The sequence below is a fragment of the Chelonoidis abingdonii genome, chromosome 1, assembly GCF_003597395.2.
Source record: "Chelonoidis abingdonii isolate Lonesome George chromosome 1, CheloAbing_2.0, whole genome shotgun sequence".
Taxonomy (NCBI): domain Eukaryota; kingdom Metazoa; phylum Chordata; order Testudines; family Testudinidae; genus Chelonoidis; species Chelonoidis abingdonii.
The window spans coordinates 127,474,461-127,546,549 of NC_133769.1; the positions used below are offsets into that span (position 1 = coordinate 127,474,461).

The following is a 72,089-nucleotide window of genomic DNA, read 5'->3' on the forward strand; positions in this document are numbered from 1 at the left end:
TGGGCTTCCCACAGTCTTTTCTGTTTCTCCAATATCTGTCCTCACATAGCATGGATCCACCCCTGTAGCTTCTCGGCTCCCTTCTGTGGGAGCGGCAATTCCGGCATCCATCCCAGTAAGGGACAACTTCCCTCAGCAAAGGAAGTCTGTACAGTGGGTATTTCCATTTTCACCTTCCCTCAGGGGTTCTCTCTCTCTTATGGCCTCTTGTGGCGAGGTTCAACCTCCTTACAGTCTCTCTTTGCCCCTGATCTAGGGTTTCTTGTCAGGCATAGTCCATTACTGGCCCCCTTTTGTTGGGTGACCATCATGCCCACATTCTCCATCAGTTGTCATGGGGTTGCTCTACTCACCACTGGATGGTGCTGCCTCCTAGCAGTTCTGGGAATTAGCGCCATCTGGCTAACACCCCTTCCAGAGGTTACACCCCAGCAGTTTCTCTTGCACAGCTCTCCTCTCGCTCTCAGGAGCCACAGCATCCTTTTCTTGACTCAGCCTTCCAGCCACATCACAACTGTGATTTCTCTTTCTGGGGGAGTGGGGGAGTGTATCAGGGTTCCTGCTCTCCAGCAATCTTAGGCAGTCTTCTGCTTCACTGCCTGACAGTGCCACTTTGGCAGTGGCTGGTAGGGGAACCAGGGCCCACCCTCTACTCTGGGTACTGACTCAGGACCCTCTACACAACAGCCGAAGTCCGTTCCCTACATTCTGCTGTCTTTCCCGGAGCTGCTTCCACCATATCTTCTGGCCCTCCCCACTCCTCTGAGTTTGCCAGTCTCTTCATTCCCTCCTCCCAGAGGGACATTAGCCAACTCATCTCTGCAGTTCCCTTTGCTTCTAATTTCCTGTCTTTTGTAGAAGCCTGCCTGTCCCTTACAAGTGAGCTTCTCTCTTTAGCTGCTTCCAGCCTAAAGCTCCCATTTGAAGCCTAATTAGCTGATTGGGCCCACTTAGCCAAATTCAGCTCTTTCAGGGCTACTGTGGGAGCATATCTCATCACAGTCAGTGAAATCCCTTCCTACACCAGTTTTGCATTGGGGGTATGATACTGGTAAACCAAGTGCCAGCTCTGGCCAAGGCCCTAGATGTTAGCTAAGAACAGACAAACTCATAGCTGAAAACCAAACCAGCTCACCTGTATGTTAGTTTTGTTCAAAATAAGTGTAAGTCTTATAAGAATGTATTTCATTTTTTGACTCTATGAGATGCTTGTAAATTGTTGCATGCATTAATCTCACTTGTAATGTCATTATTCCATGTTATAAGGAAATATGTAGACTTTGGTTTATAACTTTGAAAATGTTTGCTGCAAACTCAGCCGCTGGAATCATCTCTTCCCTGCCCATTAAGAGGCCTATCAAGATTAAATGCACCATTAAGAAACGTCATACCACAAATAATTGGTGAATGGCCTATCACACCGTGGAAATGTTATGTGCAAGGGAGCTAGTGTCAGGGACTAGAAGGCCAAATGTAAAAGATAAAACAGGGGCACAAGGTTGTTTTTTTTCCTTTTCTTAGCTGTTGAACCATCACAGGACCAGAAACTCTAAACTGAAGCAAGAGATCCCCCCACTCCATTTGGGTTTGCTCTCCAAGATGTTGACAGATCAGTACAACTCTGTCACTCTTAGGATTTAGATTGCAACTCATTTGTGTGTATGTGTTTGCTTGCTTTAACCTGTAAATAACTCTTATTTCTTTTTCCTAGTTAATAAAACTTTCAGATAGTTTATTATAGGATTGGCTACAGGCATTGTTTTTGGTATAAGATCTAGGGTACCAAACAATCTGGGGCAAGAAACTGGTTTCTTGGGACTGGAAGCAACCTCAATATTTCATGATTTTGGGCATAAGTGATCATTTATCACTAAGTCCAGCTTGTCTGGATGGCAAGGTACACTGGAGAGCCTAAGGGGACTGTCTGTGACTCTATGGTAAGACTGATATGGTGACCCACGATTTCACACTTGTTATTGGGTTGGTGAAATCTGATTATAGTACATAACACCAGTGTGTGGTGTCTGCCCTGGTTTTGACATTCTGCCGTCAGGTGGGCATGCGCGATCTTGAGTCACTCCAGACAGCATGATCAGCTGGTTAGGAATTTTTCAACAAAATCTTTTTCCTCAGAAAATGCTTACTTATGAAAACTGAAACTGTTTGTGGTAAAGGGGCAGTTTCAACTAACTGACTTGAAAAAAATTGTACCAAAAAAAAAAAAAGGACAAAATTGTCAAAGTGAAACATTGATATTTTCCGGTTTTCCGGTCAGAAATGATGTTGTATTTAGAAATGTAAGCTAATTATCATTAGAAAAAATTAAAAATGGATGTGTTGAAATCAAAATGTTTCAAAATTATTGAAATAAACATTTTTGGTTTGCGAACATCTGAGATGTCAACTTTTGTCAATTCAGAATGGCAAATTTTTTTGCAATATTTTAAATTTTTCCAGAATGGAAAAACCATTTCCCATTCAGCTCTATTTTTTTATATTCAGTTTTAACGTAAAATTTTGAAACCCAAGGGATAAATATCTGCCCAGGCAGAGTATCTCACAGACTCTTATGTTAACATATTTGTCCCCTAACTTTTCTTCAGCGCAATTTTATATCTACATACTACTCTTGTCCTTTACAAAGCACTATACACCTCAAGATACATTACAGGAAATGAAAGCTGTATAAATTGATGTCATCATATTCATAACCAGAAATATTACCTAGATTGTAAGCTCTTTTGAGCAGGCACCGTGTTCTGTGCTTGTATAGCTCCTCACAAAATGGGGTCCTGATCCATGACTCTGAGGCACTACCACAACACATATAATGTCATAATAATAAACAAATAGAAAATATTTTCTGCCCGTAAAAAAAAAAAAAAGTCTGCTTCTTCATCTCAGAAAGCATAGCCCCTTTCATTCCCTCCTTTGTGCATTTGCTATATTGTAAAACAAAAGTCATAGAATCACGCCATACAGTATGTTCTAAAACTCAGTTCAGCAGGATTTCCTCTTGAGGTGATCTTTCTTGAAAATTATATGGTCTGAAACTTTTGAATTCAGTTATACAGCAAGTGGAATGATAGAACAATTTGAACTTAAGTAAGACACAGATAGTAATAGCACCACATTTGCATGGCTATAATTAAGGCTGAGGTGTCACTCTCCCATAGTAAAGCTATGTTAAAGTGAAATTATTGGCATCTGTCAACCTTTATTTTTATTTTTGATTAAGTGACTTTAGTGTTTCTGAAGGATGCCAGAAAGACAGGCCCCAGAAATGGAAGCTGTTTTCTTATCCACACAACAGATACAGCACCAGCAGAGCCTGGGCAGCTACCACTACCACTGCTCACAGTCTCCCCATTCATACTCCTGGCTGACAGCTCATTTTCATAGCTGCCATTTGGGAGTGTGCCATGCAGCCATGGGGGTTTAAGGTTCCTCTGTGGCAGGCTGACCATTCAAATTAGAAATAAAGCATACCTTTTTAACAGTGAGGGTGCTTATGCCTTGGAATTAACTATCAACGGAAATGGTGAATTTGCCATCTCTTGGAGTCTTCAGATCAAGACTGGATGTCTTGCTGGAAGACATGCTTTAGTCAGACAAGTTTTGAGGCTCAGTAGAGGTATAACTGTGTAAGCAGAGTCAGGATGAACTCTACCCTGACATCTGGTGGAAAGAATTTCAGAGAGTGTATTTGCATAGGCACACCTACCCCATCTGGATTGGCCCACAGCAGCCTGGGATGGTTGTTTTGACAGCTCTGGGATCCCCAGTTTCTTTGCTGTTGGGGCAGGAGGGTGGAGTTCGTCATCCTGATTGTGTGAATGGGGAGCTGTGGGACTGCTTTATGACAGAAACGAGTCAACCTCAGTTGGGTGGTACTTGCTAGACAAGGGATATGAGTTCCAAAACCCAGTGAATTGAGAGAGGCTGGGGGTGGGTATCTGTACCTGGTGGTGCAGGTGCCTTGTGTGGAGCCAGAAGCACCAGTTCCACCCACTCCTCTCTCCACTGTGGAATGTCAGAGTTGATTTTTTTTATTCCCTTAAGAATCTAGATACAGGTTACCGAGCTGAACTCACTTTGGGCTGATGGTGCACTAGCACTGGGGCTCCCTTACTATGACCTGAGATCACTAAGAGTTGAAATCTCTAAAGAGCTGGAATTACTGAGCTGAGAGCACTGAGTACTGTGTTAACTAGTGGGGGAGCCTGAAGCTATACTGTGGAACAGAGCGGCTGGCAGAGTGGAGTGGAGCAGTTTGTGGGGACGGCTGGAGCGGATCATGGGACAGCTGGTGAAGCAGAGCACCTGGCACAGCGGAGTAGCTGTGGGACGGGTGGAGCGGCCCATGGGGTGAGCGGAGCCGAGCAGTTTGCGGGGACAGCTGGAGCAGCTCACGGACAGCTGGTGGAGCAGAGCGGCTGGCTGAGCAGAGCAGAGTAGTTTGTGAGGACGGCTGGAGGAGCAGAGTGGAGTGGCTGGTAAAGCGGAGTAGTTTGTGGAGAAGGCGGAAGCAGAACCCCACGGAGAGGCAGGGCAGTTGGCCCCGGACCATGTAAAGTGCCCCTTTCTACCCAGGCTGGGGGGAGGGACCACTGTTGATAAGACTCTCGAATTTTGGGGCTGCACTGACCCAGGACAGAGACTTTTGGATTGTGGGACTTTTGGGACTGTAGGTGATTTGGGGGTTGCTGGACTCAAGAGCCCAGGGAAAAGGACATGGCCCAATTTCCTGGGGTGGATCTTTGCTCACGGTTTGGTCTAGGAACTCTAGTTGAGTTGTTTTCCCAATTTAATGCTTGTTGTTTATCTCATGTAATTAAACCTTTTCTGCTACAGCGAGACTCTGTGCTTGCGAGAGGGGAAGTATTGCCTCTTCGAGGCACCTAGGGGTGTGTGTAAGATTTTCCCAAGTCACTGGGTGGGGGCTCGAGCTGGTTTGGCATCGTGTTATTGAAACGGAACCCCTGGATACTGAACCCGGCCCTTGTTGCTGCCAACTCAGAGGGGCAGAAGAGTTAAACTGGATTATGTTTTATACCCTGTGATATACAGATGGCCAGACTAAGGATATGTCTACATGTCAATAAAACACCCACTGCTGGTACATCAGCTGACTCAGGATCGTGGGGCTCAGGCTGTGGAGGCTACAGAACTCAGGGCCAGTGCAACCATTTAGGTGACCTAGGCGGTTGCCTAGGGAGCTAGGATTTGAGGAGTGGCATTTTCTTTGGTAGCGACCGCGGCGGCCGGATCTTCGGCTGCCCTGATCGCTGCCAGCATTTAGGTGGAGGGAGCTAGGGCAGGGGAGCATGGGGAGGGCCACTGGCATGCTTAGGGAGGAGGTGGAGCAAGGGTGAGCAATTGGTGCCGCAAGCCTGGAAGGCGGGAGAAGTGAAGCAGTGACGGTGTGGTCGGGGTGGAGGTAGAGCAGGGGTGATCTGGGGCAGGGGGGTGCCTCAGGGTGGAGGGTGGGGAGCTGCTGTGGGGGGGGTGCCTCAGGGCAGAGGGGAAGAGCTGCCATGGGGGGGCGCCTCAGGGTGGGGGCTCAGGGACAAGGGAGGGTGCAATGTGGAAGTTTTGCCTAGGGCATGAAACATCCTTGCACCGGCCCTGACAAAACTGCAGTGTATACATTCGGGTTCAGGCTAGGAAACAAGCTCTGGGAGCCATGAATGGGGAGGGCTCCAGAGCCCCTGCATCTGTTCTGTTCTCCTGCCTCAAGATACTACTAGGACTGTCATGAGGCAGAGCCTAACTGAACAGTTCTTCCTAGATTCTGGACTACCAGTGCCTTTCACCAGAATTTGACCTTATGTTACTACAGAAATAGTAATTTGCAATATAAGAATTCCTTTAGAAAATTTAAAAAATGATTTTCTGCATAAGTCATGGGGTGAAATTCTTCCATTTGATGTACAGGTAGAGCTCCCATCAATTTCCTTCAGGACTTTCATCCACACGTCAAATGGCAGAATTAGTCTAATGTTAATCAGACCTTAGGGGGAAGGTAGGAAAGGAAAAGAGAACTGAAAAGGAGGAGAGAGCCTAAGAGGCACTAGAAATTGACAAGAAACATTAATAAGGAGAGAAAAGCAACATGCACTATTGCAGTCACGCTGTAGTACACTGGACAATTCAATATATGCGATGTAAGAGGAGAACCACTGCTAAATGAGTATGAGACATTCAGGTGAAATGATCTGATTCTGGATCAGCATTCATATTTTCTACTCCTGCCTCAGGAGTGTATGCTAAGTTCTGTAAGAGAGCCAAGATACTAAAAGTGCTGGGTGTCTTTCAAAAGTACCCTTAAACTTTGCCATTACCTTTGGCCAAGATTTTAAAAAATGACAAATGATTTGGGTGCCCAACTTGGGACATCTAAAAGGGGCCTGGTTTCCAAGGATGGTTGCTCAGCACTCTCTGTGAAAAATCAGTTCTCTATAAGGTATCACACTGGGCACCCAAAAATTGAGATATGCAAAAATCAAATCACTTTAAAAAAATCTGGCCTTTGTAACAAAAATATCACTGCAGTATTTCGCAGAAATTCCCTATACTAGATAGGGTGAGTAAGGGGGAAAGGTTACCTATTTATTTAAAATAAAGTAGTTCTCTGACCTTTGTGAATTCAGATACTACCTTAGGTGTGGCACAGAGATTGCACTAGTTGACCTACTTCCTGGACATGAATGAGGGTCAGTCTTAATGATATCAGCATGGACAATTATCAGCTGTCTTGGATACCTCAGACACAGTTGACAACCTCAGCACAAGTGGAAGGGTTTACCCTCAAGTGGGTTTGCTCTTTCTTTTAGGAGAGACCTCAGAAGGCAGTATAGAATCGTTGTTCTTCTTCCCCAGGAGGTGGGGTTCCCAGCAGAGTTCTCTTGGGTCCTCACTCCCAACCTTTCTTCATATTGATGAAGCTGGCAGAAAACATGGGAGGATGTGCTGTAGCCTCTGATATGTAGATGACACTAAACTATGTTTATTTCTTCTGACTCACTGCTGACTGCTTTACATTCAGTCTTCTGCCTTCCAAACCACAGTACAACTCAAGCTCTTATACTCCCTAGTTTTGCAATTATGAGACAGGGTTAGGGTGGCCAGACAGCAAGTGTGAAAAATCGGAATGGGGGTGGGGGGTAATAGGAGCCTATATAAGAAAGAGACCCAAAAATTGGGACTGTCCCTATAAAATCAAGACATCTGGTCACCCTAGACAGGGTTTCAAAACAGCCCAAGATCCTTTGTGGGTTAGAGCATACCCAGATGAGGTGGGTAGTAAATAGGACACACTGGCACAGCTGAAGTCTAAGTCAGCAATCTGGTAGAGTTGCCCCAAAAGGCTGGAAACCATTAATTTTGCTATTTATACACTATTTAAATAATGTAAATAGATTACAGCTTTACTCTAACAGGCTAAGCTTTTGTGTTTGGAAATAAACCATTTACAACAACAATCACTTTCTGTGTAGTCAGTTAAATTGCCTACCACATTTTGATAAGATATAACTGGAATATTGTTTTACCTAATTCCTCACAATTTACCTTTTATACATGGTTGGTTGTAGAAAATTAGGGGCTTGAGAGGGGTGCTTTAGTGCCCCCCCACGCCCCCAACAAAAAGTTAGGGATTGCACTGATAAAAAGGAAACACCGAGTTTGGAATAGAAGCTCATTTATTTTCCTCACATTATGAAAATTATACTAAATTTATATTTGAATAATATATGGGTTCTGCAATCCAGCACACAAAGGTATAACATGATACTGTGGATGGAAATTGAAGCTAGACAAACTCAGATGAGAAAAAAAAAGGTACAATTTTTTACCAATGAGGGTAATTAACCATTGGAACAATTTACCATGAGTCATGATGGATTCTTTGTTAACTGGCAATTTTAAAATCAAGACTGGAAGTTTTTCCAAAATGATCTGTTCTAGGAATTCTTTCAGGGAAGTTCTATGGCCTGACTTATACAGGAGATCAGACTAGATGATCACAGTGGTCCCTTGTAGCCTTGAATCTATGAGTCTTCTGTTGCTGAAATGTCCAAGCCTTGCAGAGTTTTGAAGAGATTGTCTGCCACGTTTAGAATTTTTTGAGCTAGTTCAATACCAAACAGGACCTTAATTTTCCCCATGTATGCTGTTACACCACCAATTCAAGTTCTTATTACAGGGTCTTTCATTATGTGATTTGCAGCTTCCCAAGCTGCACTCAGTCCAAGGTAGTTCTCAGAAACTAAAGCCAATGTTTCTGCACAGAGTCAGTCTCGCTGGACAGAGGACATGGTGATGTACTTAACACTTGATGTTTTATGTCCGAAATAGAGCATCTCATCTAGGTGAATTTTAAAATTAATGTTGTGATTTCCTAAACAATTTCAAGAGTGTCATTTAGGAGAGTGCTATTTGTAACTGTCCTGGCATCCCAAATTCAAAGCAGGCTCATAGCAATGAGTATAGTAGTTCATGGTTCCTCGTGCTGCAGTCTGGTTGCTACACCTGATATAAGCCTCCTGTACTAACAGCACCATCGTAGCATTGTCTGGGACAGCTGTGGATCTTCACATTTACATGCAACAACAACTTTAATTACATATGCTTACCTCTGGAGATATATAGGCTATATTGTACTTAACTCATCATCCACATACTGCAAACATAAAACCACTTGCTCTTTCTTGGAGAAGTCTGATGCTTCACCTTCCATAACTGTATACCACTTATCCAAAATCTCAGAAATATCCCTCACCATTTTAAGACCCATTATTTCCGTTATGTCATTTCTGAAAACCTGGACTTGTGAATTTGTCATGACTCTTTTTCAGCCACTTTGAAATATCAGGATTGCAGTCCACCTTTCCCCTTCAGGGCATATTTTCAGCTTGCTCAGCATAATGGCCTTGCAGCATAAGTCCTTGTCTGGCAACATATGCTACTTAAACAACGAGGAGTCCTTGTGGCACTTTAGAGATTAACACATATATTTGGGCATAAGCTTTCGTGGGTTATAACCCACTTCATCAGATGCATGGAATGAAAAATACAGTACATAGGTATAAATATACAACATATGAAAAGATGATACTTAGTTTTTTCTTTAGGATCTTCCTGCTTTTGACTTTTTTCTGAGAGTACTGTGAATCTAGCATGCCACCGATGCTCCTTGTGGTCTTTTGAGGAATATCAGCTGCTTCCTGGTAGCACAAAGAAAAGCTTAGTGCCTTTCAAATTTGTCTCAAGCCTCTTTCCAGTTACAGAATCCAGACTGTGTGAAAGTTTCCGTAAAAGTAGCTTCTGCCTAAAAGCTGCACAGTTATAGAAACAAAAAATACAGTCTCGCTAGCATCAGAATAATGGAGCCATTGAAAACCACCAAACCAATGAGCAGACAGAACAGCCTTGCTTTCCAAAATTACACACAGGGCAAACTTAAATCATGAGGTATGCTAACAGTATCAGGCAACTGGTCATGGATTCCTGTTGCAGGCAATGGCGAATACAGCTCAGTACTATAACTAGCAGTAGTTGATCCACTTCTGTTAGAAGTTTAATTTCTTGCTGTTTAATCAGCCATGTTTTAAGTGATTTCATTTTAGCACCTTGAAAACAAATACTTTGTTTTTCCATTTTGCTCAGTTGCTACTCACTTAGTAAGAATGGCATAGAATTGCAGAATTAAAAGGAGAAAAAAATCACACACAATACTGTGGCAAACTGAAACATTTGCATGGCCTCTGGTAGTATATAATCACTGCATTCTTTGTTGGACAGTCTAGAATACAGCAGAATTGAGAAAGGCACAGCCTATATACGACCTGATAATTGCACTGGAAAATGATTGTTTTTGTTTTGCATAAATGACTGCATGGGCTCCTCTCAGGCAGAGACTCTGACAAGGAAAAAATGGCAGCCCTTTGACACACACACACATTCACCCTCCCTCCCCACACTCCAGCATGATGGAACTGCTGTCAGAGCCTGCAGAAGAACAGTCAAAGAATCATGTTGGTTGGCCTGCCCATTCCCTTTGTGAAAAGAGCATGTGGGACTTGAGCAAGTGTAGGGGAAGAACAGAAGAGAAGAACTGACAGCTGACTAAACTTTTCCCAGGTCTCCCTAGAGAAAAGAAATCAGAAGTCTTCATGCAGAGAAGGACAAAGAATTTCTTCTTCCTGGTAAATTCCCATTTCCTTAAGCCTCACAATGAACTCAAAGAATTATAGACTGTCAAATTTAACTCAAACAATTTTTCCTAAACTGCTTTATTTATGTCAATTCACTTTTTAAAAATATATAATTTGACAGATGAAATCCACCAGGAAGCAAATCTACTCATTTAAACACTATGGAATTCATTCTGTAAACACTATCTAAGTATCTATCAATTATTTAAGTACTGAAAACTTGTATCAGGCAGTTTTGAATAGATATCTTTGACAGGTTACACAGGAAAGAAATAAAACTCACTAAAAATAAGACCAAGGAAAATTATATGGGAAAGTCACATGAGGGGACTGGTGCAACATTCACTGAGCACCAAAAACTGCCATTCAAATTACAGTAGAACCTCAGAGTTACGAACACCTTGGAAATGGAAGTTGTTCGTAATTCTGAAATGTTCGTAATGTTGAACAAAATGTTATGGTTGTTCTTTCAAAAAGATTACAACTGAACATTGACTTAATAGAGCTTTGAAACTTTACTGTACAGAATAAAAATACTGCTTTCACTTTATTCTTTTAGTAGTTTACATTTAGTGCAGTACTGTACTGTATTTGCTGCCTTCCCCCGCCCCATCTCTGCTGTTGCCTGATTGTGTACTTCCAGTTCCAAATGAAGTGTGTGGTTGACTGGTCAGTTCGTAACTCTGGTGTTCATAACTCTGAGGTCCTACTGTAAAAGGAGCTTTGGGTACACAAAGACCACAGAACCAAAACGTAATTAAATGTCATAGATGAAATCAGATTCACTGAAGTCAATGGCAAAGCTTCCATTGACTTCAATGGGGGTTAAATTTGACCCAATAGAATTCTGAAACATGATGTGTTATGAAATGTGATATTCAAGGGAATATTTAACATGAGTCTGATGTTCCCCAGTTTTGGTGACGTGCACCTTGGAAATGCCTATGAGTAGAGATAGTTTCATAAGTCATTTTGAAAATTGTTCTACAAGTCCCTATGATCTTAAGGTGCCTAAGCTGGGACACCACCTGAGAGGGGAGATTTTCTTTGAGTGGGTGCTCAGCACTTTCTGAAAATGGGGACCCTTTAGTCACTTTTGAAAATTCAGTCCCTTGTATACCTGTGTGAACACAAATAATGATTTTGTTTAACAAGTTAAAGGAATATCGAATTTTTAAAAGATATGTAAAAGCATATTTTAAAGATACACACTCCTTATCTGGAAACATTCTTAGATATTGAAGCAATTTACCCTCTGTTTCACTATGTTGCAAAGGTTGTAAAGGTTTCCAGATAAACAAATGAGAGACAAAGTATTTTAACAGTGGAAAATAACTAGAATGACAAGTGAATATGCTTACAAAATATCCCTCATATGCTCATTATCAAATTAGGCCTTGGGGTATCTATATGATTAACCAAGATAACTTCTGTAGAATTTACAGTTGCCGTAATTAATTTTCTGATGACGTAAAGGTCTGAAGTGACTCTGCAGAATTTTACAAAGTATATAAATGTGCAGTTTTCAATTCTAAATTTTCATTAGTCAGTGCAAATCATCTGACTTACAAGTGACTTCTAAATCCCCTGGTCACTGAGCTGTTATCTGACGTACAGAAATCCAAGACATTAGCAAATATGTCAAACCAGAGTCAGACAGCTCTCATTCACAGATTCAATGGGATTCCCTTTACAACTAGGTCATCACTAGATCTTCTAAAATCCTTGGATGCCTTTGATGCTAGAGAAGATGACATCCTTTTGGTTTCCTATCCAAAGTCTGGTAAAGTTCTGCTTTAAAAATTTATTGCGGGGAATTTTAATTGTTTGCTGAATGTTCTGAGTGTAAGCTCACTGAAAAACCTCGTGTGTATGGGAGAGAGCCAGGCAGAAAGTGGATGATGTTTAAGTTCAGATTCAAAATATGAAGCTGTATTGAGATGTAAAATGTGAAATTGTAAAAAATCAACTATATTTGTGTAGTGTATTTTGATTTTGTAATTTTAAATAGTTGGCATCTGCCTATGGGTTCCCTTTATTACTAGAAATAGGTAATTTGCTTGTAATAAAATCCATACTGTAAAGATTTGGCTAAAGACTTACTATGCTATTTTCATTAACTAGTGAGAACTATATTAAGTAATTTTATGGTGTTTTTCTGTATATTCATTTCTCCCCGCAAAAAAAATTAAGTCATTGTTACTTTTGAAAATATGCAAACCAATGTGTTAGTTTGCCAGCTAGGTGGTGGGTATATAAGTTTTATGCTCAAGCTTTATTAGGAAAATTTAGCCATAGTGCTACATTTTAGTTTCTATAAAGCTATCTGAATAATATGCACATCTTCTGAAAAGGTTTGTTTTAGTATCAGTGTTACTCGGCACTTTTCCTAGTGGAATTATTTCATACATCAGCTACAGCTCTAATTCTATAAGCATTTACACATGTGAACTCAACAGAACTGCTCATAGGTGTAAAATTTCTTACATGCCTAAGTGTTGCAGGATTAGAGCTTTAGTTTGCAAACAAGTGAATTACTTCCAAACTCAAACTTTTCCTGTATCAGTATATTTTTCTAGTAATAAATCCTTTTCTCCTCTCTCCCCTTTTTTTCCTTAAAAATAATTGTCTGAAGGCACTCACTGGCTTGCACAAATTATAATGCAGATTTACACTCCCAAAGTCACCCTAACATCACCTATTGAGTTTGGAGACATCTCCAAAGTGGAAGAACTTAACAATCTTTCATCCAAGAGAATCATCCCAACGCACTTGGACTACAACATGTTACCATCAAATTTTAAGGTCAAACAATGCAAGGTAAAATAAGTTGTAATACAACTCTCTCAAATTAAGTATGTATTTTATCTTGTCTGGATCTAGCCATTTTTAAACAGACAGTGCTTACAGTATCACTTTAAAGTGGCAAATTCTTCTCTTAGCCGCTCCCATGTAAGTCTGGAGTAACTCTCTGGCTTCAGTGGGTTACTCTGAATTTAACCAGAGTAGCTTTCCGGTATTGGCCCTATGTTATTTAAAATTTCATAGTGTAAAATATTTATTGAATCTGATTTGTTTACAATATTCATTATAATCTTGTCTGACTGCCTGCATGACACAGGCGTTAAAATTTCATGCAGTAATTCTTAAATCACAATTTGTTTGTTGAGCTAGAACATATTAACATATATATAAGTTTCACTGATACAGATAACCTATGATAGAATCATACAGATTCATAATGGCAAAGGCACTGGATGTGCATGATGGAAGTGACTTCCCAGCAATTAATCAAAAGCCAATAACTCATCTCTACTTGCTCCACCAGAATTAGATTTATTCCAAAATAGCATGTCAGTAAACAGGTACTATTTTAGCATTGTCATCTTTTAAAATATAACGAGATAACATAGGGCCAACACCTTGCCATCAGACTTCCAACACAGATCTAGTTCAAGATGTAAATTAAACAATGAAAGGTCTGAAGCATGCCTCCCCCACTTGCATGACAACCTGCCTGACATCAGTTGTCCTGCAAAATAGTCTTCAGACTACAATGTTTCAGACATTTGTGAGACTGGATTTGAAATGGCCATAGTTATCAAAGTGCCAAATTTCCTTATATACTACCATGGAAATGCACTTAGATATCTTTGAGCATCAGCTACAAATAACTTGATTTAAAAGACAAAACATACAGGAGCCTAAGCATCCTCAAATAACATTAGTAGCAAACAGTTTAACTACATGCAATTAAAAGTTTCCTAATCTTTTAAGTATACTTAGACCTACATTCTGCTTTTAAACCATGTGCTCAACTCCCAGTGACATCAGTGGATGCTGCATATCCAGATGGGGCGATATATGCCCCTTAACTTGAACTTAAATTTCTGGGTTTGCAGATGAGACTTTATCATAGAAGGACATCTACTTTGTGGGACAAGGTGGGTGAGGTAATATATTTTATTGCACGAACTTCTGTGGGTGAGAGAGACAAGTTTTTGAGCCTGAAGAAGAGCTCTGTGTGGCTCGAAAGCTTGTCTCTCACCAACAGAAGTTAGTCCAATAGAAGATATTACCTCACCCACCTTGTGTCTAATATCCTGGGACCCACATGGCCATGACTACACTGCATACAGCTAATTGGTGGCTCAGTTTTAGTCATGGAAAGGCACAAATATATACCAAGAGTGAAAGGCCTTACAATGTATACCATTTGTGTTCAGTGCAATGATCAATGGAGTTAGAATTACATAACTGAGTGTAAGGGATACATGCACAAATACCCTCCTCTACCTTAATGCTGTTTTAACTATAAAGGACATTTGACTGTTAGCTGGAAGATGATCAGTAAAAGAACCCTGATCCATAACCACATGGGGGCTGACATTAGCTAAAAGGGCACGTAAAAAAACCTCACACCTACGCAAGTGGATCCTCTAAAATAAGAAAGTTATCCTTAGTAATCATAGCGGCTTCTTTTACAGGCCTTCTACATCATCAGAAATCCAAAAGATACTGCAGTTTCCATGTATCACTACTACAGAGATAACCCAAATCTCCCCACCATAGATTCATGGACTGTTTTCCTCCAGCTGTTCTTAAAGGGAGACGGTAAGGATGAGTGTTATCTTTTCTCTCTCTCTCTAGCCTACAAACTTATAACACATGGCAAGAAGTGAGAAATATAAATAAGTGTGAAAATTCCTTATTTACAGGGCATTTCCCCCCTCCCTTTTTACAAATCATCCATGTACCTTTACATCAGCAGTACATTTTGTACAAACGAGAGCAAAGAAAACAATTTGTTTACTTAACCACTGTAGGTACTATCTCTTCAGTGTGGTATTTACAGTATTTCCTATAGTTGGAATAAGAAACACCACATGTGCCCTCTTAAATTTACTTACTGCCAGAGATATGTGTTCCTCTTTAAACAGCACTATTCTTTAATGGCCTTATTGCAACATCAGAAACATCATGTACTTCTGGACAACAGTAAATGATTTAGTCAGCGAAGCTTTGTTTAGGCACCAGTCTTGGATAGTGGGTTGATTGCTGCGTTTTTATGATTCCCACTGACTTCAGTGGGTCTGCTCACGGGCTCAGCAAGCTGCCACTACGCAGAAGCAGAGCCTTAGATTGGTTTCAGGATGAATTCTGCCATCAAAGTTCAACAAGCACAAATAGCACAACCCTGTACATCAGCCCTCCATACAGACAAGTTAACAGTCCATAGGCCATAAATTCTACCAGAACTGGCATAAGCATTTTTCCCCTCATGCCAGAAAAAACATTTTGCCACCAACCTTTTCCAAAACAAGTTACTGACCCTTGCTCCATTCACAAAAACAAGCAAGCAAAATAAAACTGACTTGCTGATTCTTATCCTCCCTCTACATTAAAGCAATTTAACAGTATCCAAGCTTTTGCAAAAACATAGGTAGCTACATGGCTCTCCTAAACAGGGATGTCCCTGCTGGTATGACAGAAAAATATTTTATCCCAGTTTTTGCAACCCCCAAAAGACCAGCCACTTTAACTAGTGACAGCTGAGCTTGGATATCCAGCTTCCCCTTCAGGTTTAGGATTAAAAAAAAAAAAAATCTGGAGAGACAGTTAATCTAGCATTTTCTCACCAAATGGCAAAGAAAGGGTCTATCACACAACAACTTACCTGAAGATATTGATATCCCCCTGACTAGAAATCAGCTTATAAGGCAATTTGCCACAAGATCCTCCATTTTAAACCTGAGAAAGGAGAAAAAGTGCTTATAAGCTCCCTTTTTAAAGTGGTGGGTATTCTTCTGAGCATGCTCAGCAGAGCTTTCCCTGGTTTCTGAGAGCACACCAGAAAAGAATCAAGTGTTTAAACTGACATATCAGAGAATATATAAAGCACATTTCCCTTTATTGAGCTGGATGAAGCAAGGTGAATATTATTCTGAGCTCTATAACTATCAAGACTGTTTATTCATTACAAATTATTTTATCTTTGTTTTTCATTTATCAGTGTATTTTTTTATTATTTTGCCTGCATGACCTATATTTTTCACCTGGGGTCCTTTATAAATGTGGATGCTTCTTTTTGGAATGTTTGTGCCAGAGATGGGTTCAAACAGCAAAATTCAAATCCTGATTTCAACCCTCACTGCCAGCCCATACCAGTAGATAGTTTTGTATGGCTGGATCCAAACAAAGGTTTTATTTGTAAGCCTTGACCTATTGAAGTCTCCATCACTCCCCAGACTCTACCCTGCCCTGTGACAGGGCAGGTTATCTTGAACTGCCAGTTCCAAACCCCAAGGATGCGGATGAGTCCTTTCTGAGAAGCCATTTTGATTCTGATGTGGAAGTTAAGATTGTGACGTGGTAGTGTTCCCATTATCCATCCTCATTTTCAGTGTATTATTACTCATTTATACCAGCTTGTTACTGCTGGACACATGCTACACAAGAATCAATACAGCAACAAAGAACTGTAGGAAGCTCAAAAGAAACAGAAAATGCTACTCATTTGGGGCCTGATCCAAAGCTCACTGAAGTCAGTAGTTTTCCATTGACATCATCAGGCTTTCCTGTGTTCCCTACCCAGCAAAAGCAGGGTAGGGAACATGCTTAAGTAATTTGCAGGGTTTGGGGCCTTATCACTATCTGTTTTGAGCACCTAACGCTGACGGAATAAAAAAAAAAATCAATGTAGCCCATCACTTATAGATAGCGTGGACTATCGTCTTGTAGTACTTTGTGTGTGTTTCTGGAGCGGGGATAAAAACATTAGTTCAACCACAAATCAGTTTTTCTACAGATACATGCAAAGGGATCTTCTGGCACCTGTGAAGAATCCCATTGACCAGGGCCGGCTCTAGCCATTTCGCCGCCCCAAGCATGGCGGCACACCGCGAGGGGCGCTCTGCTGCTCACTGGTCCTGCGGCTCTGGTGGATCTCCCGCAGACGTGGCTGCGGAGGGTCCGCTGGTCCTGCAGCTCCAGTGGACCTCCCACAGGCGTCCCTGCGGAGCGTCCGCTGGTCCCACGGCTCCGGTGGACCTCCCGCAGGTGCCTGCGGATGCTCCACTGGAGCTGGGGGACCAGCGGACCCTCCACAGGGACGCCAGCAGGAGGTCCACCGGAGCCGCCTGCCGCCCGCCCGGTAACCGGCAGAGTGCCCCCGGCAGCATACCGCCCCAAGCACGTGTTTGGCGTGCTTGGGCCTGGAGCTGGCCCTGCCATTGACTTCAGGACAAGGGTGAAGGCAAAAGGAGTCCTTTCCCTGTCCTGCTGCACATACACAGGGGTCAGCCATAGTTTTGTTGCTTGTGCCCCTAGGCTGGGTCCTGCACTACTGAAGCTAATTTGGCCACTTGTTATTGGAAGCAAATTTGTACCTGCTGATCAGAAGCCCCAAGGGAGTAACAGTTCATAGACCTTTAAGGTCAGAAGGGAACAATATGTTTATTAGTCTAACTTCCTACTTTACACAGGCCATAGAACTTCATTCAGCACCACCACCAGCATTAGACACACCAAAGGGAGTGACCACCCCAAGTGCTTAAACATCATGAGTCTGGCCCCTCAAAAATCAAGAGGTTGGTTTAAAAATCATAAGATTTTAAAAAAAATAATAAATGTTGGATTCTTCTTTTTTGCCATCTGGTTTCTGACGGGGAGGGGAAGTGGGGCAATTTGCCCCAGGCTCCGTGCCCCACAGGGGCCCCCACGAGATTTTTCAGGGGCCCCCACGAAAGTGATGGACCCACTGCCAAAGACCGGGAGCTTCTTCCGCTCTGAGTCTTCGGCAGCAATTCACCGGTGGGGGCTACTTCCACTCCAGGACCCACTGCTGAAATGCCCCAAAGACCCGGAGTGGAAGGACCCCCACTGCCAAAGACCCCAGGCCCCCTGAATCCTCTGGGTGGCCCTTGTTTCTGAATCCTTTAGGATGACCTCACTCAATATTTTCAATCTTCTCTTTACAAACAGAAAGGCCAGAAACTTCTTTTTTTAAGTGAAAGCTGAGGAGCTCTTACAATCTCTTGATTTCAAAAAATGATGGTGCAATTTTTGAGACTCGTTATAAAGTCATAGGAGCTGGCAATACGGCAGTGGCTGAGTACCAGTTTGAGGGCTAATATCCACTCTACCTCAGTTTCCCCTGATAGTTTAAATTGATACAATATTCTTCACTTCCTATCCTAAAATTTTTGAAACGTTGTGCACTTATTAACAGTTACTGTGTTTCACTCCAGAGGTGGCTGCATTTTGTGGTGAAGTGATTACTGTCTTCCCAAATAATGGCATTAATACTGCAAACGCTTATTCACATGCTTTTGTAAGTGTATAATGCCATAGATTTCAGTGGGACAACTCACATTTCCTTGCCTTTGGATTCAATGTTCAGCTTCAAATGCGTTTTCTCAAAAGAACACCAGAATTCCATAACCAGAAGCACATGCAAAAAAAGAAATTGAACTTTATACATTTGGTTTGATCCAGTAAACAAAAGAAATTGAACCAGTGAGGGGGATATAGTGCACGCTCACTGCATGGCAGGAAAAGAATATTTCTTTTAGTGTATGTTATATAGTTAGAATTATTTGTCAATGAAGTTTATATAAATCCCATTTTGTTTTCCTCACAGTTGTCTGTGGATCCTGGTTTGATCATTTCTTAAGCTGGGAAGAGCATAAAAATGACAGAAACATCTTATTTTTATTCTATGAAGACATGAAGAAGGTAAACATATTTCCCATCTCATGCAGCGGAACAAAACAAAACAAAGCTGTTGTAAAATTGCATCACTGGAGTTTAAAGAGCAAATTAAAATGAAGGAGGTACAAGGCAGAACAAGTTCATAACACAGACGTACTTAGTATTTGTATTGCACTTTTCATCTTGAAAGGATTACACGAATATTAGCCTCTTAATTTTCTAACAAATAAGGTAGGTAGTAAATCCTAATTTCACATATGGACAAACTGAGGTACAGAGTAATTAACTTGCACAAAGCCACAGCACAAATCAGTGTTAGAACCAGGACTAACATTCAGAAGTCCCTACCTGCTATTCCTGTGCACAGACAGCCAGATCACAGTGCCAGGCTGTGAAAAACTTCTCTTGTACCAGAATCTTTTGTCTGTTTCTAGTAATACAGAATAGAATTTTCAAAAGAGCTGAAGGGATTTAGGCGCGTATGTCCCATTTAGAGCCTATGGAACTTGAACTCCTAACAAGGCTGGTCAAAATTTTTCCATTGTAACTATTTTTTACACCAGAAAATTGGGGTTTTGACCAAAAGAAAAAAATGTTGTGGGAAATGTCTGCTCTCCTCAAGTATTTCCAGTTTTGAATTAAAAAACAACCCCCCACCAAAGACAACAAGCTTTGATTGTCAGGTTTGGGATATTTTGATGAAAAGTCCCAATTTTCCACTGAAAATTTCTATAAAAATGTATTTTTTCATCTTTAGCAATATTTTTCTTGGGGGGAGGAGAAGAAATAGATACTGAACCCATTCTAGCTCCTAAGCCTCTTACGGTCTTCTGAAAATTTCACCCACATACACCAGTTCTGCAAGATACTCAGCTATATGCCTAACCTTCAGCTCATTAATATTTCTCTTGAAGGCAATGAGAATTACTCCTGCTGAAAGTTAGAGAAATGCTTGACTGCCTTGCTGAACTGATACCAAAATTGGCTATGCAATTTTTTTCAATACAGTTAAATAAGAATGTACATACATTGAGTCTGATTATCTTCTCACTTGTATTATTTGCACTTGTGTAACTCCAGTGACTTCAAGTGACTGCTGATTTACATGGATGCAAGCAAGAGATGAATCAGGCCTACCATATAGATACCACGTGTACACACCAGTCTGACAGTTTTGCTTGAACAGAGTCTTTTGGAAGGAAAAATCTTTGTCGTTTATTTGATTTAGAAATAAAATCTGTTATTCTACTTAGAAAACAAATACTTTACTCTTCAAATATCTCAGGATCTTCCTACGGTTGTGAAGAAAATGAGTGTATTTCTGGGACTAAACATCAGTGACAGTAAAATCAAAGAGATTTGTGAGAAGTCGTCATTCACTGAGATGAAAAGCAACGTAGAAAAAGAGAACAGTGACCCAAATCACACCGTTTGTGCACTTACATCCAATAGGAAGCTGATATTCCGAAAAGGTATGTTGGATGGAACTGGCCCAACAAAATCTCATATAAGGCCTGATCCAAATCTCATTGAGGACACTAGTATTTTCAATGACTTTTTGTGCTTTGGATCATGCCTACAGAGTGACAAAGGAATTCTTCTTGAATCCATTTCTAGTATGCTTTCTTTCCAGTTTCTTTGATTGGGAATGACTGGCCACACTAGACACAGGGAAGCATGTAAATTACAAGTCTAATATTGGTTCACATGATCGTTTAGAACTGAAAGGAAAGATTCATGCGGCTTAATTGTCTCTTTCTTTATCTATATTTCTCTACCTCTGTCCTTCACAAACACTAACGTGTACCCTCATTACTGCACGGCAAGGTCACTCAGTTTATCAGGAACCACACAAACACATTCCTTTTGAGAGTGGTTGCATTAGTGTTTATCTTATGTATTACCTGTTGTCTTATTGAAGCGGATATGTTAAAGGATATGCTGACACAATAAAAATGGATGAGTGGGAATCCGTTGATAATGTAAAGAGATGAATTACCTTAAAATGCTTATACAATTCTAAATCTAGGGTCAAATTTTCAAAAGCACTTAAGTGACTTAGATTCCCAGGTCATTTAAGCACTCCTGAAAATGTTATCCCTAGTCGTTTTAAACAAAAGTACAGCTAGGGCAGAAACTTTTCCTGTCCTGTAAAATTTGTTCAGATTTTGGAATTTTATTCCCCATCCTGAATCCAGACAGAAATTCAAAATCTCAAAGTCTTTTGCAAACTGGAAATCGAGGGGGGGGGGAATTTTGACTACTTTGTTTTTATTTTTTGTACTATAATTTACTTACCTTACAAAACAAAGTCATTTTGAACTAGAAATGAATGAAATAAAAAAAAATTCATTAAAAATTTCCTGACTAGCTTAACTTAAAAGTTCCAGATGCTATACCTCCCCTGAATCTATTGGCCAATTTTTGTGAGTTGTCTTTTCTTGCTTTTAGAAATATTTTTTCTCCTCCCTATTTGTGTGTAAAAGATGCGTGCAAACACAATGGGCAAAGAGCTCCGTGTTCATTACCTCATTTTAGTCAGAGGTCTGTCTACATGGAGCTCATTGCAGGATTGAGGCCTAATAGAACTGGTCAAAAAATGGGTGAATGAGTGGGGAGATAGAGAAAATTGTGAACACTCTGCAGATGGATAGGGTGACCAGATAGCAACTGTGAAAAAACAGGACAGAGGGAGGGTGGTAATAGGTGCCTATATAAGAAAATGTCCCAAAAAACAGGACTGTCCCTTTAAAAATGGGATATCTGGTCACCCTACAGATGGATGCATGTGTGGGGAGTTGGTCAAAATCTCAATTTTTTGTAAACTTCCAGCCAGCTGAGAAGTCTTTCCATTGAGCAGGAGTGAGTGGTGGTTCAACTGAGACTAGTTTATTACCCAGGTGGGTGGGGGTGGTTTCACTCAGCATAAGGTCCTGGAGGAGCAGGGGCTCTGATTCCCACCAAGAGCACAGGCCTGTCTTGCTACTGTTTAGTCAGAGGTCAGTGATGTATGTATGCGTGGCTTTTATGGGGCAAAAAGTAGTTAAGTGTGTTACATTGCCAGTAATATGTTCTTCCAGTTCCTCCACTCAGCACTGCCAGCCCTGAGCATTCAAAAATCATGAGTCAGGCCCCTGAAGGATCAAAAGAGTGGCTTAAAATTAATGAGATAAAAAAAACTCCAGTACATTTTGGGTTCTTTATAATGGTCTTCTGTGTGTTCTGAGGCTTTAAGAGATGCGTGAATCACATTTTCAAGCTTTGCTTTGCAGTCTTGAAGGCTAGAAATATAGGGTTGTTGGTTTTAAATGAAAGCTGAGATCCTCCCATATTGCATGCCTCCAGAAGCTGTGGCATTTAGGAAAACACAGATATTATGAGAGCTGGCAATGCTGACTACTGATCCAGCTTCTCTTCTACTCCTATTCAGACAGTCCTTTGAGATTTTCATTTACTATTTCCACTGTATTATAGGTATGCATGGAAATGTGGAAGACAGCCCAGAGAAAAAAGAGTTTTGTAGGCATGTGACTTTAAACTGGAAATTAGGTAGAGCAAGATAAAGTAGTCTGAGGATATAATGGTTATTATGATATGGCAGCTGATAAGCCAGCCTCTTTCCACCAGGAACCTCACCTGAACCTAAGTGTTACTCATTTGCATGACCTTTATGCTAAGACAAGGTAGCAAACTAATAATAATAAAACAATATGGGCAAATTTTTGCACTAACAAAGCCAGACGGTTTAAGAGCACACAGTAAATCGTTCTCCGTCCAATGGCAAAGCAGCCTCAGCTGTTCATTTCCCATTTCTCACTCTCCCAGGCGCTGTTGGTGACTGGAAAAACCACTTCACTCCAAAACAAAACAAAATGTTTGAGGAAATGTTTAATAAGAAGATGAAATTGAGCGAACTGGCAAAACGTATCATATATGAATGCTGACATCAAATGAAGAGTGCTAGCCAGCTGACAACTGAGCGGAAAAACCCGGAGATGTGTTAATATAGTGTTAAAACAATGTTTGTACTTTTGAAGTTACTTTACTGAAAAACAGATCCTGTGTAGTGATTCCTAATAAAATATTAGGAGAAAATCTGATAATAACATTATGGGCTAAGTTTGGGAACAGTACTGATTGAACACCAAAAGGTACTCAGGAATGTTTCTGTAAAAGTTTACTTTAGACATCAATTGATGCGTTTCTAATTTTTTTTTACTGTGTGAGAAAAAAGAAAGGGGAATACTAAATTGTAGTTTTAGGAGTCAAAAATAAAGTCTTTCTTAATTGTTAGAAATGGTCCCAAACCCCTTGGAACTTTGAAGATAGAAACATCCTGTCTCCAGACCCTAATACAATGTAAACAAAACAAAAACCTGCAGATGAATTAGCAGCGTAAAGAAGTGTCTAGCTTAAAAGTGCTAGGTTTCAGATTCAAATTTCCATGTCCAAAACCTTTAGATCATATTCAGAATTGGAAGTGGCTGATTTTCTAGTTCTGGTTTAAATGCAGTTAAGATTTCAACGCCAGATGGCAGAAACTCACAAGACGTGATCTTGTGAGATTTCCGTCATTTATGAATGAGATCACCGAAGAACAGCTTGCAGAATTTTGATGTATTGAAACTGAACCCTAGCACTGAGTTGGTGTCAAAGCAAAAACTTAGCAAAACCTTACTGGATTCTTGATCTGAATGGTGCCTATTTAGCCCCTCCTGTTTGTAAATTGCACCATTTTAGATTTGTATATTGTAGAAAGTTTCAAAAACATAGTTCTTAAAAATAATTTATTCTGAATTAAATACTGAACAACGGTCAAAGACTGTGTCATAAATGCAAGTCAAATGTATGCCAATTTGTACATTTACATGACCTATTCTGGAAACTTTAAAATGTTTTCTGTTACCTTACTTATGAAAAATGTTTCGTTCCATTGTGTTAATTTATAAATTTTGTGCACTAGAACTCAGCAGTCTATCTGTATAAATAAACCATTGCACAGTGATAAAGTAAATGTGGAACATTTTATTCCCCGCATGAGACTCTTTTTCTATGAGTCACCTGTCTACCTCCTAGTACATTGCATCACCTTGGGAAAAAGGAGCAGCTCTTTCTTTTGGGTCAGTCTATTATCGCTTTTCTGACATCAGCTTTATGACTGTTTGCTTTACTAGCTATTTTGCTAAGTCTTAGTCCAAAGTCTTCAAAAGCATCTGAATAATACAGCCACTTATTGCTGTGACAATATTTTAACCTTCTAAATTGCTTCAGTTACGTACTTTAACAGACAGAGTTAATAGTTAAGTATTGGCATATTTCACACAGCCTCATTTCTCCCTTCCACTTACAGTCCTTGCAGTTCCATTATCATGTTTCCCTTAGCACAGAAGGGGAAGAATAGATTAGAGTTTTCTTCAATCTTCATTGTTTTCCCATCCTTTCTTCTTCATTAAAATAGCAGTTTTATATCAATTATTGTGTTTGTGTGGTGCTCACAGAGGATGGTCAGTGTGATGGACATGATTAAAATACTTACTGTATGCATATGGGTGTTAGTTTAATAGCAGGAAGGTAACACAATGGGCCTAGATAAAACCCCTCCAAGTAAACAGGGCTGAGTTTTAGAAATAAAGCCTATGCCAACATGCTACTTACAAGCAGCAGCCAAAAAGTTACAAGCTGTTCTGCCTAGGCTGGGAACAGACAGATCAAAAGGACAGAAACAGTTGTAAAGAGAGAGAGAGAGAAAGAGAGAGAGAGAGTTGTCAGGGGCTCTTTGCAGGGAAACACATTGACCCAAACAGCACGGGATGGGTTTAAAGGAGATGAGCCTTCCTAACTGCCAGGAAGAGGGTAAACTTTAGGTAAGACAGAACAGCATCTAGGCTAATGGGCCGGGGAGGCTGTGGGAAAGCTATGGGATAGCTACCCACAGTGCAACACTCCAGAAGTCAATGCTAGTCTTGGTACATGGACGCACACCGCCGAATTAATGTGCTTAGTGTGGCCGCATGCACTCGACTTTATACAATCTGTTTCCAAAAATTGATTTCTGTAAAATCAGAGTAATCCCGTAGTGTAGACATACCCTTAAGATGAGCTCAGGCTACCACTCCCTTTATACCAACCATGAATACTCAGAAAGCCTGTATGCACTCAGTCTCCGAAAATCTTCCCTTCAGTAGCAGTGACCAGTGGTTAATTTAGTGACCAGACAGATTTCTTAAAACAGAGTATTGTTTAATCTTAACAGTAAGATCCCGGTGCCTGATGGGGCAAAAAACATTGTTGCTAGTAGTTCTGGGTATATCCTCCCCCTTCCTCTGTGAAAGCAACAGCAGACAACAATTTCACGCCTTTTTTCCTGGGTGAACTGTGCAGACGCCATACCACAGCAAGCACAGAGCTGGCTCAGCTCAAGACAGCAGTCATGAACATTGTAAACACCTCGTGCGTTATCGTGCAGTTTATGCTGAACCAGGACCTGAAAAACCAGACGAGGAGGCAGCAGCTACGGAAACACGGCGACAAGAGTGATGAGGACATGGACACAGAATTCTCTCAAATGGTAGGCCCTGGTGCTTTGGAGATTATGCTGGTAATGGGCCAGGTTATAGCCGTGGAACGCCGATTCTGGGCCCAGGAAACAAGCACAGACTGGTGAGATCACATAGCGTTGCAGGTCTGTGATGATTCCCAGTGGCTGCAAAACTTTTGCATGCGTAAGGGCACTTTCATTGAACTTTGTGACTTGCTTTCCCCTGCCCTGAACCACCAAAATACCAAGATGAGAGCAGCCCTCACAGTTGAGAATCGAGTGGCAATAGCCCTCTGGAAGCTTGCAACACCAGACAGCTACTGGTCAGTCAGGAATCAATTTGGAATGGGCAAATCTACTGTGGGGCTACTGTGATGCAAGTAGCCAAAGCAATCATTAAGCTGCTGCTACGAAAGGTTGTGACTCTGGGAAACGTGCAGGTCATAGTGGATGGCTTTGCTGCAATGGGATTCCCTAACTGTGGTAGGGCAATAGATGGAACCCATATTCCTATCTTGGCACCGGAGCACCAAGGCAGTCAGTACATAAATGGCAAGGGGTACTTTTCAATGGTGCTGCACGCACTGGTGGATCACAAGGGACATTTCACCAACATCAATTGGGAAAACCGGGAAGGGTTCATGATGCTCGCATCTTCAGGAACACTACTCTGTTTAAACGGCTCTGTATCTATTGGGTTTTCCGGGAAGTGGGCGGGCAAAGCCCGCCCACCGCTAAAGGATCCTCCCCCAGCCTAAGGGGAGGACCCACAGGACCACAGAAGCCCACTGATTACGGGGGACAACTAATAAAAGAACAGGGATGGGAGTGCGGTCAGAGGGTCATAAGAAGGGAGCCGGACGGGGACACCGAGCAGAGAACCCCGGACAGTAAACGGCTCTGTAGCAGGGCGGATCCCTGCTCCGGCCCTGAAGGGGTTAAAAACTGCCCAGGGAAGGGGCTGGGGCAAGTAGCCTTTAGGCTGGGCTGGTTGGGGGAAGTGGCAGCAGCTGGGGCCACGCCCCAAACTGAGCCACAGGCCCTTATATAAGGGCAGAGAAGCCAGGAGCCCAGGAAGTCTCTCTCTGTGTTCAGAGGGAGAAGGGCCTGGCTGCTGCAAAGGACCAGACAAGGTACCTACGGTGAAGCAGGGCTAGGGAAGGCAGCGGAGCCGGGGAGCTCCTGCCTGGAAAGCCCCAGGCTGCGGCCTAGGAGTAGGCTAAGAGGTACTGGGGTTGCAGGGCGCAACCCAGGGGTAGGCCAAGGCAGCAGGTCCAAACCCCTTTGCTGATGAGAGGCTAATTCTGCAGTCTGCCCCAGGGCGTGGGGCTAGCTAATGACTGGGCAGTTGCCAAGACCCTGAGGCAAAGTGGGGATAGAGTAGGGGGTTCCCAGGGAGGGGAAACCCTAAGGAGAAAGGGGTTACTGCCAGGGGGCAGAACCCCACATGAAAGGGGCACCAGGGTCCAGGGAGGGACACAGGGGCAGTAGCAGAAGCTGGATCACCAGCCTGCAGAGGGCGGTCCAGCTGAAAATTAGAGCTAATTCCCAGGAGTGACCAGCAGGAGGTGCCACGGGGGTGAGTCATGCCCGGTTACAGGCTCCAGCAAGGGATTTACTTCCCAGACCAGGAAATAACTGTTGGGGATGTTCAAATGCCTATAGTTATCCTTGGGAACCCAGCCTACCTCTTAATACCATGGCTCATGAAGCCATACACAGGCAGCCTGGACAGTAGTCAGGAGCTGTTCAACTACAGTCTGAACAAGTGCAGAATGATGGTAGAAAGTGCATTTGGACTTTTAAAGGGTCGCTGGCGCATGTTACTGACTCGCTCGGGCCTCAGCCAAACCAATATCCCCATTGTTATTGCTGCTTGCTGTGCGCTCCACAGTTTCTGTGAGAGTAAGCGGGAGGCGTTTATGGCGGGGTGGGAGGCTGAGGCAAATTGCCTAGCCACTGATTATGCACAGCCAGACACCAGGGTGATTAGAAGAGCACACCAGGAAGTGCTATGCATCAGAGAAGCTTTGAGAACCAGTTTCATGACTGGCCAGGCTATGGTGTGAAAGTTCTGTTTGTTTCTCCTTGATGAAAACCTACCACTCCTTGATTGACTCATTCTCTGTAAGCAACCCACCCTATCCCTTCAATCACAGCTTGCTTTCAAAGGAAATAAAGTCACTATTGTTTAAAAGTCATGTATTCTTTATTAATTGATTATAAAAAGAGGGAGAGAACTGACAAGGTAGCCCAGGTGGGATTTGGGAGGAGGGAAGGAAAAGGCCACTAATAAATTTCAAAATAACCACTTTTTGCTTGGGCTGTCCACTAGGGTGGAGTGGGAGAGTGCATGGAGTCTCCCCTTCCTGTGTTCTTACATGTCTGGGTGAGGAGGCTATGGAACATGGTGAGGGAGGAGTGTGGTTATACAGAGGCTGCAGTGGCACTCTGATCCTGGTGCCATTCCTGAAGCTCCACCAGACACCAGAGCATGTCTTCTTGCTCACGCAGCAGCCCCAGCATTGCATCCTGCCTCCTCTGATCTTCCTGCCACCACCTTTCATCTCGAGTGTCTCTCCTCTCCTCATATCCACTGGCATCTTTCTTGTACTGTGATACCGTGTCCTTCCACTCATTGAGATGAGCTCTTTCATTGCAGGTCGATTCCGTGATTTCAGAGAACATTTAATCTCACATCTGTTTTTTTTCGCTGCCTTATCTGCGATAGCCTTTGGGACACAGGAGAGAGGCTTGAAAAATTTGCAGCTGCGGGAGGAAGGGAAAAAGGGGAGAGAACTGTTTTAAAGGATACATTTTACAGAACAATGGTTATACTCTTTCATGGTGAACACCACTTCACATTACATAGCACGTGATTTTGGTACAACGTTGCATTTTGCCTCTTAATATTGAGTGCCTGCAGCTTTGGTGTTAGAGATCACAAACGCAGGTCTGGGCAACAGAATTCAGCTTGCATGCGGCCATGGTAAGCCATTGTCTTTCGGCTTCTGCAGCCTTCATAAAAGCAGCGCCCTCCTTTCCCACATACCAAGCAAAGCCCGCTGAGTGCTGCAGTTTTCCTGTTAACATGCAGCAGCAGAAACCAAACTAACCCCTGCCCCCACCCCATCCAATTCTCTAGTATGATCGCTTTATCCCTCCCCACACCACGTGGCTGATATCAGGGAAGATCCCAGCTAGCCAAACATGAAAAGCTCAGAGCCAATGCGCCCCCCCCACCCCAGCTTGGCTAACTGCAGGGAAGGATTTCTTTTCAGCCACTGGCAAACAGCTCAGTAGGAACAGCCACCTCTGTCCCCTTTAATTAAATTCCCATATTTCAACCAGGTTACCATGAATGATATCACTCTCCTGAGGATAACACAGCGAGATAAAGAACGGATGTTGCTTGAATGCCAGCAAACACCAGGACCATACTCTGCCAGGCTTTGTCATGTAATGATACCAGATTACTTGCTACATGCATGGCGTGGTAAAGTGTCTTACCATGGAGGACGGAATAAGGCTGCACTGCCCAGATGATGAGCTCTGCATGGTCACCTGTGCTGATCTGCTCTCCATGCTGGGCAAACAGGAAATGAAATTCAGAAGTTCATGGGGTTTTTCCTGTTTACCTGGCCAGTGCATCCGAGTTCAGATTGCTGTCCAGAGTGGTCACAATAGTGCACTGTGGGATAGCTCCCGCAGCCACACTAACCCTAATTTGAAATGGCAATGCCAATTTCGGCGCTACTCCCCTCGTTGGGGAGGAGTACAGAAATAGATTTTAAGAGCCCTTTATATTGAAGTAAAGGGCTTCGTTGTGTGGACGAGTGCAGGGTTAATTTGATTTAACGCTGCTAAATTCAACAAACGCATAGTGTAGACCAGGCCTAAGAGAGGGAGAATCGCAGAATTCCACTTCTGGCCAGGTGAAGGCAAGAGACCTAATAACGGAGGAGGCATGCACTCTAGAGAGGGGCCAAAGCTGTAACCAGGACAATCAACTGCACAAATCTATGTACAGCACTGGTAGTGACAATGCAAGCAATGTGCCTCCAGCCTGCACCCTAGTCTATAGGGAAAAGTTGCAGAGAGGTGTTAATAATTCAGTCTCTGACCTCATTCAAGCAGATGCCTTTCATGAAAAATTCAACCAGTCCTGACTCCTATTTGGAAAACAGAGCCATATTGTAAGTTTTCTAAACAGAAACTGGTGCAGACAAGCACCTTAATTCTGCCTTGATTCTTGTGCTCCAGGGGGTGAACATATCTGTAGCCTAAGCATATGTTTTGTATAAAGTAATTCTGAAAGAACTCTTCTGTCCTTTTTCACAGTGAAAAGGAACGTCCCCTGCCTTCCATCAGCCATTTCATTTCATAGCGGACTTATACAAACAGATGTTGATATCAATTTATTTTGCTTCTGCTAAAATGATTTAAAAAATGACAAGTGGCATGGCTGATGTGACAGGCAATTGTTCAGCATTGCTTACTTTGTACATGTACAACCAATACATTTAACAAACGCAGACCTGAGCATTGTTTGTATGCAAATAATATTTAAAAAATTGTCTGCTATGCTTTGGTTTGCTAAACACTCCTGGGGCAGGCGGGCGAGAAGGGGGAAAGAGAGCCCCGAAACACTTGTGACCTTGGATGACTTTTATTCCTTCTTCTCTCACCACAGGCTTGCTCCATAGTAAGTAAAGAGAGATCAGATAATGAAGAGGCTGGAGTGTTTTGCTTAGAGATTTTTAATTTTTCTAGATTCACTACTTTTTAGGAGGGGGTAGAGTGTAACTGGGCAAACAAAAGAGTGCAAAAATGTCAATTGAACATAGCTAGAGGATACTATTTAATATTCAAATATACGGACTAGCTGGCAATGACAACTGTTAGGATCACTGATTGGCAAAGTCAAGTATGCAGAGAAATGGTTTCCCTCTCCACCGCCCCCATGATGATTTGAAAACCAGTGCCTGTCTGTCTATTGTCAGAAAGAAAAACTAATTAATTGCTGAGTGAATGTACGTAAATGTCAGCCACAAAAAGCATAGTTGGATAAATCTTTGTATAAACTAGCAGAAAGCACACTATTTGAGGTTATTTTTGAAGCATTCTATATGGTTACACTGGAAAAGTGGTGACTTTTAAAAAAAGCAAAAAAAACAAAAACCAGGACAGTATTTAAAGCTATGGGACTAAATTCAGACCTGGTGTAAGTGGCTGTAATTCCATTAGTATGAATGGCATTGCGTCAATTGTCTAGTTCTGAATTTGGACCATGGGCTACTGGTGAACATTAAGAACAAAAAAGTTAATGATTTGCTACCCTTCCGAACTCCACTGCTGCAAAGCTAATTTATTCTTGGAAGCAAAATCTCTGTTCCTCTGAAGGTCATTAATATCTTGCATTTATACTCCACCTTCCATCTCCACATGCCTTAAGAACTATAGAAAAGGTATAATTTTTCTCATCAGGGAAATGCATCCACCTCTGAGGTTGAATGCAGCAGCTGGTAGTGTACAAAAGTTTAAGATAGGAAGTGAACCAATCACTCAAGTTGAAATTACTGGAGCAATTTAGGTAAGCACTACAGCACAATGAAAATTTTCAAGATTTCAATTAAAGGTTTGTAAAATGTACAGACATTCTGCTGTTTTTCATTCAATTCAGACTGATCAAAACTTTTGGAAAATTTTAAATTTCAATGAAAATTTTTCTGCATTTTTTGACCAACTCTTGCAAGCCCCAAATAATTATCCATGTTGGGGTTGGGCCTGGCTGTCAAAGACAAAAGTTTCTCTGAGCCATTGGCTCATGGGGCTGATTAGGCCAGGGTGGGGGTGAGGTTAGCACACTTGTTTTATAAAAAGTTCTATGGGATTTCTAATAACCACAATGGGTTGTAATCCTGATTTTACATCTCCTCCAATATACTCTGCCCCTTTTCCAGAGAAGAGCCTGTAACCACATTGAGCTTGGTTGAGTTAGGTCAGAGAATGGCACTGCGGGAACTACAGAGGATGTATGCTCTGGTAGTCATGTGTCTATTTCAATAGGAGGCAACCATTTCACTACTTGACAGTACATCAGTCAGCAGGGGTAAGAATGTTAAATGAGCCACCCACTGGACAAAGTGGCCATGATCTTCCCTTACATGTCTGTTCCCCATGTTAGCCATTCTCCACTGATAATCAGATATACAGATAATCTGAATCTTTCCCATGCTGTCAAACATTGCTCAGGGCACGAACAAAGCTGCACCATCCCTGTCTATCCTGGGCTGCTCTTAACAGAGGACATGCAGAATTCCATAAGTTTCCCCCCTCTAAGTACAGTTTCCTAGAAGGATTATTTTGGTCAGCCCCTTTCACAAGTTCTTCTAGCTGCCAGTGGCAAGCCTGGCAAGCTCTGGCTTCATTCCTAACATGTCCCAGATATTTCCATCTTTTTTTCAGGATAACTCTGAAGATAAGTTGTTGAATGCTCTGGTGAATCTTGACATTTGTTATAAAATCATTCCATTTAATTTCTAGTATTTTCCTGAGGCACATGCTCTTGAAGACAGTTGGATGTCTGTTCATAGCTTTGGTGGATTTCCAGTTCTCTCATTCTTATGTAAGGGAACAGTTGTCCCCTTACTAAAACTCAGTGGGTGTGTTTTGGTTGGCTAGCTCCCAGCCTAGACACTGACTCTGTGGGTGCTCTGGGGCTGAAGCACTCACGGGGAAAAATTGGTGGGTGCTTAGCACCCACCAGCAGCTCTCCATTCCCCTGCCTACCACCCCAGCTCAACTTCACTCTGCCTCTGCCTCCTCCCCTGGGCACACCGCATGTCCACTTTTCCCCCCAGCTCCAGCTGCTTGAGCTGCGAAACAGGTGATTTGCATGGCAAGCACTGGAAGGGAGGGGGAGAGGGAAGGAGGGGGAATGTGGCATGCTCAGGGAAGAGGCGGGGCTGAAGCAGGGATTTGGGAAAGGGGTCCAATAGGGGCAGGGAGGAGGCAGAGACTTTGGGGAAGGGGTTGGAATGGGGGCAGGGCAGGGACGGGGAAAGGACGGAGTCAGGGCAGGGCCAGGGCCAGTGGGAGCACGATCAACCACCAGCGCCAGGGAAAGTTGGTGCCTTTGGCTCCCAGTACCAAAAGAAAGGGGAAGGATCGATGGAAAAAATCAGGACCCTGAGATTGACAGTCCCCAGGAACAATGGGGAGAGGCCAATGCTTCAGGTCAGCCTGATTGACAGGACGGGCAGGCTAATCAGGGAGTTAGTGGGTCAGGGGGTCCTGTCCCTATGAGCTGGAATTGCCTGGGTCAGACAGAGTGGGACTGAGCTAAGGAGAAAGCAGGGGCCCAAGCTGAGCTGGGGAGCAGAGCTGTGCCAGATCCAGAGGGGCCAGAAAAGCAGCCCAGGGAACAAATCCTGTGCTGGGAGCAGGGCTGCAGCCCAAACCAAGAGACAGCCCAGGAGAGCAGATCCTATGCTGGGAGCAGGGCTGCAGTCACAGAGCCAGAGGGACCAGAGCAGCCGCCCAAGGGATTGGAGGCAGAGCAGCATCAGTGCTGAGACAGAGTGGAATCAGAGCTAGAACAGTGGGAGTGGGGCTGGAGCAGTCTGCAGCTGGGTGCAGTGAGCAACTAGGGCCAGCCAAGGGAGGACCCTGAGCAAAGTGCCCAGTGCAGAAAGACACTCCCAACCAAGGGTCCTTTCAGGCCAGACTGGGAAGGGGATCTTAACCTGACGGGGGGGCTGACGCTGGGGAGAAGGGAAAGCCCAGAGGTGCGTGGCTACCACCAGAGCAAGTGTCCCAACTCACAGCATCCCTGCAGCAAAGCCAGGGCCTGAGACCTACAAGGAGCAGACTGAACTGCCCTGACATTCCAGAGACATTGTTTGTGATGTTCCCAGCCACAGAGTGAGATGATGGATTTTCCTTTAATTTTTCCTTATTCTTTTTTAAATTGCTGATTAAATAAATTGTATGTAATGATCAGTGGGTCAGGGAAGGGTCCAGTGCAGAGAGAGCACGCGGGAGTGGGGACACACTAGCCCCTGTCCTAGGTGATCACAGGAAGGTTGGGGGTCAAGCCCCCCAGGAATCCTGGGCCCAGTCTTGTTCGGGTTACGAGGACTCTGCCAGATAGAAGAGTGGAACGGGAGTCCTTGAGGGCAGGGAGGTCTCTGGGTAAAGGAAGTCGGAGCGAGGACTCAGATCCTTCCACTAACCCAGGGGCAGGCAAACTTTTTGGCCTGAGGGCTGCATCAGGTTTCAGAAATTGCATGGAGAGCTTATTAGGGGAGGCTGCGCCTCCCCAAACAGCCAGGTGTGGCCCAGCCCTGCCCTTCCCCCTATCCAACCCCCCCCCCCACTTCTTACTCCCTGACAGCCCCACCCCAGGACCCCTGCTCCATCCACCCCCCCCATCCCCTAACCGTCCCTGGATCCTCTGCCCCCTACCACCCCATCCAACACCCCCTCTCCATCCTGACTGTCCCTCTAGGACTCCTGACCCATCCAACCCCCTTTTCTCCCTGACCACATCCAGACCCCCCATCCAACCCCTTCTCCCTGATCGCCCCCAGAACCCCCACTTCTATCCACCCCCTGAACTCCCCTGCCCTCTATTCAACCCCCCTCCTGCACTCTCTGCCCCTTTAGTGCTCCAGACAGTGCAATGTTGGCTGGTGGCATAGCTGCACCAGGCGAGGCAGCAGCGCTGCCTAGCCAAAGCCAGCAGCGTTGCACAGAGCACCAGGTCAGGCTGGGCTCTGCATCTGCGCTACCCCAGGAGCTTGCAGCCCCGCCACCCAGAGAATTGCACTCGTGGCACAGTGAACTGAGGCTGTGGGGGAGGACAGTGTGGGAGAGGCTGGGGGCTAGCCTCCTGGGCCAGGAGCTCAGGGGCTGGGCAGAATGGTCCCGGGGGGTGTAGTTTTCCCACCTCTGCGCTCGCCCATTTCACTGGCGTAGTGCAGAAGCCAGGAAAGTTCCCCACACTAATGGGACCAATCCCCTGCTTACACTTACGTTTAAGGTGGAAATAACATTTGAAGAGCCATATAGTTTCATCTTTACGTTGTAGACTTTCACTGAGCAAATCTCTTTGAACCTAGAGAATGTAAGATATCCCCAGGGGCTGGTATGTTACTGCTATAGTATGTGAATTGACTCACCTCTTCCATTTCTTTACCTTCTGACAGTATTTGAGTTGGGGTTCTCATCAGAGCCGGTTCTAGGCACCAGTGTTCCAAGTATGTGCTTGGGGTGTCCCTTTTCAAGAGGCAGTATCTGGCCCTTTGGGGGCAGCACTTGCTTGGGGTACCAAAATACCCAGATCCGACCCTGGATCTCATTAGCTCTGTTTAATTTTTGACCCTGTCTTTTTTTGCAATACTGGAAGAATCTATCCTTGCTTGCATGTTAAGCTGTCACTTACAGCTAACTTCTCTAGCATACTTTTGTTAAACCATGTTTTGACAGTATTGTATCTATCTACAATTTTTCTCAGAATAAAGCTAATGCAAAACAGGAGAGGTGAGAGAAGTCATCCTTGTTTGACACAAGTATCTGTTAAACTCCTTTGTTCAAGACACTAAGATAAACTTCATACCACTGAATAAGACAACAGTGAGTAAGATAAATCTTCCTGTGGAAGACTAGGGGTTTCATTATGTGAATCTATGGTTGTAAGAGACTTATACAAGACTTGTTCATACACTAATCTAGTGCTTCTTAATTGTAATTAAGACAGGATAACTAAGATGCATCTAAACACAAATACAGCAGCATATCAAAAATACAGTATGCCATAATGGGTGCAATATTTTGTTACATATACCTTAATTACCCATGACCTGTTTTTCTTATGTGGAATAGCATATTAGCTAGTGTGCCATAATGCTAGTTACTGTGACAAAGTTTCTCCTCTATCTTGGTGGGTCCTGCGCATATTGGCAGATTTGTTCACCTCAGAGATTCAACATGTGTGTCAGGGAACAGCCCAGAGACCTTCCCATCTGGTAGATCCACAGTCCAGGTCAATTCCTCCTATGTCTGATCAGGAGTTGGGTGGAACCCGGACCCATCATCTACTCTTGGTTCCAGCCCAGGGCCCTGTGGACTCCAGCAGTCTAGACTGCCTCCTAGTACAGCCACCCGACAGCTACAACTCCCTGGTGTGACAAAGTTCCTCCTCTACCTTGGTGGTCCTGCGCTTAATGGTGGATTTAATCACCTCAGTGATCTTCCCCTCTTGTGGAACCCACAGTCTGGGTCAACTCTTCCTGCGTCAGATCAGGAGTTGTGAGGTTTGGGGGGAACCCAGGCCCACCCTCTATTCCGGGTTCCAGCCTAGGGCCCTGTGGATTGCAGCTATCTATAGTGCCTCCTGTAACAGCTGCATGACAGCTACAACTCCCTGGGCTACTTTCCCATAGCCTCCTCCAAATACCTTCTTTATCCTCATCACAGGACCTTCCTCCTGCTGTCTGATAACGCTTGTACTCCTCAATCCTCCAGCAGTATACTCTCTCACTCCCTGCTCCTCACACATGCTCCTTCTCCTCTAGCTCCTCCCTGCCTGACTGGAGTGAGCTCCTTTTTAAACCCAGGTGCCCTGATTAGCCTGCCTTGATTGGCTGCAGGTGTTCTAATTAAAGTAGTTATCTCTACTGCCTTCTAGAAAGATCTTAATTGGCTCCAGGTGCCTTGATTAACCTGGAGTAACTGCCATTTGGTTACCATGGTACAAGGGATTTGTTTAGCCTGGGGCTAACATACCTGTTTCTCAGTACTTTACTGTAGCCATCTGGCCTTGCCCCATCACACTGGGCTACTTCCCCATGGCCTCCTCCAAACACCTTCTTTATCCTCACCACAGGACCTTTCTCCTGGTGTCTGATAATGCTTGTACTCTTCCATCTTCCAGCCATACACCTTCCCACTCTCAACTCCTAGTGCCTCTAGCTCCCAGCTCTTCGCATGCACACTACAAACTGAAGTGAGGTCCTTTTTAAACTCAGGTGCCCTGATTATCCAGCCTGTCCTAATTGATTCTAGCAGTTTCTTCTTAACAGGCTCCAGGTGTCCTAATTAGCCTGCCTGCCTTAATTGGTTCCAGCAAGTTCCTGCTTGTTCTGGAACTACCCCTGTTATCTTACTCAGGGAAAAGGGATCTACTTAATCTGGGACTAGTATATCTGCCTCTAACACTCTCCTGTATCCATCTGGCCTGACCCTGTCACATTACCTACAAAATGACTAAGCTTTGATGTCTTGTAAGATCTCGAGAAGAGGGACTGTTTTTCTTTACAGTCGTACAAAATCTGCCATGCTACCAAGAACGGATGGCTCAGTAAAAAAAAGTAGATGTGCACCATGACTATCACTTCACTCACATACATGAGAGTCCTACAGCTTGAGAGTAATGTGTGCACCAAGATTTTTATACACACACACAAACAGGGCTAACTGCTATGTTCCTAAATCTGTATTTAGGTGCCTAAATAAGTGGCCTGATTTTCAAGAGTGCTGAGCACCTGGTTGTTTCCCTAGACTTCAATGAGAGATGGTAAACATCCTGTGCTTTTGAAAAATCAAGCTACTTACGTAGGTAACCTAAGCATGGATATAAGCGCTTAACATTTGGGAGCTATTTTTAAGATTTTGGCTATGACTTCTACCATACAATGTAAATTTTCTGTATGTTGATATACTCAGTTTGGTAAAATAGGAGCCACATGCATGATCCTAATGTATCAAAATGAGACCATACTTATGTTAACTAAGGAGATCCTTCTCTCAAAATATAGAATTCAAACATTGCTTTTAACACATTCAGAGCACTGAGTTCAGTGTGAATCAGGAGGATAAGGCTGGAAAAGTCTGCAATGACAGTTGAATTAATTTTAGCTGCAGAGGGTGCTCCTTCTTGGTGCATTGAAATTCATTCTTTGTGCCACTAATAGCACATAGGACACGTTGTATCAGAAGGGATCACTGAAAATATTATATTATGACATGATATCACATATGCCCGATCAGCATGGATCCTGGTGTTCCATGATAACTCCCTGCCACCAATTCTCCAATTTAAAAAACCCCAAAAAACAAAATACAAAAAAAGTCTTTGGTTTTCCATGATTAAAATGAAGTGCTGAACTTTAGCTTCTCTAGTCACAATATACATAAGGTTAAGATTTTGTCTTGATTATTTTTAGTAAAAGTAGCAGGCAGGTTGTGAGCAATAAACAAAAACAAAACAAAAAAAATCACAGACGCTCATAACCTCTTTGTGACTTTTATTAAAAATAAAAGGGAGGGGTCTAACTGGGGAGGGGTACTAACCGCGCTGGCCCCCGCCACTCTCGGTGGATCAGAGCTGGGGTGCTCCTGCTGTCCCAGGGCATGGGCTGAACTTGGAGCAGAAAATGTCACAAAGGTCTCTGAAAGTCACAGAATCCATTACCACTGTGGCAAAATCTTATCCTTATATATAGGAATCAGTTGAACACGATGTATTTACAATTTTTAAGCAAGTTTGAAACCTACCCTCACCATGAAATTTGTCCTTGCCAAACTCAGTGACATGGTCTTTAGGGGTGATTTTTAAAGTTTTCAGCATCTTTTCATAACTTTAATTACTCCAGTCTGGAGATTGAATTGAAATTTGAGATTCATTAAACCAGGGGTGGCCAACCTGTGGTTCCAGAGCTGCATGCGGCTCCTCAGAAGTTAATATGAGGCTCCTTGCATAGGCACCAACTCGGGGGCTGGAGCTACAGGTACCAACTTGCCAATGTGCTGGGGGTGGGGGACAGGGGTGCTCATGGCTCAACCCAACTCTGCCACAGGCCCTGCCCCTACTTCACCCGTTCCCCCAAGGCCCCCGCTCCTTCCTGCCCCCTTCCTGGAGTCTGCCATGCCCTTGTTCCTCCTCCTCCCCCAGGAGAAGAAGAGGGAGGTGCTGATCAGCAGGGCTGCTGGCAGGCAAAGGGGAGCTGATGGGAGGCTGTTGACATATTACTGTGGCTCTTTGGCAACGAACATAGGTAAATTCTGGCTCCTTCTCAGGTGCAGGTTGGCCATGCTGCATTAAATTATGAATTCTCATACACCACTGAGTAACCTCTCTATGCTGGAAGCAGTTTATTGGCGTATGTTTAGCAATGTAAATTTAAATTGCATTAAAAAATCAACCACAAGAGGGAGAGGTTGTGTGCATTGAATAAGTGACACTGGTACTTTTAATAAAATTTAGTAAATTCCACATTTTTCTATGGCAAACAGATTTCTAGGATCCCTGCTGGTCAGCCAATTTCTGTCAGACCATGTACTGCATTAAATGCGAACGCTCTCCACAGGAAGATGCTTAACTATGTTATGTGGCTAAGTTGTGGCACCTAGTGGTCAAACTACAGAAAATCTGAAAGCATGTGTAACACTGGTTAAACCAGGAGCTCTCAACTTTTCCAGACTGCTGTACCCCTTTCAGGAGTCTGATTTGTCTTGTGTACCCCAAGTTTCATCTCACTTAAAAACTACCTGCTTACAAAATCAGACATAAAAATACAGAAGTGTGGCAGCCAGGGGCGGCTCTAGGAATTTTGCCGTCCCAAGCATGGGAGGCAGGCTGCCTTCTGCAGCTTGCCTGCGGACGGTCCGCTTCGAAGCTGCAGGACCACCGGACCCTCCGCAGGCAAGCTGCCGAGGGTAGCCTGCCTGCCGCCCTCGCGGCACCGGCAGAGCGCCCCCTGTGGCTTGCCGTCCCAAGCACGCGCTTGACATGCTAGGGCCTGGAGCTGCCCCTGGTGGCAGCATACCATAATTATAAAATCAAAATATAAATTTGTACTTTTATTTCAGTGTACAGTACATAGAGCAGTGTAAACAAGTCACTGTCTGTAGGAAATTTTCAGTTTGTACTGACTTCACTAGTGCTTTTTATGTAGCCTGTTGTAAAACTAGGCAACGATCTAGACAAGTTGATATACACCCTGGAAGACCTCAGCATACCCCCAGGGAGTACACGGACCCCTGGTTGAGAATCACTGGGTTAAACATCCAAACCCACTGTTTTGTTAGCTGATATTTTATCTTAGGCTCAGCAAAAATCATGCAGAGATTTTAGGTAATAATTCTTTTGCTCTAGTGAGCCTCAGTGGGATTACTGTTTCCAGTTTGGGGCAGTCCACTTAACGAAAGATTTGAACTGAAGAGTCCTGAGTGAACGTGACCTATGAGGAAAGACTGAAAGAATTGGGTATATATGATCTGCTGCAGAGAATTCTGGGGAGTGGGGTGGAGGACCTTGATGACAGTTTTCAAATATATAAAAAGTTGTTATGAAGAGGACAGTGACCAATTGTTCTCCATGTCCATGGAGGATACAACTAGAATCAATTGGCTTAATTTGCAGCACAGGAGATTCAGGTTACTTATTAGGAAAACCTTCACTAGAAAGGTAGTTGAGCCCTGAAACATATTACCTAGGGAAGCTGTGGAATCCCTTTCCTTGCAGGTTTCTAAGAACAGGTGATACAAACCCCAAACAGGGAGGGTCTATGTATATTTATCAACATGGGGGGACTGGACTAGATGACCTCGAGTTCCCTTCCAGCCCTATATTTCTAAGATTCTCAATCTCGTGTGCCATTTTGAATACTTTAGAAGTTATTCCTGTACTATGCTAATGCAGGAAGCAGTTACTGGAAGAGGTGTAGTCTTGTGGGCTGAGCAGAGGACTGGGAGTCAGGAACTTCTGGATTCTAATTCTAGCAGTGATACAACTCCCTCTGTAGCCACGGGAAAGTTATAACTGCGCTGCTTCAGTTTCCTCATCCATAAACTGGGGATTAACATTACCTACCGCACAGGGGAACACAACAATTCATTATTCAATATAATTCTTCATCTTAAAAGCTTTGAAAAACGTACTAGCCAAATCAGCATCTAGAATTGATGGCAACAAAATTCAAGGTGGAAAAGTCAATCTTGTGCGGAAAACAGTGCACTGAAACACAGAAGGGTTCAATACTATACTCTGCTACAGACTTCCTGTAGTGGTTATAATTCTCTCCCCCCATGTTAGGAGAACACTGCTCTTAAGCAACCCATTTTTGTCAATCACTTGAATGGGCACCTAAAACAGGTTTCAATGTATATATAACAGGTCTGGACAAAAAACTCTTATTAGGATCGCACTACAGGAAATGGCTCTGGATGGATCAGAGGAGATCAGATTCAGTATAAATAAATGGTGGATGACAACATGTACTGCTTTAAAAGTGGCTAGCTTGTAGGCTACAGTATACTGCAATTTATACCACACACACGCATACCATTATTTGTTGATGGATTTCTCTGTGCTGCTCTTGCAAGTCAATCCACTGTTGGAATACTATTTGAAAATGGTATCTTGTCCACAGATTCCTGAACCTGTTCCATGCAATGTAGAAGTTATGCCAACACTGAAACATTGGGCTGGCCTTTAAAGCACAGTAAAATCAGAGGGTTCAATCTTACCTTCACACAACGAAGCACAGATTGCTGAAACTGATGTAAGAGCGGCAGCAGCTGAGTTAGGAGGACACTCAGCAGTGCAGATCCACTTTTAGAAACAAATGATGAAGGCCCAGGCTTAGGGTAAATTATTAGATTTGTATTAAACAAAAAAACCACCACACTAATTTGTGCATTAAGAATGTCCACCTTCACTGGATATATTCCATTGTTGTGATAATCAAATTCAAAAGAGTACAGTATTTGCATGAAAATGTCATCCTTCACCTATACGGAATCCCATAAATAATTTTATACTAAAAGGTTAAAGAAACCTGCCTATGTAACTGCCAGTTGACCAATTAATGTATATTCATGCATATTTTATCTATATATGACTAGATAACATGAGGTTTCTTATCTTTTATTTGTTTGGTGAAACTTGAGATGTCTACATTGTCAAAGATTCTTTAAACATCTTTACACCCTACTACCCAAAGAAACTTTGCAATAAAAACCTTGGACAATTTCCATGTCAAGAAACAACTGCTCAGGGATTTTCCTCATTAAATTTAAAGTTCAATGGCTATACAAAATATCTCAACGTTATTAATCTAACATACTTCCATGGCTGCCATTACTGTGATACCTAAGTGTCTCACAATCCTTAATGTATTTGTCCTCATAACACACTCTTACACAGAAAACTGTAGATGAGGAATGGAAGCACACAGAGGCTTAGTGACTTGCCCAAAGTCACAAGAAGCCTGTGGCAGAGTAAGCATTTGAACCCAGGTCACCTAAAGTCCAACTTACACACACGCTTAACTTTATGCCTAGGAGCAGTCCCATCAACTTTAAGCATGTGCTTAAGTATTTTCTGAGTAAGAGCCTAAATCAGACACCCAAGTAGCCATAATGCTTTTTAAAATTACCCCTAGACGTACCTTTTCTGATAACCCTTGCTGCTGCAGACGTCCTATGTATGTTGTATACAAGATGCTCATATTAAAACATTTTCAGCAAAAATGAAATTATAAAGTATTTTGGCAGAAGTGTGAACATTTTATTTAACAGCTACCAATTCTTTCTGCCCATTCGACAAAAAAAGACACCAGATTTCTTGTGTATACATAGTACTAATTTTTTGTAACTCCAAGTATCCAAACATTTCATATATAAAGTCTGCTGCCTCTAATGTAGAGGAGAAAGGAAGCAAATTTAGTACAGTGACCATCACCCTGCTTTAAATTACCCATCAATAATAAACATTTATTCAAACATGACTATACAGGCCCTGACTAAGCAAGGTAATTAAACACATGGCTAATTTAACTGAGGCACCATCTTAAGTACCTTGCTGAGTCGTAGCCATAAATGGTACAACTTCTGCAGTTTTACCACTATTGAGACTACATGAGTTAAAAGGGACACTGTCAAAGGGACTGTTGCGTAGTCCAAAATATGTCCAGCTTTTCCTATACCTGTTGACAGAATCCCTGTAACTCACCTTATACAAAACTCTACGTTTTCCACAAAGAAATACTTCAATGATCATTTTGTAGTGATTAGTGCAATAAGGAAAAAAATCACAAGGAACCCTACAACAAACAAATTGAGGGAGGGAAGTCAGTTTTAAGCATTATGCAGTTATAACAAAGTAAATAAATAATAAGAGCAACAAATAGATATACCATATTAACTGAACAACAGTAAAAGGAGGTGATAGGCAATACATCCGTACTGAACTCCCCAAACCGACACCACTATCATTTAACATGTTGTTTGACAGTTATAATAAAAACTATTTACAGTTCAGATATGGCCTTCAGTTATATACATGCAGCTCATATTAAAAATTAGTGGGACTTTTTTTTTTTTTTTTTAGCATAATCTATGGTCAAATTTGACCCACTGATAAACAGATCAGAAACAGATTTGCATTTTTAAGTGCTGTTCTTGAAGAACTTCTTACATTTACAAATCCATGGAGGTATGAATACAATACCAAAGACATTTTTAAGGCAAATAAAACAAACAAAAAAAAAACCAACCCGCCCCCCAAAAAAGGAAACCAATTTATAAATCATCCATAAATTAACATGATATAAAAAAAGCCACGATTCATACCAATGGAGATAAAGATACCAACTATAGTTTTTCTAGCAATTACATTCATATACTGAAAATCTTAGGTGGTGACACATCTCTCCTTTCAGTGATCTGACACAAATATTCACAATGAGAAAGTGCAGCCTTTGGAGAAAGAAACAGAGTTTCTGCAACAAAACTGTCTAAAACATTCCAGTTACCTGCAAATTTAGCCTCCTGCTCAGAAAGCACTGGAAAACATGATTAAATTTTAAGCATGTAAGTAGTCCCAGTGAGATCAGCTTTACAATATAAGGCACAATCCCGAAATCAATAGAACTACTCACATGCTTAAAACTAAGCATGTATCTAAGTACTTTGCTGGTCCAAAGCCACAGTGCCAGATCTGCACGAGGTGAAAAGCATCGACCCCCAATAACATTCAACAGGAGTCAAGAGTGACCAATACCTTGCAGGAGGTGGTCAATACCAAATTGGATTAGGCCCAAATAGTGTAAAATGAGTAGACTTCACAGAAGGCATTATTTCATTGTCTAGTAGATTTTTAAAAAAAAAAAAAAAATTTTTTTGCGGTCACCCATCTGACATCATAAGCCATGTTAGTGGATTCAGCCAAAAGCAACAAAAAGTCTGTATTAAGCAACATACAACCTACCACACAAGATTTTTATGCCATTACAATAAAAGCTTTTTTAACTGGCATGCTGGGGAAACGGAAGGTGCTGATAAATTAAAAATGCTGGGTTTTGGTAGGGGTTTGGAGTGCAGAGGGATGGCTGCAGGACACGGGTTCAGAGAGGGAGTTTGGGTTCAGGAGGGGGCTTGGGGCTGGGGAGAGACTCGAGGTGCTGGATGGGGGGGGTCTTTGAGGGGGGAGGTTATGAGTGGGGGGACTGAGAGGCTCTGGATGGGAGGACTTTGTGGGGGGAGGGGATGAGCTGGGGGGACTGAGAGGTGCTGGATGGGGGGGGTCTTTGAGAGGGGAGAGGGTGAGCAGGGATGCTGAGGCACTGATCGGCGGGGGGGCGGGGGGGGGGGGGGGGGGGGGGGGCGGCCAGGGGGGGGGGGGGGGGGGGGGGGGGGCGCTCACCTCCAGCAGCTCCCCGTCCCTGATGCTCCTAGTGGAGGTACAACCAGACGGCTCTGCAAGCAGGCACGCTACCTCTGTCTGCAGGCGCTACCCCTCCCCCACCCTCCGCAACTCCTACTGGCCATGGTTCCTGGCCAATGGGCTGGGAGCTGCGCAGTCAACACTTGGTGAGGGGGGATGGAGGTTGTGTGCCTGCAGAGCCATCTGGCTGCACCTCCGCCAGCACAGCAGGGATGGGGAGCTGCTGATGGGGAGCTGCCGGAGGGGAGCGCCCTCCTCCTCCCCCATCCAGCACCATGAGCCCCTCCCACACCCCAACCCCCAGAGTATACCCCGCAACCTCTCCCACACCCCATCCCCCTGCTGGCTCTGCACCAACCACACTATACACCAGAATTTTAGTGCATATCAGTAATGCCGATTTATAGAGCTTGCTGGTTGGTGAAGTACTAGATAAAAGAGCTTTTACTGTATTAACTCATTTTACAGTATCTTAGGCACTATTTAATAGTATGAGAAAGCAGCAGTTATGATTTTGTAAATCACGGTTCTAATAAGCATGAGTTTGTGCATATGCTGGAAGAGATATGGCTGTAAGAAAATAAGCTCACTAGTAGCAGGTTAAGAACAAAACAAACCCCATGGGACTGATTTTCTATTGCCTTACACCTTGTGCAGTCACCAAAAGCTCACTCTAATGCTTAAACGACATTAGATCAGCCCCTTTCAGAATAGCAGCATTTTATACCCAGGTAGCAAAGACATGAAGAGATTTCCAACTACAAATTTCCTTCTCTTTCTTATTAACAAAATTCTAACTCATAAAGAAGATCTAGAGTTTTAAAATTACATCTCTTTCACCATTTAAGCCACTGATGTTTTGCATTTCACTCAGTTTGGACAGTCAGTATAGAACAGGTTTTAGTTTGTGGTTCTCAAGCTGTAACACAATGCTGCAATTTTGTCTCATGAAAACACACACAAAAACCTTTTCTTTATGCTTATATGTCTGAAAGCATTTATATTAATAATTATATTAAAATTAAATCAATATAGGGACCTGAACTTGTTGACAATACCCTTTTAACTCTGTGGATTTATCCTGGGGGAGGGAATTGGGTTTTTCCTCATTAGTTCTTCAGTTCATTTAGTTTTCTTTCCTAATGCAAAATTCACAAATTCACTGTTTTCATTAGCAGACATACGTATTCTGCAAACTCCTGAATGGCACCATGGCCACCATTACTTTTACAAATATAGCCGGCAGCCTTCTGAGCAGCGGCACACGCATCTGCAGGAACACCGCTCATGCCAGCTTCCCTCAAGCAGTCCACATCGGATTCTTCATATCCTATCAAAGGGGGAATTTAGATACATTAAAGTGAGATAAGTAAAGCATTTTCTCTTGAATGTGATGAATTGCAGCTTTGGTTAATAAATTAAAGAAATAATTTGTATTTTTACAGCATTTTTCACCTGAGGATCTCAAAAGCACTTCACAAACTGGAATCAAATCAATCCTTTCAAAACCTCAAGAGATGTAAAATTTACAGGTGGTGGCTACAAAACGATAAAAATATTAAGGGCCAGATCTTGCAGATACTTAAGACCATGCATAACTTTATACACAAGAATAATGCCTTTAAAGTATATGGAACTATTCAAGCACTCATTTAGCTTTACACAAGTATTTGGAGGACTGGGCCCTTAACTGTTAATTGAAAAATCCTTTGCACAGTAGAATCAGAGCTTTCAGCAATCTACTTATTAATCTTGCCTATTAAACTAAGGGCAAAGTGCTTTGAAGATAAGCCATGCTATGTATTATTTAACTGGACTTGTGTAGGTTGCATGAAGTTTCCATTATAAAAAAAAAGAAACTAACCTAAGTAAGCCACTTCTTTCCAGGATAAACTCATTTTATTTCTCCAGTCTTCTATAACTTGTCGTTTATGGGTCACACTGACTTTCACCTCACAATCCAATTTCAAAGCAGAAATCGCCTTTGAACACTCTTTTTCAGAGATTAGCCATACCTATTAAATCAAATCACATTAGAATAAACTCCATATACAGACACAAAGTGACTTTTGAAGGACCATAATGGAAATTGCTTTTAGAAAATCTCTGATAAAGGCACTAGCATTCCATAGCTGAAGTCTCTCTTTTGGACTCAAAGCAGAGCTGATTAGGATGCAAGAACACATTATTGACCTTGCATTTCTAGTCATTAAGGAAGAGTGATTTATCCATACGTAGGTTTCCTTCTAATTCACGAAACAGGAATTCTCATTTTTCTCTTTAAACACAACACATGCCAAGATTGTTAAATGAAATATTGAGATTGTCACAATACAACCGTGGTGTACTGGCTATCAAATGCCCCAAGGTCTCAACACCTAATCTAAACCACACTGGGCAATACAAATATCTTGATGAAGGTTTCCACAATATTTCTAGATGTACACGTGTATTCAAAATATCTTCCATGATTTCTCCATCTAGCAACATTCTTGTGATTTGCACTCAGGGTTCTGGAGTTTCAGCAAAATTCTAAAAGAAAGAGCTACATGACACTGCAAGTAAATGTTGGAAGTACACTTTGTATTTGAAAGCTAGGAACAAAGCACTTTGTAGGGTAAAACAAAAGTTAAAACCACTTATTTTTGTTAAAAAAAATAAGTATAGGCAAAATTCTCCTCTCCAGTCTGTGCTGCAAGTTGTCAGTGAATATTTTGCACTCATTTCATATTTAGTATCAATGGGAGTTGTGCACAGCGCAAGATACCATACGTTTGCAGTATACATGGAGGTGCAGAACAAAAAACTCACAGCCCCAGGGGTTTTATGATACCTTTAGACCCCCCAATTCCCAGTACTAAGGTACAGAAATGGGCTCAGACATACTTTGGCAGCTCAAGATAAGCAGTCTGTAGGCAACAGTGCTCCACAGAAACACCATAGCAGCAATTGCTAGGTCTCTGCCCCATCCCATCCCTACCTTTGTTGTGTTCTTGAGAGCTGCAGCGGGGGCCTTGTAAGACAGCATGCAGCTACCTTACTCAGTTCCTGCACTGGGAAGTTCTCCCTGACTGAATCAATCAGGCTGTACAGTAAATGTAAGTTTGACTTATAGGGCTGATCCTGCACCAATTTAAGATCTTATACTTGTGTAAGATCTTCACTGAGGTAAAATTTGGCTTTAATGATTAAGGAAAGCAACTTAAAACCATATGGTTTTGTTTTTTTCACTTATCTTGAACTCTTAGGACTTCTGAGATGAAAGATGGATGATCTTGGGGTTAAAAGCACTAGACCGGGACTCCAATGATCTGTGCTTAATTTCCTCTCTCTACCACAGTGCTTGTGTAACCTTGGGCAAGTCAGTTAATCTTGTATCAATTTCCCATCTATCTCTAGGGGATAACAGCGCTTCTGTATCTCAGAGGGCTTTTGTGATGACAAATTCATTAAGGTTCATGAGGAACTTAGATACTAAGGCGAGTAGGAGTCACACAACTACTGAGATAAAGAACTACTGCTCAGTGTGCGTGCCAGATCAGCAGCACATGCAACATGAGCAGTGCCAACACAATACCATCCAAGGTGGTGGGAAGGAATTTGTGACAACTAGAGCAAATGCCAACACAAGTATGAATGAGATCTAGAAATCTGTCATAACCACATAGAAACTAGAGATCCTATAGTAGCCACCATCTGAGTGTACTGAGCTGCTAAAATGGCTTAGTCAAAATTGTTCTCAGAAGCGCCCTGCCCTACCTCCATTTTAATTTTTAAAAGTTCACGGTGTAGAAGTTAAACAAGGAACAGAAAGTCTCACGATTCAAAAAAAAAAAAAAAAAAAGGTGCTTACCTCAACTCCTCTTTTCTTTAATAAGGAAATCCCATCAGCGCCTCTATCACCAGAGCTTATTTCTTTTTGATCTTCTGACAAACAACTGTGACCATTGGTGAGCCATCCATCAATGCTGCAAACCAGTAGCTTCATCTCTTTACCCAAATAGCCATATCTAGAGAAAAGCTATCATTTCAGGATGGAAGACTTCAGAATTACATTTAAAAAAAATTAAAATAAAAAGTAACCCATTCATGCAAAGCAAAGGATCTTGGTTTGTGATTCTTGGTTACTTTCACAAGAAAGACTCCCCAACACCTTTAATTTTCAAAATATACCCCAAAAGATAAATGCAGAACAAATGAATCTGTATTTCTCAAAACATGAAAAAACAAAACACTTAAAACTTACTAATAAATGCAGCTCTGTGGCGAAAGACAAGTTGCCCATGTTGTCCATTTTTATTTGTTTTTAAAAATAGCAATAGAGTTTTTTTATTTTCTTTAGAAAAGCGAGTTATGTTCTATAGCACTTGTTTTAATAAAGAAATGTGGGAAAACAGGTCACAGATACGACTAAAGTATTACCTGACCTTTACATTACAGTAGTGCCTGCGGTGCCCAATCCTAATGTAGCCCTACAAACACAGAATTAGGCATGGCGTCCGCGTGTAGGAGCTTAAGATCTTACACAGAGCCAGAGCGGACATACTAAAGAAGTGCTGTGTTAAGATTGGGTTTTTGAATCACCTACCCCCAGGCTGAAACCGCAGAACCGATCTCAACAGTCTTAAGAGATGGTACAGGGATGGGGAGAAAGATAGCTTAGGTCAAAGACATTTGAGCAATTGTTTCTTTAAACAACCAACACTGAAAAACACAGATTGATCAAAGTTTGGTCACACAAACACTTTAAAGCTGATATTCAAGATCAAGGGACAAAAATACATCACAATTATGATAAATAATACTGAACTTTCAAAGCCTTCCTTTTTACCTCAGCACTCTTTGCTCTGCAATAGGCCAATCGATATCTATGTCTATATCCACGCTGCATTCAGCACACATTTCATAGTAGATCACTTTTCCACCCTAAACAAAATTAGATTTCAGTGGTATTATTCCCCATACTTCATTATCCGTAGCTAACACAACAGCAACTTAAAGACAGAAGTGTGTAGCCTTCACGACTAAATGAAGAGGACTAAATATGTTTAACGGCATATACAGTAGTGACCAAATTACTAAGCTACGAAAAAATAAAAACACACATTTGTTACTATTACCTTCCATTTGCGCAGTGCTTTTCATCCTAGACTTTTACAAACTCATTTTTGTAAAGGACTTTATTACCCTTATTTTACAGCCAAGGAAACTGAGACACAAAGACTTTCATCACTAAACCCTACTGACTTCACTAGGTCATTTAGTGGGAAGAGAGACAATAGCACATTTAGCTCTGACTCAGTACAACTATTTACTGGCACGAAAGACTCTCTCTTATCTCAGGATTTCTGGGATCTCTTATACCATGATGGGCAAGTCACTTAGTCTTTTTGGGCCTCAGTTTCCCCAGCTGTAAAATGGAGTTCAGACTACTGATCTTTCAGAGAGTTGTTATGAGAAACACTTAATGTTTGTAAATCATTTTGACTTCCTCTGATGGAAGGCACTCTCTAGAAGTAGCAAGTTATTAATGTTAAGTGGAAAAAGTCACTGATTTTTCTGTTGCACAATTCAACACAAGGCTCTAAACAGCTTTTCAATTTCATGCAGAGTACATTTCCAGTTTAGTACTTAGGACCCATGCCCTGAGTAATAGCTGCTGTGGACAACTCTGATGGGCAGAATGGGGTGACTGCACCTTAGCATCAAAAAATCAAGATGAGAAAAAAATGGCCTGCCTTTCATTTTCAGCATCAGAAAGACCAGCTCTTAGTGGAAACCTCAGATAATACCAAAATGTTACTGTCTTAAGTCAATGCTGACAATAAGTAGGCTCAACTATCTCTTTAGTAAGAAGCCAAAGGCCTATTATGTTTAATTGCTTCCTCTGCAGCTAACATGATAATAGTACAACACTGATGAAGGTGGCTGCAAGACAAAAGTTATACAGCATGGTTAACATTCTCAGCTGGACAACTTTCTGTGAAAGTTACAGCTACTTCATAGGGGAGCCAGGTCTACGCTAGCCTTGGGGCTTTACTAATGTGTGTTAGGGTATGGCTACACTTTAAACTTCAAAGCGCTGCTGCGACAGCACTGCCGCGGCAGCGCTTTGAAGTACAAGTGTGGTCGCAGCGCCAGCGCTGGGAGAAAGCTCTTCCAGCGCTGCATGTACTTCACATCCTGATGGGGTTTAGCTTGCAGCACTGGGAGCCGCGCTCCCAGCGCTGCGGCACTGTTTACACTGGCGCTTTACAGCGCTGTATCTTGCAGCGCTCAGGGGGGTGTTTTTTTCACACCCCCGAGCGAGAAAGTTGCAGCACTGTAAAGTGCCAGTGTAGCCAAGGCCTTAGCCATGAGCTCCAAGGGTGTGGGAGTGCAGCACATCCCTTCCCTGATATATCACTTATGTTGCAGGCTACAGGAGAGTGGTGTATAGGAGTCAGATACCAGAGGGTGCAGAAGTGGTGTAACTATCCCACTTCAAAGGATCCCCCTAGCACAGGAGACTCATCTGCTTTCCGTTCCAAATGAAGCGGAACACAACTCAGGACTGAGTCCTGTAAGTTTTTAAGAAATATTCTGCACTTCTAAAACTCAAGCAGGGATGCTCAAACTGGGGATGGGAACCCCTCAGGGGGTCACGAGATTATTACATGGGGGAGGTCACAAGCTATCAACCTCCATCCCAAACCCTGCTTTGCCTCCAGCATTAATAATGGTGTTAAATATATAAAAAAGTGTTTTTAATTTATAAGGGGGTGACCACACTCAGAGGCTTGCTACGTGAAAGGGGTGACTAGTAAAAAAAAAAATAAAAAAAAAAAAAGCTTGAGAGCCACTGAACTAAAGGATTCCAAGCACTCTGCAAAAGTTAAGTCAATTAAGCCTCAACACCCTTGTGAGATAAGCATTATCCTCATTTTACAATGGGGAAACTGAGGTACAGAGAGATTAAGTACTTGCTAAAAGTCACAAGAAAGTTGGTAATATAGCCACAGCCCTCTTTATCTACATGCCACATTGGAGGCCTGATTCTAAAATCCTTACTTCAGAGGAATACTGTGAGGAATACTCAGCTGAATTAAGAGTCAGAATCGAATCCTGGAGTTCCAATGGGAATTCTAACACTACATTTTTATAGGCCTAAAGATATACATTCTTCATGCACAAATTCTTTCAGAAAGCTATGTTGTAAGAACTGTACCTACTAGTTTCAGAGGGTTAACAGTAGTTAAAGGTTACAACATAGCTGGCTTCAATAATTGCTGCCTGGCATCCATTTTTTCCCTTTAACACTCAACTTACTATAGCCAATTACATGCATCACAATTGCCAGCTCTGAGCTCCATAATGAAAGAGTACTAGAGATGTTACTCTAAAAAGCTCTGCAAAATAGAAGCACTAACTTGTAAGTAGTTTTTTTCAATCAAGTTCTTTTTAGCAAAGTAAAATGACCCATTTTCGTACAGTTCTCCATCCCAATCCTGACGCCGGGGCCGCTTTGCTGGATCCAGGTTTTGGGGCGTTGTCACTTTGTTAACTGTAAACAAAAGCATGACAAAATGAACAAATAAAAGCTTTTGTTCACTTTCTTGTTTAAATATCTTGCTGCTGGGAAATTAAGGGTACAACATAGTCATCAGCTTCTTTGATTCCTGTCTCAGAAAGGGTAGATACCTAAGAATCATTGAATTGTTGTCTATCTTGGTAACTTTGGATCCCAAAGCCTAGGAATGCCCTATATTTCTTGTACAGAAAATGGAAAGATTCCCATTCAAACTTGCAGAGAACACATCTAGCTCAGTCTTCAGACCAAAACCTGCCCCATGGCCCTGTTAAAGTGTTCCTGCCTTTGTGAAAGAAAAATAGCTCTTCTCCCATTCCTAGTACCTTGAATGGAAATTTTTTTTGTTTTTAGGGAAATTAAAAAAAAAATAAAAATAAAGTCATCTATATACCTTAAAAGAGTATTTTTTTCTTATATGTGTACTATACGCTCTCACGTCATGTTATTCCTTCTGTAGTAACTCCTTGCACCACGGGGTGGGGGAATGGGGCACAGTTTCAGGAGCACTCAGGACACTATCTTGGAAGGATGTTGAGTAATCTTGTCTCCCATTGAAGGCAATGAGAGTTGAGAGTGCTCAGCACAGTACAGGACTGGCATCTCAAAACAAAGATGGCACATTAGCTCTGAAAGCCTCAGAACATGTATTAAGCACACAAAACTGACTGTATGATACTTGTACACTAAATGACAGTATTATGCCTCTCGTACACTAAAAGCTACAACTAAATTTTCATTTTCAAAGCAATTTGGAAACGTCACTCGAGAGTTCCTGTTCTGATAAAGACGTTTCACTAATCATTTGTTTTATTCTAAATAGGGCTATCAATTAATAGTTAAATCATGTGATTAATTCAAAAAAAATTAATTGCTCTGTTACTAGAATACCAATTGAAATTTATTAAATATTTTTGGCTGTCTTCCTACATTTTCAAATATATCTATTTCAATTACAAGCACAGAATACAAAGTGTACAGTGCTCACTTTATATTATTTTATTATAAATTTTACAGTGCAGATATTTGTAAACAAAAGAAATAGTATTCTTCAACTCACCTTATATAAGTACTATAGTGTCATCTCTATTATGAAAGTGCAATTTACAAATGTAGTTTTTTTTGTTACATAACTGCACTCAAAACCAAAACAACATAAAACTTTACAGTCTACAAGTCCACTCTGTCTTTCTTCTTATTCAGCCAAATCACTAAGAGAAACAAGTTTGTTTACATTTATGGGAGATAATGGTGTCCACTTCTTAATTACAATGAACCTCAAAGTGAGAACAAGTGTTCGCATAGCACTGTTGTAGCTGGCATCACAAGATATTTACATGCGATCTGCACTAAAGATTTATATACCTCTTCATGCTTCAGCCACTGTTCCAGAGGACATGCTTCCATGCTGATGACGCTCGTCAAAAAAATAATGCATTAAATTTGTGACTGAACTCCTTGGGGGAAGAACAGTATGTCTCCTGCCCTGTTTTAGCCACATTCTGCCATATATTTCATGTTATATCAGTCTCGGATGATGACCCAGCATGTTGTTCATTTTAAGAACACTTTCACTGCAAATCTGACAAAAACGCAAAAAAGATATCAATGTGAAACTTCTAAAAATAGCTACAACACTCAACCCAAGATTTAAGAATCTGAAGTGCCTTCCAAAATCTGAGAGGGATGGGGTGTGGAATATGCCTTCAGAAGTCTTAAAGAGCAACACACTGATTCGGAAATTACAAAAACTAAACCACCAAAACAGAAAATCAACTTTCTACTGGTGGCATATGACTAAGATGATTAAAATGAACATGAGTCGGTTCGCACTGCTTTTGATCATTTTCAGGCAGAACTCATCATCAGCACGGATGCATGTCCTCTGGAATGGTGGTTGAAGCATCAAGGGACATATGAATCTTTAGCGCATCTGGCATGTAAATATCTTGCGACGCCAGCTACAACAGTGCCATGCAAACACCTGTTCTCACTTTGAGGTGACATTGTAAACAAGAAGCAGGCAGCGTTATCTTCTGCAACTGTAAACAAACTTGTCTGAGCGACTGGCTGAACAAGAAGGAGGACTGACTGGACTTGTAGGCTCTAAAGTTTTACATTGTTTTATTTTTGAACTTAGGTTTTTTTGTACATAACTCAAGTTCAAGTTTCATGACAAAAAGATTAAACTACAGTACTTTTACTGGGTGAATTGAAAAATACTATTCTTTTGTTTTTTACAGTGCAAATATTTATAATAAAAAATAAACATACAGTGAGCACTGTACACTTTGTATTCCGTGCTGTAATAGAAATCAATATATTTGAAAGTGTAGAAAACTGAAAAATATTTTTTAAATAAATGGTATTCTATTATTGTTAACAGCACAATTAATCGTGCAATTAATCTTTTAAACTGCTTGACGGCCCTAATTCTAAGAAGTCTTTACTTTTCATTTCAACTTATTTTCAACACGATGCTTTGTTTAGTTTACCACAAATAAAAAAAGTTGTGTTTTTTATATTCGTTCTCAGAGAGCAGTGCTTGGTCAACTGTAAAAACCACACCCAAAACATCCCAAATTATGACACTAGACAAGAATTAGAGTCCTTGGGTAATTTTTATGAAATGGACTTAGCGGTGTAAAAGGCACTGACTTGAACTCCTTGGAGAATGAAGCCTTCCATTTTATTTATGAAACTAGTAAAATATGGACAGCAGCAGTATAAGTATCGAAATATGCACTAATGTGTATCACCCTCAGATGCAGGACCTTCTTCTAAAAGTGAGATGTTAGTTCCATCTTAGTTCATTCAGTGGTTGGCCTTTCTGCTACAGCTGCATCTTCACCTAGAAAGATGGTGTGTTCTTATCTCATGTTAGCTAATATGTGGCAACTAAAAGAGGTAAAACTGCAGCGAAAACAAGGCAGTTTGTTGCTTTAATACAAGTTAGCATGTTAAGATAAAGACTATGGGGTAGCTTAGGGTTTCCCTTGTTTTGTCAACTAAGTCTTCTCTACAATTTTACCTCATGTTAATCATCACGTGTTAGCTAACATGAGATAAGAACCTACTTTTTCTCCTAGTGAAGATGCAAACCTTTGCTGTCAGATCGATATACAACATGTAATCCGTGGGGGGACATGAACTGAGGGCTTTTTGACAGAGTAATTTTATGTTTAAATCTGTTAGTGACGCTTGTACTTTGAGCTTCAGGTCATCTCTAAGAAATGAGTGAACATTAACAGCTACATTAAAACATCACTATTTAAAAAAGACAGAGCTATTTGGGTTTCTCCGATTATGAAATGTATGCCCCGATGCCACTTCTAAGTGTAGTGAACATAAAGCTTCCAATCTAGCATGCTTTATGAACCATAGTAATAATGAGAAACTTCAGAATATTACCTCCTTTTTTTATCTCACTCCATCTAAACAGATGCCGTCTCACAACGGAGAATACAGAATCATAGCCATCCTCTCGGATCATTTTTGACACTTTAATAAGATCACCAGGATGTAAACAGGGAGATGTTGCCTGAATATGTCCTATAATATCAATCTCTAAAGAATGAAAAAGTAAAATATATAATGAGAAACTTTGTATGAAATATTCATTAAATATAAATAATAAAATACTTCCACTTGACAATTAACATTATTTACACACACATACAATTTCAAAGAAATCCCATAAGCAGATACATAAGTTATATGGTTAAGTGATTCACATTAGCCATTAAAAAAAATTGTTGCTACAGTATTACTAATTAAGAAAAAATTATTAAAGACCCCTCCTTCTCACTGATTTCAATGGCAGAGAAGGGCATTCAGCACCTTGACGCATTGGGACTTAAATCAATAGCAACAAATATACCATTATGACAACGAAGAAACTCTTGGATGGTCTCCAAAGAAGAAGAAGTGTCTTTAGATACTTCAGCACTTCTGCGATGGACTTTTACACCAAATTTCTTTGCCACTTTCTCAATTTCATCATGGTCTGTGGAAACCCACACACTGTTGGCAAAGACACACCACATGAATGATTACAGAGAGAACACAAGAGAAGAATTAACACTAATCTCTAAGTGCACTGTATAACATTAATGGGCTGATTACTAGTCTTATTCATGACAGCAGAAATCTGGTCACCAAATGAGACAAATGTTTAAACTGGATGTCTGCAACCCATTTCTAAATTGTCAGTGGAGCAACTACAATCATGGGCGTTAAAGTCAATGCTGCATTTTAGTAGATGCCTCTTAAGAATGCACTTTGCAAGATCAACTCTTTGCTGGTTAAGCACTGATTGAATTAGACAGCCACACTAATTACAAGCCTACTCACTTTCACTGGCTCACATACAGCCACAAAAGTATTAGGCTAGGTTTTGAAGGACAAGGTCATCAAATTGAAGCCATCAAACTGTGATCACCTGTCACAGAATACCAAGAAATAGTTTGTGTCCATTTCTTTTAAAATGAAAAGTGAGGGTCAATTTTTATTCTTGATCTGAAGGCCGGCAACTGGTGTCCAAATGCTCACTAACCTACTAAGAATCATCACAACTTAATATTGTCTGCATCTGGAAAAAGAACTAATTCAAGTATTTTCTGTTAGTAAAACTACTGCTTTCAACAGCAGGATAAGAAACCAACCAACCAAGTTAAATTAGATTAAAATCCATTCTCCTGAAAAGCTGAGTGGTACTGTATTCTAACACTTTATGATGTCTGAGCTTCCATACCTGTAGGAAATAAATTATTTCAGAATGTTCTAATTTGTTTGACCCATTGTAACAGTCCATCCTGATGAATCAATGTTGAATTTGAAATAGCTGCATAGTTCAGAAGCTATGCTGATGTTAATACAATGACCATTCATATCTGTTTGCATGGATTCAGTTATAAATTAGCTTATTCTGTAACTACAGTAAAATAAATGCAATAGGTTCAATCCAACCCCAGAGTGACAGCTAATCAAATGACAGCCACAGAGATTCTGGCACAATAAGCCTCAACACCGGTACTACCGGTCTAGCAGGATTATCAGGAATGAGAAATATTTACAAAAGGAGGGATTGGGTCAATTGTGTGTACTGTAGCAGAATGCAGGCAAACACAGTGTGAAACCACTGCCATCAGAATCACAATTTAAAGAACCCCAAAATGTAACAAATGCAATAAAACTTGAGAGAAAAAAACACTTTGTTTCGTCCTAGGGATACTGACATCTTTCTCACTGTACTACACACAAGAACTGGTGCTCATCTTTTATAAATTTTTCCATCCAAAGATGGGATTCACCAGAATACATATATATATAAATAATGATGACGACAGCAGCTCCAGGTCATAAGTTACAACACTCACATGAGCCACTATGCAGCAGTGAATATTAGTTTCCAGGTCCATCCACGTGTTCTGGAATAAAAAATATCTCAAACTGAACAGTTTAAAAAAACGTACAGCCCTTTATATTAAACAAAGAGCTATTACTCTTGTACATACAACTCTACCCCGATATAACGCTGTCCTCGGGAGTCAAAAAATCTTACACCACATTATAGGTGAAACCATGTTATATCGAACTCTCTTTGATCCGCCTGAGTGCGCAGCCCCTCCCCCTGGGAGTGCTGCTTACTGCGTTATATCTGAATTCGTGTTATATTGGGTCACGTTATATCAGGGTAGACGTGTATTTACCTTTCCCATTCAAGTTATGTAAAAGGACCTAGAAAACGTATCCCATTTCTGTCTAACGGTTCTGTACCTCCTGTAGTTAAAAGATGAAATGGGCGTGTCTGTCCTGTTCATTAATGCAGCCAGCAAGAAGAAAATCAGCAGATTATTCCAGCCATGGCATATCTAGAATCTCCACATTAGACATAGGTTCAAATACAGACTAAGAGCCAAGGCTCAGGGTACTTCCTGGTCAGTGGGAGCTAACTCAGCTCCCTGGCACTCAGGTGCAGCAGATGGGACATGAGGTGCTGGCTTCATTTAACTTCGAAAATCAAAGTATGTTAATTAATGTACAGTAATTGTAACCATTCATATACTAATAACACAGAATTCGACCCTATAGTAATTGCAATAATTAATATTACGATATTAATCACGACGCTCAAAGTACATTATTTAATTAACCTAAAATCAAAACACATCGCTAATTAAAACCCCTCTGAGGGGATGGGGGGGGGGGGGCTGCAGTGGCGCTCCCCGCGCATGCGCACCTCTGGAATACGCCGGAGTCGATAGCGGCGCGCAGCACCCAGCCGATGAGCGGCAGCCCGGCCAGGGGCTTGATGTTCTTCAGCGGGATCCCCTTGCTCCCGCCGCGCGCCAGCACCAGCGCGGCCATGTGCGGGGGGCGCTGCTCGGCCTCGGCCGCCGGGACAGGACCAGCTGCAGCAGCGACGGAATCCATCTTCCTCTGCACGAGCTTCGCCCTCGGCCCCGCCTCCCTGGTGCCACGCGTCAGCCCCGCTCCCGGCGCGGCGCCTGGAGCATGGCGGGAAATGTAGTTCTGGGGCTGCAGCCTCCTGGAGGGGAGGGGCAATTAAGCCTTGCAGAGGATGAAGGTTGGGGGGTGGAGTGAAGCTCTGTGCGATATGAGGTTGATGCCCAGCACAGGGTGGAGTAGGAGAGGAGGGCGTGCCCTGTCCAATACAAGGTGGATGGGTGGAATACAGCTTAGAAGAATTCAAGGAAGAACACACCCATCAGTGGTGGCTTTTGCGACTGAATTTCAGAGCAAGCTTGGCTTAGTAAAAGCAGCAAAGAATCCTGTGGCACCTTATAGACTAACAGACGTTTTGGAGAATGAGCTTTCATGGGTGAATACCCACTTCGTCAGATGCATGTAGTGGAAATTTCCAGGGGCATGTAGAAATATGCAAGCAAGAAGCAGGCTAGAGATGACGGGGTTAGTTCAATCAAGGAGGATGAGGCCTTCTTCTAGCAGTTGAGGTGTGAAAACCAAGGAAGGTCTACTGTGAATGGCTTGCCAACTACAAAACCAGTTTCTCCTCCCTTGGTTTTCACACCTCAACTGCTAGAAAAGGGCCTCATCCTCCCTGACTGGACTAACCTCGTTATCTCTAGCTTGCTTCTTGCTTGCATATTTATACCTGCCCCTGGAAATTTCCACTACATACATCCAACGAAATGGATATTCACCCACGAAAGCTCATGCTCCAAAATATCTATTAGTCTATAAGGTACCACAGGATTCTTTGCTGCTTTTACAGATCCAGGCTAACACGGCTACCCCTCTGAAGCCTGGCTTAGTGTTAATCCTGCTATGGATCCTGGGAGATGCACAGGTAGGCCTGACCCAAACCACAGTCTCCCCTTTGCAATTGTGGGGGAGGAACCATTAAGCCCTGCTAGCAAATGATTACAGGGGACAACAAATGAGGAAAAGGGGCCATGTGTGAAGGTCATAGGGCCAAAATGACAAATCCAGAGGGGACAGTAAGCAGAGAACCCCAGACAGTGCCCACCGCTCCTCAAAGGAGTCAGTGGATGCTGCCTGTAGACACTTTGCCCAGAGACGTCATACAATGAGGGAACAGAAATAGGCCCCACAGATACAGAGTTTTCCCATCCCCATCAAGCTTCTTCCTTTTGGTCAGGTGGATGGCCTTCTTGGCCGGCACCAGGAGGAGGCTGACAAGGAGGTCTCATGAACTGATGGGGACACAGATGGGGTGTGCAGATAAGGAGTTGTGGGGAAAAATGCAGCCAGAATGTCTGCAGGAGGTTCTAGAACTGGGAGGGGAGAAGCCTGACTTCTTATACACAGATGTGTAGCAAGTTGTTCCTCTTGTTGTAGAAGGGAAAAATGTTGGGGGAACATTAAACTGCACCAACCCCATGCCTGTTGGCTTAGTATTAAGGGAGGAGCACCACAGAATGGGTCTGAGTAAATCCTTCTCTCCCACATGCCATGACAACTTTTCCAGTATTTTAAGGGATAACATCCCACAAACCTGCATCCAAGAAAGAATTGCTTAAAAGCATTTGCAGTGTGATACAAATATATGATTGCATATCTTGAATAAAAGCACTTTGTATCCCTTACAAACACTGTTCTGTATTTTGCTTGCAGTTGCCTTTTGTATTCCTTTGTGCATGTTCATTATTTCCTGCATTTGTTTTGAATTCCAGTAGAGTGCAGACTAATCACACAGGAATCATTTTATGATGAATAAAATATCCTTCAGTGAAAGGAAAGACCCTTGAGCCTTCCATTTCATTTAAGTTAGAGCAGAGGTTCCCAGGCTGTGGTCCATGAGAACTATTAGTCCATGGGTCACTTGGTTGTGGTCTGTGGAGAGCTGGCTGGTCGTAAGGTTAGTTTTCCTCTTTTTTCCATTTGCTCAACTGCTTTAAAAGATATGGAGGGAAAAAAACTTATTTCCTAGTATTATTTTTCCCATGCAAGCAATGGCTTTATATGCCACAGGCATGTTATATTGTCAGGAATGGGAGTCTCCATAAGATGATCTCTTTATTAAGCTCTGGGCCAACCTGGAAAAGTTTGAGAACCCCTGAGTTAGGGGTAGGGACTTAGTTTGGAATGATAAAACTTCTATTGACTTAAATGGGGCAAAATTCTACCCATAGGCTATACACTGCTAAATCTTTTTTGAGAAGTTCCATTTAAGACAAATTCTGCCTCAGTCTGCGGTGGTGAGTTAGGAAACAGGAAGAGGACCTAGGGAACTTATTTTCCCCGAATGCACCTAGCAGAAACAAAGTAAGATACCAGCCTATGATCATGGGTATCAGCAGTGTCCCATTTCATGAGCACAATTAATTTATTTGCACTCCCTATTAGCTGTGTACTTTTTATTTTATTTTATCATTTTAAGTGACTTCAGTGCTACTGAGAGTTTGGCTACACTTGCAGCTGTGCAGCGCTGGGAGTTAAAGCTGTCTTTGTACAGCTGTGTAGGGAAAGCGCTGGAGCGTGGCCACACTGACAGCTACCAGCGCTGCAGTGTGGCCACACTTGCAGCATTTGCAGCGGTGTTGGGAGTGGTGCATTATGGGCAGCTTTCCCACAGAGCACCTCGTCCCATTTTGGAGCCGTGGGTTGTGGGAAAGTGGCGGGGGGTGCGGGTCATTCTGCTTCCTGTCCCAACGCCCCATGATGCATCGCTTCACATCCCAGCAATCCCTGTTTTTCCATCCACGATTGGCGCCATCTTGACTCTCTCAACAGTTTCTGTGCAGCGCGATTTCTGTGGGAAATGGAGCCTGAACTGCTGAGGAGTATGCTGGTGAGTCCCGCCAGCACATCACATTTGGCAGTTGAGCTATTCCTTAAGATCCAAGGTGATGAGAAGTCCAACGATGATAGCGAGTCGCCTGACGCTTATGACACTAAGTTGCTTCTGGCATTCACGGAAATGCTCAGCACCATGGAACACCGTTTTTGGGCTCGGGAAACAAGCACTGAGTGGTGGAATCACATCATCATGGAAGTCTGGGATGACGAGCAGTGGCTGCAGAACTTTCAGATGAGAAAAGCCACTTTCATGGGACTGTGAGGAGCTCGCCCTCACCCTGCGGCACAAGGACATGAGATTGAGAGCTGCCCTGCCAGAAGAGAAGCGAGTGGCTATTGCAGTCTGGAAGCTGGCAACTCCAGACAGCTACTGATCGGTCACGAACCAGTTTGGAGTGGGAAAGTTGACCGTTGGAATCATGTTGATGCAAGTTTGCAGGGCCATTAATCACATCCTGCTAAGAAGAATCCTGACTCTGGGGAACATGCAGGACCACCCAGAGAGGTGGGCAAGAGGGGCAATTTGCCCCAGGCTCTGCAGGGGCCCCCACGAGAGTTTTTCGGGGCCCCTGGAGCGGGGTCCTTCACTCACTCCGGGGGGGCCCGGAAAACTCTTGGGGGGCCGGGCCCCGGAGCTTCTTCCGCTCCCGGTCTTCACCAGTGGGGGGGTCCTTGCTCTCCGGGGCGGAAGGACCCCACCCCCGCCACCGAATTACTGCGGAAGCGGGACCTGCTGCCAAAGTGCAACCAGGTCTTTGGCGATAATTCGGCGGCGGGGGGCCCTTCCGTTCCGGTACCTCCCACCGAAGTGCCCCGAAGACCCGCAGCGAGGACTTCCTGCCACTGAATTACCGCCGAAAAGCAGGCTGCACTTCAGCGGTGGCTCCTGCTTCGGCAGTAATTCGCCGGCGAGGGGCCTCCGGCGCGGGTGTTCGGGGCACTGCCGCTTGCTGGTCCCGCGGCTCCGGTGGACCTCCCGCAGGTGTGGCTGCGGAGGGTCCGCTGGTCCCGCAGCTCCGGTGAAGCATCTGCAGGCGTGCCTGTGGGAGGTCCACCGGAGCTGCAGGACCAGCGGACCTCCAGCGGTCCACCGGAGCCGCCTGCCGCCGACAGCCCCAGGCCCCCGGAATCCTCTGCGTGGCCCTGGGAATGTGCAGGACATTGTGGATGGCTTTGCAGAAATGGGTTTCCCTAACTGTGGAAAGGCAATAGATGGGATGCATATTCCTATTGTGGCACCACCCCACCTAGCATCCAAGTACGTTAATCGGAAGGGGTATGTCTCTATGGTTCTCCAGGCGATTGTGGATCACCGTGGGCATTTCATTGACATTAACACAGGCTGGCCCGGAAAGATGCATGATGCACACACCTTTAGGAACACTGGCCTGCTCAGGAAGCTGCAGGCAGGGACTTTTTTCCCAGACCAGAAGATCACAGTAGGGGACAACGAAATGCCCATTGTGATCCTTGGAGACCTCGCTTACCCATAATGCCTTGGCTCATGAAACCATACACAGGGAAGCTTGACAGGAGCAAGGACCAGTTCAACTACAGGCTGAGCTGGTGCCGAATGACTGTGGAGTGTGCTTTTGGCCGTTTAAAGGGCGCTGGCGATCTCTGTATGGGAAGCTGACTTGGGGAACAGCATCCCCGCGGTTATATCTGCATGCTGTACCCTCCATAATATTTGTGAAGGGAAGGGTGAAAGATTCACTCAGGCATGGACCTCCGAGGTTAACACCTGGAGGCTGAATTTGCACAGCCAGAGAGCAGGGCTATTAGAGGGGCCCAGCACACGCCTGCAAGGATTAGGGATGCCTTGAGGGAGGAATTTGAGGCTGAAAACCAACAGTAATGTTGGTGCCTGCACTCCAGGGAGTGAAGTGCAGTGGTTCCAATGTTAGTAGGAATCTGTGTTTGCTATGAGCTGACTTGCAGTGCCTGTTTCTTTCCTGGGCTAATGTATCTTTTACTGCTCTGCAATAATAAAGACTGTTTTCAAAGCCAAAAATTCATTTATTGAAAAGAAAATTACTTTATTGACAGACACACAACATTTTGGGAACCTAAAAGGGCAAGGGGTGGGAGGGGAACTGTACAGTCACAGGTTTGTGAATATGTCATGTCTGGAGTGCTGTGCAAATGACTGCTGCACTTCAGGATGCCTATACTGCATGGTGATGGGGGTTGAGTGCAGAGGTAAGGGTCATAGTCTTCAGGGCTGGTTGGTGAATGTACAGGTGTTGGAGGCAGCTGGTGGTGGTAAGAACCTGGATGCTGGGGAAGGGGGTTTTTGAGCTGACATGGGGCACAAGGGAAAGAGCTTTGGACAAGGGGGGCGGGCCGCACGGCGTAGTGCTCTGCCTGCATGGCTACAAGTGCCTGGATAGAGTCTGCTTGGCGCACCAGGATGCTTATCAGCTGCTCCATGCTTTTCTTCCTGTGCTGCGTTTTCCTGGTGGATCCTGCTTTCCCCTCCCTTCCACTCCTGCACTTTTTTTGATTCTCTGTGACAGAGTGATGTCATAACTGCTTGCAGCATGTCTTCTTTGCTTTTTGCAGCTTCTTCCGAGGTTTGGGGAGTCTTTGAGCTGTTGATAACATGGGCAGCTGAGATCTCAAGGTTGCTTGTGGAAGGCAAAAAAGGCAACACTTAACAGAGGCAGCATTGTTATACCAGACAGTTATTCCCACACAGTGAAGGAGTTTACAGTCTTCACAATAGCATAATTTTCCCATACCAAAGAGAGCACACATAACCCACAGGAGCCCTGAAATGGTGAGTAAGGGGACTGATTGCATTCAGGCTGTACTGTCTTCGGGGTTTCTGTGCATTGGGGGAAAGCAAACAGCTGCAGGGGGCACCTACACTGAACACTCTCCAACATTTTCCACAGGAGTTGATCCTGGAAGATATCTCGCTGCTGCAGGGTCACCTGGGAAGAGCAGGGAGGTCTTCTACAGCAATGCGGCATTCCGCCCTGGCCCCTATGCAGCTTGCCTGTGTGCAGCATGGTCCCCCTGCCTCTCACCCACAGTGGCGGGACAGACGTTAGCCTGACTGGGACAAGGACCATGGTGGCCTTCTCCCAATAAACTGGACAGCAAGGGCATTGCCCACAGGCTGAAACTTTGAAGAGATTACGCGAGGCCGGTTATTACCGCATGTGATAGACACATCATGCACTGCTATTCCACATCTAGGCATGCATGCAGCCCTAACCCTCCCTCCTCTCCCGAAAAAATTCCATCTGAAAATAAAAGCGCTTACCGGAACCCCTCTTCTGTTTGTCCTCCACCAAGTACCGGCTTGCTGCGACTGGCTACCTTCCTCCTGGCTTGAGAAGAGCTCCTGGCTGCATGCCTCTGGGACTCCGGGGTGTCTCCCCACCCAGTACCCTCACATCTCACTTTAATCTTCTTTCCTCCTCCTTCTCCTCCCAGTCTCTGAAGTGTCCATCGTGGTCCTCGGATGGCAGGTGGGGTCACCCCAAGTATCACGTCCAGCTCTTTGTAAAAAGGCAGGTCATGGGGGGCAGTGCACCGGGGAGAGGCGGTTTCCCTCGCGGGCTTTGCAATAGGCACTCTGCAGCTCCTTCACTTTAACCCTGCACTGCAGTGCATCCCGGTCATGGCCCCTTTCCAGCATGGCCTTTGATATCTGCCCAAAGGTATCCACCGTAATTCCTATGGCTGGAGCGCAGCTGGGACTGCACAGCTTCCTCCCCCCAAAACACTGATGAGGTCCAGCAACTCGCCATTGCTTCATGCTGGGGCTCATTTGGCGCGTGGAGGCATGGTCACCTGGAAAGATTCACTGATTGCACTCCACACCTGGCTGAGCAAACAGGAAGGGGATTTTTAAAATGCCCGGGGAATTTAAAGGGCTGATCACCTGAGGCCAGGGCAGTAGAGTTCGAACGGATGAGAAGAGTTGCTGAACAGGCATTCTGGGATACCTCCAAATACCTCTGGAGGCCAATAACAGCGCTTTTGGTGGCCACACTGGCTGCTGCAGTCGTTATTCCCCAGGCCAAGGTGGAGTAGAGCCTGCGCTGTTGCCAGGGAGATATAGCGTTGTATGTGCCTTGCAAGTGTGGACGGTGAGTGAGTTGCAGTGCTGTAAAGCCAGCACCAGCGCTGCAATTCTCCAGTGTAGTCAAACCCTGAGATGGGCTAGAAGGTCAGTCCTGGAGACTTAAGTCCTCTAACCACAGAGCTGGAGCAGCACAAGCAGTAGCACTGCAAGCCTCCCTCAGAAGAGCTTGTTGATGTGCCTTAGGCTATGTCTACACTCAAACTGCTACAGTGGCACAGCTGCAGCTATACCGCTGTAGTGCTTCAGTGTACACAGGGCCAGATTAAGGAAGAGGCTTAAGATGCTGCAGCCCAGGGCCCCAGCTCAAGGGGAGCCCCACAAAAATAAATCACAGGCAGTGATCTCCGGGCCACAAAAAGGGGCTCTCAGGCTGCCTGTCATAACTCCATGCCACTCCTGGAAGCGTCTGGCTACTAGCATGTCTCTGCAGCCCCCAGCCCTGTCCCCTGGATATACATGGGTGAAAATGGGTGCCTCTCTCACCTAAATGTGAAATACTTCCAGTGCATCAGCCCATAAATATTCTGCTTTTTAATGGACAGCTGTCCCTAAGGGACTTAACTGAGAGCACCGATTCATCCATGGTTATGACTTTTGGTCACACACATTCCCAACCTGGGCTGGATTTGAGCCAGAAACCTAGAGAAATATTCTATAGATGATCCTCAAATGTAGAACAAGTTCTGTTTGGAATTGTACTTCTGCTTAGATTGTAAACTCTTTGTTAGCTGTTGTACAGTGCCAAGCTCAAGCTGTCACAGAGCATAGCAAGCACTCCCTGCTCACTGGGCCCACTGTGAAGGGAATCCACTCTGCTGCTTTGGATCCATGGGTGTTTCAAGCTCCTGGTGCCTCAGGAGGCTACAGAACTGGTTTCTTCTTTGGCCTCTCTAGCACATTTCCTGGGCATTGACAGTCTCTTACCCCTTCTCAGAAATGGGTCTCAGCCATTTCTAGGACCCCAGGACAAGTGCAGATCTCTGAGATGCCACAATTTCTTAAACACGTTCCTCTCCCAGAACTCCACCCAAATGATGTGAAGCTTCTGGTTTAGTTTCTGTCTCTCAGGGGCACAGAGTAGTTGTGAAGTGCACACATGTGCACACATACACACATTTTTCAGGCAAACACCTTTATGTTCTTTTAGACTTAATCATGTGAAGTACAAGAGAATATAGTGCATATTGTGATGAGATGAGTGAAACCTTGTTAAAATCTAAATGATAAGTGTGAACTCACCCTTCAGTGAACATAACTTAAGGCTAAGCCCCCAGCTAAGACAAAAGGAATATGTGAACCCATCCTGGAGCTTTTGCTGAATATTGTTTTGGGTAAGAGTGTGTGTGGGGAGGGGGAGGGGAAAAAGACACAACAGACAAAAAGCAGAAGAGACAGAGATAGCCAGAATGAGCAAATGAAAACACAGTACTGACCCTTGAAAAAACCTGGGAGAGTGTTTTGTGTCATAGGGCTCGCTGAAAAGAATTTTCTTGGTGTTTTGAGCAAAAGAAGCTGTTCCCTGCTATTTGATTCCTTCTGCAATCAGAGTCACATGACTTTGTACATTCCTTGTAAATAACCAAAATGTGTCAAAAAAATACTTATCACCCATTTCTACTCCTAGCTGCAACAGCTCCAGGGCTCCAAATTTTGACTAGCCGCTGGGGTGGGAAAGGGGCAGCTATACAAAACAATGAACATCTTAAACTGCAGTATCGCTCATTTTCTACTTCACCCTTCCTGTGTGACTCTTTAGGTACCATTGCTGTCCAGGAAGGCAGGCGGTGTATTCCTTGCTTCATGCAGGCTGTTATATGATGGGTGACCTTTTGCTCATGAACTGCAGAAAATGTATCATTATCCATCTTCTGTGGTCTTGCTCTCTTCTGCCATGTGCTTGTTCTTCCTGTCTGGCTTCCCCTGTTTAGTTGTGGCTCACTATTTAAACCCATGGAGCTTCCATTATTCTGTGATTTGGGTAACTTTCCATTGCTCCTACTTCCCTCCTCCCTTTGGAAGGGTAAACTAGACTGCGGGCTTGGCTACACTTGACAGTTGCAGAGCTGGTGGTGGCTTTACAGCACTGCAACTCACTCACCATCCACACTGGCAAGGCACATACAGCTCTGTATCTCCCTGGCTACAGCGCTGGTTGTACTCCACCTAGACAAGAGGAATAAACACTATAGCGCTGCTGACGCAGTGCTGCCCCGCCAGTGTGGCAACCAAAAGCGCTGTTATTGGCCTCCAGAAATATTTGGCAGTATCCCAGAATGCCTGTTCTAGCCACTCGGCTCATCTGTTCGAACTCTACTGCCCTGGCCTCAGGTGATCAGCCCTTTAAATTCCCCAGGCATTCTAAAAATCCCCTTCCTGTTTGCTCAGCCAGGTGTGGAGTGCAATCAGTGAATCTTTCCAGGTGACCATGCCTCCACGCGCCAAATGAGCCCCAGCATGGAGCAATGGCGAGTTGCTGGACCTCATCAGTGTTTGGGGGGAGGAAGCTGTGCAGTCCCAGCTGCAATCCAGCTGTAGAAATTATGATACCTATGGGCAGATATCAAGGGCCATGCTGGAAAGGGGCCATGACCGGGACACACTGCAGTGCAGGGTTAAAGTGAAGGAGCTGCGGAGTGCCTATTGCAAAGCCTGTGAGGGAAACCGCCATTCTGGCACTGACCCCATGACCTGCCGTTTTTACAAAGAGCTGGACACGATACTTGGGGGTGACCCCACTGCCAAACCCCACTTCCACATCCAAGGAACCACCATGGACACTTTCAGAGTGAGGGGGGAGGAGCGAGGAGCGAGAAAATTGAGAGTGGAGGTTACTGGGTGGAAGGGGACACACCTCCGTAGTCCTGGAGGCAATGCAGCCAGGAGCTCTTCTCAAGCCAGGAGGAAGGTTAGCCAGGGTCGCAGCAGCCGGTTACTTGGTGGAGGACAACAGAGGGCAGGTTCCCAAGTCAAGCAGCTTTATTTCATGGATTTGAAAATTTTCAGCGAGAGGAGGGAGGGTTAGGCTGCATCATGCATGCATGCCTAGATGCAGGAAAAGCACATTGAGGTGTGGTCTAATCACATCGCATGTAATCAGCCTCAGTAAATCTCTTCAAAAGTCTCATCAGAGCGTGGGCAATGCGCTTGCGCAGGTTTATTTGGGAGAGCCACTGTGGCTCTTTGTCCCCAGTCAGAGGCGTTAACACGTGTCCGTGCCACTGTGCCGAACGAGGCAGGTGGGGGACCATTGCAAGACACAGGCAAGCTGCACAGGGGCAGGGCGGAATCCGCATTGCAGTAGAAGACCCTCCTCTTTCTCTTTTTCCCAGGTGAACTCCACCCCTTGCAGCAGCGAAGATTCTTCCAGGACTAAACTCCTGTGGAAATGTAGGGGAAGTGTCAGATGGTAGGTGCCCCCTGCAGCTGTTTGCTCTTTCCCACATCAGAAACCTAGAGACAGTACAGCCCTGAAACAATCAAGTCCCCTACTTCACCATTTCGGGGCTCCCGGTGGGTTATGTGCGCTCTCTTTGGGGATGGGAAAATTATGCTATTATAGATGAGACTGTTAATGGGCCCTCCTAAGTGCGGGGGAATTACTCCTGTCGGTATTAAACAATGCTGCCTCTATTTAAGTGTTGCAATTTTGCCTTTACCAAATAGATGCAACCTTTGAGATTCTCAGCTGTCCGTGTGTTACACTTGGCTGAGAGACTACAAAACTCTCGATAGGAAGAGGGCGCAAAAAGCAAAGACGGACATGCTGCAATGACAGTGATGCACCAATCTGGGTCATACAGAGAATCAAAAAAGTGCAGGAGTGGAGGGAGAGGAAAGCAGGATCCGCAAGAAAAACGTGCAGCACAGGAAGCAAAGCAGTGAATAGCGAGCTTGATAAGCAATCTCTGGTATGCCACCAAGCAGACTCTTCCAGGCTCTTGTACTAGCCATGCAGGCAGAAGCATACTCACTGTGCCCCGCCCCCCTGCCACCCTTGTCCCAAAGCTCTTTCCCTTGTGTCCCCATTGTCAGCTCCAAACCCCCTTCCCCAGCCATCCAGGTTCTTTACCACCATGACCAAGCTGCCCAACACTGTACGTTCACCAACGCAGCCCTGCAGAACTACGACCCTTACCCTCTGCACTCAAACCCCCCCTCACCATGCAGTATAGCCATCCTGAAGTTTTGCCACGCAGCGGTCATTTGCACAGCACTCCAGACAGGACATATCTAAACCTGTGTGACTGTAGCAGTCCCCGCACCATGTCCCACCTGCCTTGCCTTTCAGATTCCAAAAAAGTTGTGTATGTCTGTCAATAAAGGAATTTTCTTTTCAATAAATGAATTTGGCTTTTGAAAACTAGTCTTTATTATTGCATAGTTAAAGATACCTTAGCCCAGGAAGAAACAGGCACTGCAAATCAAAGCTTAGCAACACAGATTCCTACTAACATTGTAACCACTGCACTCTTCACTCGCCAGTGTGCAAGGCACCAAACATTACTGCTTTGGTTTTCAGCCTCAAATTCCTCCTCAAGGCATCCCTAACCTTGCAGCCCTGTGCTGGCCTCTCTAGTAGACCCTGGCTCTCTGGCTGTGCAAATTCAGCCTCCAGGCGTTGAACCTCGGAGGTCATGCCTGACTGAATCTTCACCCTTCCCTTCACAAATATTATGAGGGTACAGCACGTGGATATACGCGAAAGGGATGCTGCTTTCCCCCAAGTCCAGCTTTCCCATACAGAGATCACCAGCGTGACCCCTTTAAATGGCCAAAAGCACACTCCACAGTTCATTCGGCACTGGCTTCAGCTGTTTAGTTGAACCATTTCCTTGCTGCTGTCAAGGCTCCCTGTGTGTACGGTTCATAGCCCACGGCATGAACGGGGTAAGGCGGGTCTCAAGGATCACGAATGGCATTTTCGACATCCCCTAACTGTTCTTCTCCGCGTGGGAAAAAAGTCCCGAAACCTGCCGCTTCCTGAAGAGCCAGTATTTCCAAAAGATGTCGGTGCATCATGCACCTTTCCGGGGCCAGCCTGCGTTAATGTCAATGAAACGCCCGGTGATCCAACAAGCACCTGGAGACCATAGAGAAATAACCCCTCCGATTTAATGTTACTCGGATGCTAGTGGAGTGGTGCCAGAATAGAATATGCGTCCCATTCTATTCGCCCCTCACAAGTTTAGGGAAACCCATTTGTGCAAAAGCCATCCACAATGTCCCCTGCACGTTTCCCAGGAGTCACAGATTCTTCTTAGCAGGATGCGATTAATGGCCCTGCAAACTTGCATGCAACACAATTCCAATGTTCGACTTTCCCACTCCAAACTGGTTTCCCGACCGATCGCGGTAGCTGTCTGAGTTTTGCCAAGCCTTCCAGATTGCAATAGCCACCCTTCTCCTACGGCAGGCAGCTCTCAATCTGTGTCCTTATGCACCTGCAGGGTGGGGGCGAGCTCCTCATCACAGTCCCATGAAAGTTGGTTTTTCTCATCCCCAAAAGTTCGCAGCACCACTGGCTGTCATCCAGACTTTGCATGATGATGTGATCCCACACCTCATGTGCTTGTTTCCTGAGCCAAAAGCGCGCATTCCACAGTGCGAGCAATTCTTGTGAATGCCACAGCAATTTCGTGTCGTACAACATTACGCGAGCTCGCGTAATCATTATCGGCACTCCTCACTGTCACTTTGGATCTTAAGGAATAGCTCAACTGCCAAACGTGTTCATGTTGCTGGCGAGACTCATCGCATTACCCTCAGCAGTTCGGGGCCTCCATTTTCCCGCAGAACCGAAGTGAACACAGATCGCCCGCTGGCACAGAAAAGCTGTGGAAAGATGGTAGCCAAATGTGGAAGGAAACACACGGAATTGCCTGGGATGTGACGCCGCAGTCACGGGAGTTGGACACGAGAACCAGAATGCCTGAACCACTTGCCCCCTCCCACATGCGCACCCTCTGCCCCCTTCCCACAGCCCACGGCTCCAGAATGGGAAGAGGTGCTCTGTGGGATAGCTGGCCATAATGCACCACTCCCAACACCGCTGCAAATGTGGCCACATTGCAGCACTGGTAGCTGTCAGTGTGGCCACACTGCAGTGCTTTCCCTACACAGCTATACAAAGACAGCTTTAACTCCCAGCGCTGCACAGCTGCAAGTGTAGCCAAACCCCCAGATTTCCAAGGCTTGAACTGCTTTTTAGAATTACCTATGTGAAGGCTAAGGACTGTCATTAACCTCAACTGTTTCCCATTGTGTCTGTCTGGTGCATACCTGCTAGACACTCTGTCAGATGTGGTGGATCCACATACATACAGACACTAATGGCAAAGCGGTTTTTCATAATATAACTTCACAAAATCAATCAGAATTCATAAGATGTACAGATATAGCCCCAATTTATCAAACAATGAGGCCCTGGCCTGTAGACATCACTACAATAATAAACCATAAAACAGTATTAATCAACAAGGCCAGATTCTGATCTCACTTTCACTGGTATGAATCAGGGGTAACGCCAATGACGTCAGTGGAGTTACACTGGAGTAAAACTGTTGTAAGTGAGACGAGAACCACACCCTCAGTCTACACTGAGGCAAACCTCCCACTGAAGTCAATGGAAGCTTTATCTGACTAAAGATTTCTGTGTCTCTTTTTTTCCTGTCTCATGAACCTGGTCCTCCCTGCCATGGTTTCAATCCCCATAGCGCAAGAAAAGCTAGTGTGGTGACGATCTTTCACATTTTATGGAACACAATTTTAAGGATAAACTGAGTTAAACTGATAATTCCACAAGGAAGGCTAGACAGTCACAGATATGTATAAAAACTTACCAAGATAGAATGACTGAGTGCAGTTTTCTCATCATTTCAGACAAAAAGGCAAGAGAGATTCTATATTCAGTTTAC

At 43.6% G+C, this 72,089-nt stretch overlaps 2 protein-coding genes across 2 annotated transcripts; one reads left to right on the forward strand and one right to left on the reverse strand.

The window, feature by feature from the left end:
* The first annotated feature begins 11,855 nt into the window (after positions 1-11,855).
* On the forward strand, positions 11,856-22,873 carry LOC116835483 (sulfotransferase 6B1-like). The gene is made up of 6 exons (XM_032798356.1): positions 11,856-12,000; positions 12,853-13,037; positions 14,705-14,831; positions 18,859-18,953; positions 20,215-20,401; positions 22,755-22,873. Exons 1-6 carry the CDS (start codon positions 11,856-11,858, stop codon positions 22,871-22,873), a joined length of 858 nt encoding a protein of 285 aa, XP_032654247.1.
* A 19,973-nt stretch (positions 22,874-42,846) lies between these two features.
* Positions 42,847-58,234, reverse strand: CMAS (cytidine monophosphate N-acetylneuraminic acid synthetase). Its single transcript, XM_032798329.2, has 9 exons — positions 58,009-58,234; positions 55,648-55,790; positions 55,179-55,334; positions 51,610-51,743; positions 49,032-49,126; positions 48,054-48,210; positions 46,065-46,215; positions 44,174-45,530; positions 42,847-43,952 (listed from the first exon to the last, which is right to left on the reverse strand). The coding sequence occupies exons 1-8, from the start codon at positions 58,200-58,202 to the stop codon at positions 45,352-45,354; spliced, it is 1,209 nt and encodes a 402-aa protein (XP_032654220.1). The 5' UTR covers positions 58,203-58,234; the 3' UTR covers positions 42,847-43,952; positions 44,174-45,351.
* Between the last annotated feature and the right edge of the window lie 13,855 nt (positions 58,235-72,089).

Coding starts and splice junctions, on each gene's coding strand:
- LOC116835483 (XM_032798356.1), top strand. CDS start 11,856: ATGTCAAACCAGAGTCAGACAGCTCTCATTCACAGATTCAATGGGATT. Junction 12,001..12,852: donor GGTTTCCTATCCAAAGTCTG/GTAAAGTTCTGC, acceptor AATTGTCTGAAG/GCACTCACTGGCTTGCACAA. Junction 20,402..22,754: donor GAAGCTGATATTCCGAAAAG/GTATGTTGGATG, acceptor TCACTCTCCCAG/GCGCTGTTGGTGACTGGAAA.
- CMAS (XM_032798329.2), bottom strand. CDS start 58,202: ATGGATTCCGTCGCTGCTGCAGCTGGTCCTGTCCCGGCGGCCGAGGCC. Junction 55,791..58,008: donor GACTCCGGCGTATTCCAGAG/GTGCGCATGCGC, acceptor CTTTGCCAACAG/TGTGTGGGTTTCCACAGACC. Junction 48,211..49,031: donor GCAGAGCAAAGAGTGCTGAG/GTAAAAAGGAAG, acceptor GCTTTTCTCTAG/ATATGGCTATTTGGGTAAAG.